At 50.1% G+C, this 69,531-nt stretch overlaps 2 protein-coding genes, 1 long non-coding RNA gene and 1 other non-coding gene across 7 annotated transcripts; 2 read left to right on the top strand and 2 right to left on the bottom strand.

Annotated features, from left to right (window-relative positions):
* Window positions 1-15,082: 15,082 nt before the first annotated feature.
* On the bottom strand, window positions 15,083-15,145 carry LOC142865777 (U7 small nuclear RNA). The gene has a single exon (XR_012915905.1). It is a non-coding gene; the product is annotated as a U7 small nuclear RNA (small nuclear RNA).
* A 22,997-nt stretch (window positions 15,146-38,142) lies between these two features.
* MYADM (myeloid associated differentiation marker) lies at window positions 38,143-45,683 on the top strand. 2 transcript variants are annotated; one of them, XM_012770850.2, is made up of 3 exons: window positions 38,143-38,233; window positions 41,611-41,697; window positions 43,382-45,683. In XM_012770850.2, exon 3 carries the CDS (start codon window positions 43,384-43,386, stop codon window positions 44,350-44,352), a length of 969 nt encoding a protein of 322 aa, XP_012626304.1. In that variant the 5' UTR covers window positions 38,143-38,233; window positions 41,611-41,697; window positions 43,382-43,383; the 3' UTR covers window positions 44,353-45,683. The 2 variants fall into 2 exon arrangements, with proteins under 2 accessions (XP_012626304.1, XP_012626303.1); XM_012770849.3 differs by lacking the exon at window positions 38,143-38,233 and adding an exon at window positions 39,439-39,564.
* A 2,894-nt stretch (window positions 45,684-48,577) lies between these two features.
* Window positions 48,578-69,095, top strand: PRKCG (protein kinase C gamma). Its single transcript, XM_012770848.3, has 18 exons — window positions 48,578-49,129; window positions 49,533-49,564; window positions 50,537-50,619; window positions 53,860-53,971; window positions 54,120-54,251; window positions 54,793-54,949; window positions 56,080-56,214; window positions 56,576-56,663; window positions 56,945-56,974; window positions 61,602-61,754; window positions 62,057-62,245; window positions 63,487-63,578; window positions 63,668-63,730; window positions 63,866-64,004; window positions 65,316-65,396; window positions 66,529-66,636; window positions 67,818-67,958; window positions 68,187-69,095. The coding sequence occupies exons 1-18, from the start codon at window positions 48,960-48,962 to the stop codon at window positions 68,373-68,375; spliced, it is 2,094 nt and encodes a 697-aa protein (XP_012626302.1). The 5' UTR covers window positions 48,578-48,959; the 3' UTR covers window positions 68,376-69,095.
* Window positions 57,342-62,318, bottom strand: LOC105874726 (uncharacterized). 3 transcript variants are annotated; one of them, XR_001155629.2, is made up of 5 exons: window positions 62,233-62,318; window positions 62,011-62,152; window positions 61,662-61,771; window positions 58,804-58,927; window positions 57,342-57,471 (listed from the first exon to the last, which is right to left on the bottom strand). It is a non-coding gene; the product is annotated as an uncharacterized LOC105874726 (long non-coding RNA). The 3 variants fall into 3 exon arrangements; XR_001155630.2 differs by lacking the exon at window positions 58,804-58,927; XR_012915884.1 differs by lacking the exons at window positions 57,342-57,471; window positions 58,804-58,927 and adding an exon at window positions 61,012-61,101.
* Window positions 69,096-69,531: the final 436 nt, after the last annotated feature.

Below are 69,531 nucleotides of genomic sequence, written 5' to 3'. Positions count from 1 at the left end.
ACCACCCAAGGAAGGAATCGACACGCCGCCCTCCCACCCCCAGTGCTGTTCCGTTTCCATTAGAACCAGGAGGGCTCCCCCAAACTCAGCTCCTTCTTCTACTCTTCGGTGGTTTCCTCCTGTGCTGCCCCGGCCTCCTGAAGGGCATCCACAGAACAGCAGCGGTTTTATCTGGAATTTACACACCTCCTTTATTATGATGGGTCAAAACTCTGATTCTGGAATGTTCCCGGAGGCATATGTGTGACACAGGGACAAAAGGAGGTGATCAACCAACCAGCCCCAGTGACAGACACAAGGAGAGGCACCAGGGAGGACAAGAGACAGAGACACAAGGACAGACAAAGGGACAGGAAAGAAAAGAGAGCAGCGGGGAACACAAAGGTGGAGACTGGGAGACCGGGGGAGGGAGGCAGAGGAGAGACAGCAAGGAAGAGCCGGAGAGCTAGAGACAAAAGGATAGAAAGACAGAGATAGGGCGGGCGTGGTGGCTCACCCCTGTAATCCTAGCACTCTGGGAGGCTGAGGCGGGCGGATTGCTCAAGGTCAGGAGTTCGAAACCAGCCTGAGCAAGAGCGAGACCCGTCTCTACTATAAATAGAAAGAAATTAATTGGCCAACTGATATATATATATAAAAAAAATTAGCCGGGCATGGTGGTGCATGTCTGTAGTCCCAGCTACTTGGGAGGCTGAGGCAGGAGGATCGCCTGAGCCCAGGAGTTTGAGGTTGCTGTGAGCTAGGCTGACGCCATGGCACTCACTCTAGCCTGGGCAACAAAGTGAGACTCTGTCTCAAAAAAAAAAAAAAAGGAAAGAAAGATGGAGATAGAAGACAGAGAAGGCAAGAAACATGAGAGGCAGAGAGGCACAGAGAAAGTCAGAAATAGAGATTAGAGACCAGAGACAGACCATTAGGGAAGAAGGAAGGAGCAAACATGAGAAGGTAAGAAGGCGCTCTTGGTCTGCAGAGACCACTGTTGTTCCGAGATGCGGCCACACCCCAGATGGAAAGGTGCAGCATACTGTCCCCCTCAGCTCCCCAGTACTTCCTACCCGCAGGGCGTCTTGAGTGAGACATGGGTCAGCCCTCAGGGACCCAGAAACGTTTTTGAAACTTTTTTTTTCTAAGATAAAGTCTCACTCTGTTGCCTGGGCTAGAGTGAGTGCCGTGGCGTCAGCCTAGCTCACAGCAACCTCAAACTCCTGGGCTCAAGCAATCCTCCTGCCTCAGCCTCCCGGGTGGCTAGGTCTATAGGCACGCGCCACCATGCCCAACTAATTTTTTCTATTTTTAGTTGTTTTGGCTAATTTCTTTCTATATATAGTAGAGACGGGGTCTCTCTCTTGCTCAGGCTGGTCTCGAACTCCTGAGTTCAAGCAGTCCTCCCGCTTTGGCCTCCCAGAGTGCTAGGATTACAGGCGTGAGCCACCACGCCCAGCAGATAGTATGTTTTTGATTCAGGCTTCAAATAAATGGTGCCCTGGTTTTACTGACAAGAAGAGACATGATTTCTGCAAAATAACTCTCCAATCCCACTAGTTTAAGGAACAACATTACTGGTCTATAGACCAGGCGTCCTCAAACTATGGCCTTCAGGCCACATGTGGCCCGCAGAGGACATTTGTCCTGCCTGCTGAGTGTTTTTGCAGCCTGTCCTGCTTAGCAGCCGACTCGTCCTGGGCCCGCAGTGCGCATGTGTGGAATGTGCCCGCACTCTCCAACGGTCTGAGGGACAGTGGACTGGCCCCCTGTTTAAAAAGTTTGAGGACCCCTGCTATAGACAGTATGTAGTTTTATATACAGAGAACTAGCTATACTTAGGCCCTGCACATGAATATACTTAAGAAAATTAATTAATATGAGCAAACTGCGGCTCAAGTTACATAGCTCTGCCTGGCCAAGTGATTTCTTTCTGCCTAATTATTAACGACAATAGAAAATCATAAACAATTTTAATCTTAAGACTAATTGCCCAGCAGTCAATTAGTGCAAAAGAATTTACAATTGGGGGTTTCCAGTATGGTGATAATCAAAATTGAAATTATTTTCTTGTGAGACGATGAAGAGTGCCCCTATTCGAGTTTTATAGACTGACCTCTAACCTCTGTCTCAGAGGGCCGGCAAGGACTGGCCGTGACTGCAGAGGACTAGAAGCACCAGTAGAGGGCGCTGAGATACAGGAAAGGGGAAAGGAAACAAGCTTTTTACAAAAGGAAGTAAAGTGTTGCCCCGTTAATGGTTTTTTGTTTTGTTTTGTTTTGTTTTTTGAGACAGAGTGTCACTCTGTTTCCCGGGCTAGAGTGAGTGCCATGACGTCAGCCCAGCTCACAGCAACCTCAAACTCCTGGGCTCAAGCAATCCTCCTGCCTCAGTTCCCGAGTAGCTGGGACTACAGGCATGCGCCACCATGCCCGGCTGATTTTTATGTATATATTTTTAGTTGTCCAGCTAATTTTTCTTTTCATTTGTCTTGCTCTTGCTCAGGCTGGTTTCAAACTCCTGAACTTGAGCGATCTGCCCGCCTCGGCTTCCCAGAGTGCTAGGCTTATAGGTATGAGCCACCTCGCTGGGCCCTCATTAACTTTTTTTTTTTTTTTTTGAGACAGAGTCTCACTGTGTTGCCCAGGCTAGAGTGAGTGCCGTGGCGTCAGCCTAGCTCACAGCAACCTCAAACTCCTGGGCTTAAGCGATCCTCCTGCTTCAGCCTCCCGAGTAGCTGGGACTACAGGCATGCGCCACCATGCCTGGCTAATTCTTTCTATATATTTTTAGTTGGTCAATTAATTTCTTTCCATTTTTATTTTATTTTATTTTATTTTTAACAAGTAACTGCTGGTCTATCTTTCCATTTTTAGTAGAGACCGCATCTCCCTCTTGCTCAGGTTGGTCTCAAACTCCTGAGCTCAAATGATCTGCCCGCCTGGGCCTCCCCGAATGCTAGGATAACAGGTGAGCCACCCCGCCCTGCCCCCATTAACTTTTAAATGACTCACCACTGAGTAAAGTTGAGGAACTGAGAGTAAAAAGAAATAATCTCAATTAACAATGACTTAAATTGTCACAAAGCAAAGTGGGGAAGTTCTGGTAACTTAATAAATGACTAAGAAAGGCAAGTGAAAGATTGCCATTGTTCCCTTAGGGGAAAGGTAAAGATCTCTTAACTGTTAAAAGCCTGTTAGGATCGGTGGAGTAGGGGCATGGGCAATATATATAACCTTAACACTTGTACCCCCATAATATGCTAAAATAATAATAATAATAATAATAATAATAATAAAGCCTGTTAGGATAAAGCCAGGTCATAAGGTCACCTGGCAGCTTTCGAAATTAATATGTTCTCAGTGGTCGGGTGTGGTGGCTCATGCCTGTAACCCTAGCACTCTGTAAGGCCGAGGTGGGCAGATTGCTCGAGGTCAGGAGTTCGAAACCAGCCTGAGCAAGAGCGAGACCCCATCTCTACTAAAAATACAAAGAAATTAATTGGCCAACTAAAAATATATAAAAAAAGTATTAGCCAAGCATGGTGGCACATGCCCATAGTCCCAGCTACTCAAGAGGCTAAGACAGGAGGATCGCTTGAGCCCAGGAGTTTGAGGTTGCTGTGAGCTAGGCTGACGCCACGGCACTCACTCTAGCCTGGGCAACAGAGTGAGACTCTGTCTCAAAAAAAAAAAAAAAAAAAAGAAAGAAAGAAAGAAATATGGTCTCAGGTATTAAGATCCTTAACAGTGATTCTGATTTTAGGACACCTTTATTCAGCAATCATTTGCAGAGGTGATTCTACTAGGTGATTCAGCTCTGACCAAGACACCAAAGATGCTTTTAATGCCACTGGATAAAATGGACTTTTTTTTTTTTGAGACAGAGTCTTTGTTGCCCGCGCTAGAGTGCCATGGCATCAGCCTAGCTCACAGCAACCTCAAACTCCTGGGCTCAAGCAATCCTCCTGCCTCAGCCTCCTGAGTAGCTGGGACTACAGGCATGCGCCACCATGCCCGGCTAATTTTTTCTATATATTTTTAGTTGGCCAATTAATTTGCTTCTATTTTTAGTAGAGATGGGGTCTCGCTCTTGCTCAGGCTGGATTTTAACTCTTGACCTTGAGCAATCCTCCCGCCTCGGCCTCCCAGAGTGCTAGGATTACAGGTGTGAGCCACCGCGCCCGGCCTAAAATGGACATTTAAAGGCATAACAAGCTGTCAACTTCTTTCACTAAGAAGGAAGGAAGGAAAGAAGGTGGAAAGGAAGGAGGGAAAGGAGAAGGAGGGGAGGGAGAGAGAGAGGAGAAAACAGTAGCTGAGTGAGGGGTCCATTCTGTTTTCTAGTTAAGGTCAGTATCAAATCCTGCCTGATGCTACCTTGAGACTAATTATCCAAAAGTTACTCAGGGGTAGAGAAAGGAATAGGTTTTGTCTCTGACGGGGTTCAGGACTCAGTACCCCCAAAGTACCTTGGCATTTGAGAAAACGGAAGAAGCAGGAAGGGCTCTTACCTTCTCCCACCCTTCTTCCCTGCAGCAAGTCATAAAACCTAGAAACCTTCCTCAGAAGTAGGTCCTGTGACCCTCATGTGAAATGTGCTCACCCTACAACTGGAAGATCTTTATCTCTGAAGAGACAGGGACACAGAGAAAAATCTGAACTAACAGGCCTTGCTAAGTTCACTCCCGTGTGTTTATTTATTTATTTGAGACCAGGTCTTGCTGTGAGTCACCAAGGCTGGAGTGCAATGGCCTGAACAGAGCTCACTGTAACCTCAAACTCCTGGGTTCAAGTGGCCCTCCTGCCTCAGCCTCCCAAGTACCTGGGACTACAGACGTGTACCATGATGCCCAGCTAGTGTATATTTTTGTAGAGATGAGGTCTCACTATGCTGCCCAGGCTGGTCTTGAACTCCTGGGCTCAAGCGAACCTCCTACCTCAGCCTCCCAGAGTGCTGGCGTTACAGGCATAGCCACTGCACCTGGCCCCCTCCAGGTATTACCATTAGATCATAGCCCTTTGTCCAATTATATCACTCTACAGCTATCCGTTTCTTCACCAAACTTAGCATAAAAGTACACAGGTTTCCCTGTTTCTGTAAGCCTTTGTTTCTGAATGCTCTTTGTCACATAAGACTAACATTAAATACATTTGTTATGCTTTTGTCTTATTAATCTGTCTTTTGTTATAGGGGCCTCAGCCATGAACCTAACGATGGGAGAGAAAGATATTAAAATTTTCCTACATGTCCTTCGGTTTTTTTGGGTTTTTCTGAGACAGAGTCTCACTTTGTTGCCCAGGCTAGAGTGAGTGTCGTGGTGTCAGCCTAGCTCACAGCAACCTCAAACTCCTGGGCTCAAGCGATCCTCCTACCTCAGCCTCCCAAGTGGCTGGGACTACAGGCATGCGCCACCATGCCCGGCTAATTTTTTCTATATATATTTTTAGTTGGTCAATTAATTTCTTTCTATTGTTAGTAGAGATTGAGTCTCGCTCAGGCTGGTTTTGAACTCCTGACCTTGAACAACCTGCCCGCCTTGGCCTCCCAGAGTGCTAGGATTACAGGCGTGAGGGGATTTTTTTCTTTATTTGTTTTTTAGATGGAGATATCACATTTGGAGTCAGCTAGCAAGAAAGGAGCAGCTGTCTATACTGGAGACCCCTTTAGAGAAGCAACACAGAGTCTATAGTACATGATAAACGTGCTAGGGGGTCTCATCCACTCTGGCTCCCCAGATCACAAGCACCCGAAAGAGTGCCAATCAAACTGTCGATGTGCAAAGAACATTTCATGAATGAATATGCCAAGTCATTGAAAGCTGAATTCCTTCCACTTGAATTCTTGGTTCTATGAAAAGTGAAAAACCTTATGGCAGATCAGTGGGATCTTAATAGATTTTCTCAAAGGTGATAATCAAAAATAGAAGTTTTTGGCCAGGCGCGGTGGCTCACGCCTGTAATCCTAGCACTCTGGGAGGCCAAGGCGAGCAGATTGCTCAAGGTCAGGAGTTCAAAACCAGCCTGAGCAAGAGCGAGACCCTGTCTCTACTAAAAAAAGAAAAAATTAGCCGGGCATGGTAGCGCATGCCTGTAGTCCCAGCTACTCGGGAGGCTGAGGCAGGAGGATTGCTTGAGCCCAGGAGTTTGAGGTTGCTGTGAGCTAGGCTGACGCCACGGCACTCACTCTAGCCTGGGGAACAAAGTGAGACTCTGTCTCAAAGAAAATAGAAATTTTTCTCTCTCTACGTAAAGTGAGGCAAACAGGTAAAAAGCAAAAAGTTCTTCTCTCTACCACACAATGGAAAAAATTTTCTCCATTGTTAAATAGTAGAGAAGACAGGGCATGGTGGCTCATGCTGGTAATCCAAGCACTCTGGGAGGCCGAGGTGGGAGGATTGCCTAAGCCCAGGAGTTTGAGGTTACAGTGAGCTATGATCATACCAGTGCACTCCAGCCGGGATCACAGACCCAGATCCTGTTTCTAAAAATAAAATAAAATAAAAAATAGTAGTGAAGGTAATGTTTTTTTTTTTTTTTTTTTGAGACAGAGTCTCACTTTGTTGCCTAGGCTAGAGTGAATGCCATGGCGTCAGCCTAGCTCACAGCAACCTCAAACTCCTGGCTCAAGCAATCCTTCTGCCTCAGCCTCCCAAGTAGCTGGGACTACAGGCATGCGCCACCATGCCCGGATCATTTTTTCTATATATATTAGTTGGTGAATTAATTTCTTTCTATTTATAGTAGAGACGGGGTCTTGCTCTTGCTCAGGCTGGTTTCGAACTCCTGACTTCGAGCAATCCGCCCGCCTCGGCCTCCCAGAGAGCTAGGTTTACAGGGGTGAGCCACCACGCCCGGCCTTTTTTTTTTTTTTTTTTTTTTTTTTTTTGAGACAGAATCTCACTCTGTTGCCTGGGCTAGAGTGTCATGGCATCAGCCTGGCTCACAGCAACCTCAAACTCCTGGGCTCAAGCGATCCTTCTGCCTCAGCCTCCCGAGTAGCTGGGACTACAGGCATGTGTCACCATGCCCGGCTAATTCTTTTTTCTATATATATTTTTAGTTAGCCAATTAATTTCTTTCTATTTATAGTAGAGACGGGGTCTCGCTCTTGCTCAGGCTGGTTTCGAACTCCTGACCTCGAGCGATCCACCCTCCTTGGCCTCCCAGAGTGCTAGGATTACAAATGTGAGCCACCGCGCCCAACACATCTCTCCAAATATATTCATTATTCCTTGAAGATACATTCGCTGTTTCCTTCATTCACCCACTAAAGCATTTGTTCGTTGAGTGCTGGTACACAGTGAGCGCATATCCATGCACACATGCACATGTGACTTGATGGACAAATATGTAGTGAAGGCTGATTCAGGCAGGAGCCAGGAGCACACAAAAGATGCCATTTATACTTCGCAGAGCAAAACAAGTACTCATGACTTTCCATTAAATCAAAGGCTCGGGAAAGGGAACACAAACAGCTGGCATGTGTAGAGCCTTCGCTTCATTCCGCTCTCTGCAGCTTTTGTGCGTTTGGAACATCTGGGTCTTGAGTCAGGCCGCGATCAGATGATCGAGGCAGGGCCCAGCGGTGCAGTTCCTATCAGCTAGCACATTCCGGCGCGGGAGGTATCGAGGAAGGTCTCCTGTATTTAGAAACTATTTAACAAATCAATTGTGGAAAAAGAAACCAGGGTTTCTCCACCATGGTGCTATTGACGTTTGGGGTTGGGTCATTCTTTGTCATGGGGGGCTGTCCTATGGGTTACAGGACGCTGGCAGCACCCTGGACCTCACTACCCACTAGATGCCAGCAATGCTATTGTCCCTCCCCCAGCCGGCCCACCAAAGACGTCTCAAAGCATTACAACTGTCCCCTGGGCGGGGCAGGGGGCTGTTTTAATTATGTCTTCTTAGTCTGTACTTTTTTTTTTTTTTTTGAGACAGAGTCTCACTCTGTTGCCCAGGCTAGAGTGAGTGCCGTGGCGTCAGCCTAGCTCACAGCAGCCTCAATCTCCTGGGCTCAAGCAATCCTGCCTCAGCCTCCCAAATAGCTGGGACTAAGGCATGCGCCACCATGCCTAGCTAAGTTTTTCTATATATATTAGTTGTCCAATTAATTTCTTTCTATTTATAGTAGAGACGGGCTCTTGCTCTTGCTCAGGCTGGTTTCAAACTCCTGACCTTGAGCGATCCGCCTGCCTGGGCCTCCCAGAGTGCTAGGATTACAGGCAAGAGGCTCTTGCCCATGTCTTTTCTTGCCCCCATCCCCCTCCTGAGCACAGAGGGGGTGCCCCCCAGCCCAGCCCACCCCCACCTTGGCATGGTGTGCCTCCTCCTCTTGGGGCCCATGAGTATAACAAACTACCTTATCAATGGTAATGGTCTCCTGACCTGTTGGCCTCACAATAATTAAAGAATAATACAACCTATATTTTATTTTATTATTTTTAAAATTTTTTTATTTCAGCATATTATGGGGGCACGAATGTTTAGGTTATGTGTACTGTCCTTGACAACCTATATTTTAAAACAATGGGCAAAACTGTCCCCACTTGAGAATCACAGTTCTAAACTTAATCTGCTAGGGTTCTTTATTTATTTTATGCATAGAATAACTTTGCAAGGAGGAATGACTTTATATTTGTTCCAAATTCTAAAATAATCTATGTAGTCTTCTATGCAGGTGGAGATACTTAAAACTACATCAGCTAAGGGAATTTATGAAAGAAATTTTCCATGTGATCAAGTTGACTATAATTAAAAGGGATTAATCTCTCCAAAGATTGACCTTTGATATTACAAATAAACTCATAAAAATTTTTTTTTTTTAAAGTTGGTCTCCTATGTTAGAATAACAAGGTTTTTGTTTTGTTTTGTTTTTAAGACAGAGTCTCACTTTGTTGCCCGGGCTAGAGTGCCGTGGCGTCAGCCTAGCTCACAGCAACCTCAAATTCCTGGGCTCAAGCGATCCTCCCGCCTCAGCCTCCCGAGTAGCTGGGACGACAGGCATGTGCCACCATGCCCAGCTAATTTTTTTCTATATATTTTTAGTTGGCCAATTAATTTCTTTTTATTTATAGTAGAGATGAGGTCTTGCTCTTGCTCAGGTTGGTCTCAAACTCCTGAGCCCAAAGATCCGCCCGCCTTGGCCTCCCAGAGAGCTAGGATTATAGGCGTGAGCTACTGCACCTGGCCACAAGGTTTGTTTTTTTTTTAAAGTATTGATTTGCTGTTATTAAAATTTTCAGAGGTTTTGATGTTTAAAAAAAAACTATATCAGCTAAATCACAGCCAGTAGTTAATTACCATAAATGTGTTCAGCAAACTCACCTTCCTTTTTACAAACATAGCTTACAGCTTTTAATCAGAAGGCTTTTTCATAAAATAATTCTAATAAACATAGCAGTCCATAACTATCATAGTTGCAAGCATTCAAGTTCATAATCCTTGGAATTATTAAAACAAACCTCTAAATGTTAAAAAAATATGGTCTTCTATAATGGCAAGTTATGGAATAAATACATATCTGACCCTCATTTCAGGACATTTGGTATATAAACATCATATTTGCTAACCTTTTTCTTAACTATGTACACAAAGACTAATGACTGGGCCGGGCGCGGTGGCTCACGCCTGTAATCCTAGCACTCTGGGAGGCCGAGGCAGGAGGATTGCTCGAGGTCAGGAGTTCGAAACCAGCCTGAGCAAGAGCGAGACCCCGTCTCTACTAAAAATAGAAACAAATTAATTGGCCAACTAATATATATAGAAAAAATTAGTCGGGGATGGTGGCGCATGCCTGTAGTCCCAGCTACTTGGGAGGCTGAAGCAGGAGGATTGCTTGAGCCCAGGAGTTTGAGGTTGCTGTGAGCTAGGCTGACGCCACGGCACTCACTCTAGCCTGGGCAACAAAGTGAGACTCTATCTCAAAAAAAAAGAAAAGAAAAGAAAAAAGACTAATGACTAACCCAGTGCTCACACTAATTTTTTTTTTTTTTTTTGAGACAGGGTCTAGCTCCATTGCCAGGGGTAGGGTGCAGTGATGTCATCATAGCTCACAGCAACCTCAAACTCCTGGCTCAAGCGATCCTCCTGCCTCAGCCTCCTGAGTAGCTGCGATATCTTAGGGATAGAACCCAAGTCTAAACATGAAATCCATTTACGTTTCCTATGCAACTTACACACATAGCCTGAAGGTAATTTTATACAATATTTTGAGTAATTTCATGCATGAAACAAAGCTTGTGTTAAGTAATTTTGTGTGGAATTTCCCCTTTGTGGTGTCATGTTTGTGCTTAAAAATATTGGACTTCAGAGCATTTTGGATTTCAGATTTTGGGATTAGGGATGATCAACCTGTAATATATGAAATGGTATTATTATCTAGTAATTAAATTAATTGCTTATTTTTCCTAAGTATTTAAATGGTATTTCATGTATGGAATAGTACTTTAAAGACATTAATAGGAAAAAAACAGACCATTTTCAATGCTTTTCATTTCTTCTTCAAGATCTAAGTTATCACCTAGAATCATTTTCTTTCTTTTTTTGACACAGAGTTTCACTCTGTTTCTCAGGCTAGAGTGCCGTGGCATCAGCCTTGCTCACAGCAACCTCAGTCTCCTGGGCTCAAGCAATCCTCCTGCCTCAGCCTCCCGAGTAGCTGGGACTACAGGCATGTAACACGATACCCGGCTAATTTTTTCTATATATATTTTTAGCTGTCCAATTAACTTCTTTGTATTTTTGGTAGAGACAGCATCTCACTCTTGCTCAGGCTGGTCTCGAACTCCTGAGTTCAAATGATCCACCCACCTGGGCCTCCCAGAGTGCTAGGATTACAGGCTTGAGCCACCTCGCCGGGCCTTCATTTTCTTTCAGTGTGAAGAATTTCCTTTAACATTTTTTGTAGTGCAGGTATAATGGTGTCAAATTCTATTTATTTGAAATGTCTTTATTTTACCATTAGTCTTGAAGAATATTTTGCTGGATCTAGAATTCTGGATTTTTTTTTTTTTTTTTTTTACCTTTTTAGGACTTGAAAGATATTGTCCCAGGAACTGTATTGCTTCTCATGAGAAGTCAGAAATAAATTGTTGTTCCTGGTAGATAATGTATTATCTTGCCTGGCTTGCTTTCAAGATTTTTAAATTTTTGGTTTCTTCAGTAGTTGGACTACAGTATGTCTAGGTGCGGTTTTATTTGCATTTATACAGCTTTTTCTTTGCTGACATTCTTGAATTGTAAATTTGTCTTCTGCCAAATTTTGAGAAATTTCAGTAATTATTACCTTTAAAATGTTCGCCCTAAGGTTTTCTCATTAACTGCAAGTTAAAACTTGGGGCCTCAGGTTTCAATTACAATTTTGTTCAAAGATAGTGCTTATTGTCCTTATTTCTTATTTTTGCAGAATTAATGAGCCCTGAGATGACAGCTAGAAATATACTTATGTTGGAGACTGTCCTTGCCTGGCAGGTCTCGCATGCAGCAAGCCTGAATAATCACACAGCTAACATTTACTGAGCATTTCTTTTTTCTTTTTTTTTTTTTTGAGACAGAGTCTCGCTTAATTGCCCAGGCTAGAGTGAGTGCCCTGGCGTCAGCCTCGCTCACAGCAACCTCAAACTCCTGGGCTCAAGCGATCCTCCTGCCTCAGCCTCCCAAGTAGCTGGGACTACAGGCATGCACCACCATGCCCAGCTAATTTTTTCTATATATATCAGATGGCCAATTAATTTCTTTCTATTTATAATAGAGACGGGGGTCTCACTCTTGCTCAGGCTGGTTTCGAACTCCTGACCTTGAGCGATCCTCCTGCCTCTGCCTCCCAGAGTGCTAGGATTACAGGCGTGAGCCACCGCGCCCGGCCTACTGAGCATTTACTACGTGTTAGGCAATGATCTAAGCCTGTTACATGCATTCAATCATTTCATCATCCAGTAGCCCTCTGCGGCGTATGTCATTGTCACTTTCCGTCTATAAATGAGGAAGTAGAGAGGTGAAGCAACCCACCCAAGAACACTCCTACCTGTTGCCAAGTCACAAACTCCCCAAATTGGAATAGCTGAAAACAATAACGATTTCTAGTCATTACCATCTAATCTCTCAACCCTCCCTTTCCTCGTCCTGACCGTGTCCCGAGCTCTCTGTTAGGCTCCGAGGACAGAGGATGAAAACTCTTTAGCCCTTATCTGGCTGGAACTCCACGTTTAGTGGAGGTGGACAGAAACGAACACAATTAACCCTGTTTGTCATCGTCCTATTAACCATGACTCGTGGATGAGCAACCGCTCCAAGTGTGGGAAGCCAAACTCCCAAACGAATTCATCTGCCTCCCAGAATCCCTTAGTCCAGATCTTCTGGATGTACTCACTGGCCTTCCAGAAGCGTCTCACTCGAGCCCTTCTTCCTCACCAAGGCAGTCTCTGCCTGCCCCCGCCATAGCGACTTTTTTTTTTTTTGAGACAGAGTTTCGCTTTGTTGCCCAGGCTAGAGTGAGTGCCATGGCGTCAGCCTAGCTCACAGCAACCTCAAACTCCTGGGCTCAAGCGATCCTCCTGCCTCAGCCTCCCAAGTAGCTGTGATTTCAGGCATGCACCACCATGCCCGGCTAATTTTTTCCATATATTTTTAGTTGGCCAATTAATTTCTTTCTATTTTTAGTAGAGACAGGGTCTCGCTCTCGCTCAGGCTGGTTTCGAACTACTGACCTGGAGCGATCCTCCCGCCTCGGCCTCCAAGAGTGCTAGGATTACAGGCATGAGCTACTGCACCTGGCCTAAAACAAAGGATTTTATTACTCACAGTGCAGCAGTCTGCGTAGGCAACACGTTTGTGTTGGTTCCTCTTCCTCTCAGGTCCCACGTGGGCAATGCAGAGGGGCCCAGGTGGCCTCTGTACAGGCAGCGGTTTGCGTCACAGCTGAAGAACACTAAGCATGAGGGAATGTAAATCCCAAATGGATTTGTCCTTCACAGTGTAAGTCTATAATCTTCCTGTCTTAGTCCGTTTGGGCTGCTAGAGACAACAAGAGTTTATTTATCACAGTTCTGGAGACTGGGAGGTCCAAGATCAAGGCTCTGGTAGATTTAGTGTCTGGTGAGGGCCCATTCTTCATAGGTGGGGACTTCTTGCTGTGTCCTTACATGGTGGAAGGGACTAGCTAGCTCTCTGGGGTCTCTTTGATAAGGCCACTAATCACATCCATGGGGGCTCTACCCTCATGATCTAATCATCTCCCCAAAGGCGTCACCTCCTAATACTATTGCATTGAAGATTAAGTTTCAAAATATGAATTTTAGGGGCTCCCCTTAATACTAACACCCACCAACAAGACTGTAGTTCCTTGCATGTATGTATATACAACTGACCCTTGAACATGACGTCATGTGATCTGTGTACGTGTTCAAATGTATCTTCCTAAGAGTATAGGAACGCTGTGAGGACAGGGACTTTATTTATTTATTTTGAGACAGAGTCTCACTTTGTTGCCCAGACTAGAGTGAGTGCCATGGCATTAGTCTAGCTCACAGCAACCTCAAACTCCTGGGCTCAAGTGATCCTCCTGCCTCAGCCTCCCAAGTAGCTGGGACTACAGGCATGCGCCACCATGCCCGGCTAATTTTTTCTATATATATTAGTTGGCCAATTAATTTCTTTCTATTTATAGTAGAGACGGGTCTCACTCTTGCTCAGGCTGGTTTCAAACTCCTGACCTCGAGCAATCCGCCCACCTCAGCCTCCCAGAGCGCTAGGATTACAGGCGTGAGCCACCTCGCCTGGCAGGGACTTTATTTTATTCACGTCTCTATCTCAGTGCCTGTAACAGGGCACAGAGTGAAGGCCAGCTCACCTCCATCCTCCCTGCCTCCACCCATGGGGGCCACCAGCGTCTTTCCAGAGCAGCCCTGTCAGCTGTGGCCTCCTCACTTAACTTCCTGTCTTCACGCTCAGCTTCTGCTATCCTTCCTCCACCCAGCAAGATTCATTTGAAAAACAGAACCCAGATTATGTCATTTCCATTTAAAAAGCCTCTAATTGCTTCCCTTTCCACTTTGAACAAAAGCCAGAGTCTTTATCGCATCCCAAAATGCCTTCCATGATCCAGCTCCTGCGAGCTAGCCAGCCTGGCAGCTCCGTGTCCTGCCGCCAGGCCCATCCTCCCCTCTCTGACCCCGCATGAGCCGGGCTCTTTCCCACACTGTAGAGTCCCGCCACGCAGGGCCCTTCCCTGGCTCTCCTGGCCGGGATGTCCAGGCGTCCTTAGGATCTTAGCGGGCCCCTCCTCCTCCTCAATCTTCAGTTCTCAGCTTAAATGTTACCACCTCAGCTTCCTTAAAAAATTAAAAATAGAACTACCATATGATCCAGCAATCCCACTGCTGGGTATCCATCCAAAGGAAATGAAATCAGTATGGGGAGGAGATATCCGCACCCCCATGTTCACTGCGGCACTGTTGACAATAGCCAAGGCGTGGAATCAGCCCAAGTGCCCCTCAACAGACAAATGGGTAAAAAAAAAAAATGTGGTGTCTACATACAATGGAATACTAGTCGGCCTTTAAAAAGAAGGAAATCCTGGCCAGGCGTGGCAGCTCACGCCTGTAATTCTAGCACTCTGGGAGGCCGAGGCGGGAGGATCGCTCAAGGTCAGGAGTTCGAAACCAGCCTCAGCAAGAGCGAGACCCCATATTTACTAAAAATAGAAAATAATCGGCCAACTAAAAATATATAGAAAAAAATTAGCTGGGCATGGCGGAGGTTGCTGTGAGCTAGGCTGACGCCACGGCACTCTAGCCTGGACAACACAGTGAGACTCTGTCTCAGAAAAAAGAGAAGGAAATCCTGTCATTTGGAACAATGTGGGCACACCTGGAGGACATTATGTTAAGTGAAATAAGCCGGACACAAAGACAAATACCGCAAGATCTCACTTATAGATGGAATCTAAAAAGACTGAACCCATTGAAGTAGACAGGCCAATGGCGTTACCAGAGGCTGGTGGGCTGGGGCTGAATGGGGAAGGGGAGACGTTGGTCAAAGGGAACAACATTTCAGATAGGCAGGAGGGGCATGTTTCTTTTTTTTGGTGGCAGTGGTGGTGGGGTCTTCCAGCGGGGATGGGGAAAACCTGCTAGAGAAATTCTCAAAGAGCTGTAACACCAGGAGGGGAAGTTCTGAGAGCCACGCACAGCAGGGTGACCACAGTTAATAAGTCATTGAGTTCTTGAAAATCACTGACAGTAGATTGTAAGTGTTCTCACCACACGTGCACACAAAGACAGGTACGTGAGGCAACGCGTATTTTAAGTAGCTTGATTTAGCCATTCCACAATGTATACACGTCTCAAAATATCACGTATGCCCTGAATAGATAGAATTTTAATTTGTGAAATTGAAAAAAAAAAAAAGCATGGCTAATTGGGTAAGCAAAATGTATTATGTCAAGAAAGCAAAGGCTGGGCGCAGTGGCTCACGCCTGTAATCCTAGCACTTGGGGAGGCCGAGGTGGGCGGATCGCTCAAGGTCAGGAGTTCGAAACCACCCTGAGCAAGAGTGAGACCCTGTCTCTACTATAAATAGAAAGAAATTAATTGGCCAACTAATATATATATAAAAAATTAGCCGGGCATGGTGGCGCATGCCTGTAGTCCCAGCTACTCGGGAGGCTGAGGCAGGAGGATTGCTTAAGCCCAGGAGTTTGAGGTTGCTGTGAGCTGGGCTGATGCCAGGGCACTCACTTTAGCCCGGGCAACAAAGGGAGACTCTGTATCAAAAAATAAATAAATAAATAAATAAAAAGAAAGCAAGAAGTTGCCACCTCAGGTGGCCCTGCCTGCCTGGTCAGCCTGAAGTGGCACCCCCCTTCCCCTCCCCCACGGCCTCACTTATCCACCTTTTATATCTGGGAGCATCTTCTTCACGCCTGGGCCTGCTCGTCGCCTGTTCTCTCCCCAGAGTGTGTGATCTTCAGGAGACCCTATCTGTCTCAGGCGCTGCCGCTTCCCCTGTGCCTAGGACCATCGTACATAGTCACCAAATAGTTGCCGAGTGAAGAATGGCGAATGTCTTTATCTCCTTGTAGAATAAATGCATTTTTTCCACCACGGCCCCCTAGAGGGAGACCTCAGCATGCAGAACCCAGATTCATGGGTCCAGATTCACGTCCTGTTTTAAAAAGCGAAACTCATCTAAGCAGAGGGTAGGGCAGGGGTGACCAGAGGTTGGGGGGTTGGCATGGGGGAAGGAGGGAATGGGGAGATGTTGGTGGAAAGGTACTAAGTTTCAGACAGACAGGAGAAATAAGTTTTGAGATCTATTGCACAGCAGGGTGACGACAGCCAATGGTAATGTATCGTATATTTTGGAATTGCTAAGAGAGTAAATTTCAAATGTCTCACCACGAAATATGATAAGTGAGGTGGTGGATATGTTCATTAGTTTGATTTAACCATTCCACATTGTATGCATGTATCAAAACATCACACTGTACTTTATAAATGGGAACAATTATGATTTTTTCTTTTCAGACGGAGTGTCACTCTGTCACCCGGGCTAGAATGCCGTGGCATCAGCCTAGCTCACAGCAACGGGGTCTCGCTCTTGCCCAGGCTGGTTTTGAACTCCTGACCTCGAGCAATCCGCCCGCCTTGGCCTCCCAGAGTGCTAGGATTACAGGCATGAGCCACCATGCCCAGGCAGGATTACATACAAAGGCTATTTTAAAGGATACAAATGGGCCGGGTGCGGTGGCTCACGCCTGTAATCCTAGCACTCTGGGAGGCGGAGGCAGGCGGATTGCTCGAGGTCAGGAGTTCGAAACTAGCCTGAGCAAGACCCCGTCTCTACTAAAAATAGAAAGAAATTAATTGACCAACTAAAAATATATATACAAAAAATTAGCTGGGCATGGTGGTGCATGCCTGTAGTCCTAGCTATTCGGGAGGCTGACCTGTAGTCCCAGCTACTCGGGAGGCTGAGGCAAGAGGATCGCTTGAGCCCAGGAGATTGAGGTTGCTGTGAGCTAGGCTGACGCCATGGCACTCACTGTAGCCTGGGCAACAAAGCGAGACTCTGTGTCAAAAAAAAAAAAAAAAAAAAAAAGGATACAAATGAACAACCAGAGTAAAAGATACTTAGGGCAAGGTTTGCAACGGTCCTGGGCTTGGGTAGACGGGTGTGGAGCTGGTATGTGCCACCTTACCAGCACCTCTGTGACCAGCAACTCAGAAGCTCTCCAAACCCTGTCGTTCAGGGTCCCATTGCTTAGATGTCATTACGAATATACTCAACCATCAGCCCCAGAGATGGGGGGGGGGATGCTGAAAGTTCTAACCCGCTAATCACATGATTGGTTCCCCTGGCAACCAGCCCCCAATCTGAGGCTGTCCAGAAGGCCCCCAGGAGTTAGATGATTGGAACAAATGATGCCCCCATCACCCAGGAAATTCCAAGGGATTTAGGAGCACTGTGTCTGATGCCTGTATCACTCAGGCACTTACAAAGGTCTAGGGCTCTAGCTCAGAAACTGGGAGCAGAGATCAAATCTATATTTCTTATTATATCACAATACCTCAATGTTTAAAATTTAAAAATGAAAAGAAAATGTTAAAGGTGACCAATATATGTAGACGTCTGAAAACCGCACAAGTGTAAAAGGAAGGTGTGGGGCACGTACACCCATGTAGGCAAAACATGCGTTCACTCAGCAATGCTAAAACCTAGAAAAATCTGTACAAAGGATTTAGACATGAGATGTCATTTATTCCTGGCAGCTGCCACCCGCACTTTCCTGTCAGCAGTATTCTGAGTGTCTACATTCCTCTGGTATCTTCACACACCCAGCGTCCGACAAGTGACTCTTTGAGTTCTCGACTTTTTCTTAGGTTAGAAGACACTCTTTCAAATGTCTGGTGTCCACTTCATCTTCATGGGCTTGCGGTAAATCCTGGTCAGTAAGCACACTGCAGAGGCAACGTGGGGCCTTCCCTCCCTCTCGAAAATTCCTTTGTGCGTAAAGTGTCTCCTAACCCTTATCAGAAGTCACTTTTTTTTTTTTTTTTTATGAGACAGAGTCTCACTTTGTTGCCCAGGCTAGAGTGAGTGCTGTGGCATCAGCCTAGCTCACAGCAACCTCAAACTCCTGGGCTCAAGCGATCCTCCTGCCTCAGCCTCCCGAGTAGCTGGAACTACAGGCATGTGCCACCATGCCCGGCTAATTTTTTTAAATATGTTTTTAGTTGTCCAATTAATTTGTTTCTATTTATAGTAGAGACGTGGTCTCGCTCTTGCTCAGGCTAGTTTCGAACTCCTGACCTCGAGCAATCCGCCCGCCTCGGCCTCCCAGAGTGGTAAGATTACAGGCGTGAGCCACCGCGCCCGGCCTATTTATTGTTTTATCTTTCACAGTTAGACCTCTGAACCATCTGGAAATGTATCCAACATATGGTGTGAAGTCAGGATTGTGGACTGAACAAGATTCCAAAAAAAAAAGGTCCATTCTTTCTCCACTGCAAAATGCAGTGCGAATTTGTGCACAAATCAAGTGTATCTGATTCTGAAATCTGTGGCATTCTGTTTCATCGTTCTACAGATCCATCCTTTGTTTTCTTTCTTTCTTTTTTCTTTTTTTTTTTTGGGACAGAGTCTCACTCTATTGCACCAGCTAGAGCGCTGTGGCATCAGCCTAGCTCACAGCAACCTCAATCTCCCGGGCTCAAGCAATCCTCCTGCTTCAGCCTCCTGAGTAGCTGGGACTACAGGCATGCGCCACCATGCCCGGCTATTTTTTTCTATATATTTTTTTAGTTATCCAATTAATTTGTTTTCATTTTAGTAGAGATGGGGTCTCGCTCTTGCTCAGGCTGGTTTCGAACTCCTGACCTTGAGCGATCCTCCTGCCTTGGCCTCCCAGAGTGCTAGGATTACAAGCGTGGGCCATCGTTGCCTGGGTTACAGATCCATCCTTGAGACAATACTACATTATCTGCCTCATTGCCTACAGCAGTTCCTCCATCACTCCGAATTCAGCCACATTGGCCTTATTGCCCTTGGATGAACACACCTGTAGTGTTCCTCTCTCCTGAGACACCTGCCCTAGGCCCTCTCCTGTGTCTGGACTGTTCAGCCTTACTTAGACTCAAATGTCTTTCCCTCGAAAGGGCTTTCCCTGACTACTCAGTCTAAAACACACCCTCCCCCAGACTCCCGTATCATTCTGTTTAAAAATTTGGGGGGGGGGGTTAGGGTCTTGCTATGTTGCCCAGGCTGATCTCCAACTCCTGGGCTCAAGCCTCCTGAGTGGTGAGGACGACAGGCACATGCTATTGTGCTGGGCTTTCTTTTGATGTTCTCACTGTACATTTTTTTTTTTTTGAGACAGAGTCTCACTTTGTTGCCCAGGCTAGAGTGAGTGCCGTGGTGTCAGCCTAGCTCACAGCAACCTCAATCTCCTGGGCTCAAGCGATCCTCCTGCCTCAGCCTCCCGAGTAGCTGGGACTATAGGTATGCGCCACCATGCCCGGCTAATTTTTTCTATAAATATTTTTAGTTGGCCAATTAGTTTCTTTCTACTTTTAGTAGAGACGAGGTCTCGCTCTTGCTCAGGCTGGTTTCGAACTCCTGACCTCGAGCAATCCTCCTGCCTCGGCCTCCCAGAGTGCTAGGTTACAGGCGTGAGCCACCGCGCCCGGCCTCACTGTGCATTTTGACATGCAAAAATAACCGGTGTGTGCACTTCGTTTCTCTGTCAGTGTGTCTACAGAGCAGGGACAACTTTCGTGCGTCTCATCCCCTGGCCACACTCTGGTGCTTGGCCCTGCACGGAAGGAAGAAAGACGACCCTCCCTCGTCCAGTCAGGGTGATTGCATTTTACCCTCAGGATCCCCTAGGGGGCGACCTAACGTGAATGCGCCCCTGCAGGACCCAGCTCTGAAGTCGTTTTTTGTGAGTTTTAACCCGCCTACACTTCTTTTTCCCTCTACCTGAGGTGCAAGGCCCACACCTTTTAACTACAAATTTAGAAAGAGAAACCACAGGGGTGCAAGCCCAGCTTTTCCCTAGATTACCCGAAATGGGATATTTTTACGGACGCCTCCTGTGCTCTGGGCTCTGTGTGCGGCCCCAAAGGGCACAGGGAGGTTAACCGGACCTGCCGCTGCCCCACAGGTGGTCCTGCCCCACGGAACCCCAGCAGCAGGTACTAAGTCACCCCCACGCCCGCGGGGCGTGGACACTGGGACAAACAGACCTGGGCCTTCCAGGGCTCAAACTGTGTGTCTTTGATCCCACTGTTTTCACTTGTGAACTGGGACTGTGGCCCTGGCCGGCGCTGGGCTCCCTCCCCCTCCTCCTGGAAGCTTGACAGAAAAAAGCATCTGTATTCATTTGTCATCATAAGTCTCCTTGCCTGGCAGATTATAAATAGCTCGTTAAAATACATACATAGTGATGTGTTTTGACTTGGTAATGCATTTCAGGGTAGGCGGCAAAGCCTCTCATCAATCCCAGTTCTCCACTTGTCCAGGCGTCCTCCCCTTCTGCTCTTACTGAGTTCTTCTGTGTCTTTCTGGAAATATCCATTGCATATATATTAATATTAACAAGTTATATTAATGAATTAATATATGCAATGGGTATATATAAACACACACCCATTTATGCATCTGTATGTATGAATATATATAATAGCATGTACTGGTATGAGACATTGTTCTAAGTATTTTACATGCATTGTTGCATATAATATATGGAGATATAATTTTATTTTATTATTATTATTTTTTTGAGACAGAATCTCACTTTGTTGCCCAGGCTAGAGTGAGTACCGTGGCGTCAGCCTAGCTCACAGCAACCTCAAACTCCTGGGCTCAAGCAATCCTCCTGCCTCAGCCTCCCGAGTAGCTGGGACTACAGGCATGCGCCACCATGCCCGGCTAATTTTTCCTATATATTAGTTGGCCAATTAATGTCTTTCTATTTATAGTAGAGACGGGGTCTCGCTCTTGCTCAGGCTGGATTCAAACTCCTGACCTCAAGCAATCCACCCGCCTCAGCCTCCCAGAGTGCTAGGATTACAGGCGTGAGCCACCGCGCCCGGCCCGAGATATAATTTTAAATAGCTAATACATTAATATGCTTACAAAAGAAATTTATTAGGCAGGCATGGTGGCGAATGCCTGTAGTCTCAGCTACTTGGGAGGCTGAGGCAGGAGGATGGCTTGAGCCCAGGGGTTCAAGGTTATAATGAGCTATGATTAGGCCACTGCACTCCAGCCTCAGTGACAGAGCAAGACTTCGTCTCTGGAAAAACAAAAAGAGCAATTTATGTGTATACACAGAGAAGTTTCCTCCTCACACCTGCACCGTGCATCTCGGTTTTGGCCCTCTCTTAGACGTTACCACTTTTATGAATTTCTCATGTACCCTTCCAGGGTTTATACAAACAAAAGAAGATTGCATACCCTTATTTTCGTATTTTCTCACACCAAAGAGTGCATCCTCACACACCATTCTGCATCTTGCGTCTTTCCACTAGAACTATGTCTTGGAAGTTTTTTCGTTTAGGTAAATAGAGCTTCCTAATCCTTTCCCGAAGATACGCACATTGTTGTGTTCCCTGAATGTGCCGTAGTTTACCTAACCAGGGCCCTGCAAGATGGAGACTTGATCTATTTCCAGTGTGGTAAGTACATGCAGCAGGGGAGTTTTACAAATCAAATAGATTTCCTTCCTCGTTCCCCAAAAATGCAGCCTACGTCTTCAAAACAGAAGACTTCAGTCTATTTTGCTTAAGGACGACAAAAGTCACCATCTGTTAATCCAATCTGCATCATGAGGAAAAGGAAAATCACTTCATGGGCGTGAAACCTCCTCTCAGGCTGTAGGACTGGGAACTCCTGAGGGTCTTCTGCAGGGCGGGAAGGAGGGCTTCTACCCACCGGGATTCTTGTTTGCAAACCGCAGACATTACCTCTGGACCCATGGAGCACAGGAGGAATGCAAGGATGCATGGGAAGGCTGGAGAATCAGGCTTGGGAATGTGGCAGGCAGCCAGGACTAGACAGCAGAGAGAATGTCCCTAAAGTCATGTGCTGCCACAGCCACGCTGGGAAAGCTGCTGTTGCCACCAACTCCATTGGACACTCCTCCCAGCCATTGACCAATGACGCCTTCACTCTTGCCACTGTACTTTGGTTTCCTTACTTTGCCTCTTTCCTGCCTAATTCAAAGCCCCAGGAGCAGGCATTCAATTGCCTACGCCCAAGTAACCAGGGAGGTGGGGAGAAGGTTTGAGCTTTTTAGTTAAGTCAGACACCAGCTGCCATGAGTGTGCTCGCCGTGGGGAATCACCCCCAGATAAGTGGGGGGTTGACATGCTGGGAAGCCTCCCACATGTCAAATGCTGTCCACAGAGTTCATATATGCTCAAGTCCTGCAAAGGGTAGTCTCAGAAATAGGGGCTTTAGACACCCTGACAGCAAGAGACCAGAGAATTCACTCACAGCGTAGAAGCCCTGGAGGGCCAGGCCACAGATAGCACATGATTTTAGGAACTATAAATCTCTACTTATTCACATTTATTATTATTTTTTTTGAGACAGAGTCTTGAGCGATCCACCCACCTCGGCTTCCCAGAGTGCTAGGATTACAGGCATGAGCCACCGCGCCCTGCTCTTATTCACTGTTTTAAAAATAATATTCATAGATACTAAATTTGTCAAATACTTTTTTTTTTTTTTTTTGAGACAGAGTCTCGCTTTGTTGCCCAGGCTAGAGTGAGTGCCATGGCATCAGCCTAGCTCACAGCAACCTCAATCTCCTGGGCTCAAGCGATCCTTCTGCCTCAGCCTCCCAAGTGGCTGGGACTACAGGCATGCGCCACCATGCCCGGCTAATTTTTTCTATATATATTATTTGGCCAATTAATTTCTTTCTATTTATAGTAGAGATGGGGTCTCACTCTTGCTCAGGCTGGTTTCGAACTCCTGACCTCGAGCAATCCGCCCGCCTCGGCCTCCCAGAGAGCTAGGATTACAGGCGTGAGCCACCGCGCCCGGCCTGTCAAATACTTTTAACATATATGAGATGATCATAGCAATTTTTTCCACTTGGCTCAGTGAATATGATAAATCTCATTAATGGTTTCTGAATATTAACTGTCCTTCCATTTCTAAAATAAACCCCACTTGGTCACACTGTATTAATATTTTTTTTTTTTTTTTTGAGACAGATTCTCACTCTGTTGCCTGGGCTAGAGTGAGTGCCGTGGCGTCAGCCTGGCTCACAGCAACCTCAAACTCCTGGCTCAAGCAATCCTGCTGCCTCAGCCTCCCGAGTAGCTGAGATTACAGGCATGCGCCACCATGCCCGGCTCATTTTTTCTATATGTTTTTAGTTGGTCCCTTAATTTCTTTCTATTTTTTAATAGAGACAGGGTCTCGCTCTTGCTCAGGCTGGTCTCGAACTCCTGACCTTGACCTGACCGCCCACCTCAGCCTCCCGGAGTACTAGGAATAGAGGCGTGAGCCACTGCACCCAGCCTGTATTATTTTTTAATATACTGCTGAAGTCTGAATGCTAATACAGGCTGAAACTTTCCTAAGAACTAAGAGTTCTATTCTGAGCCTAAGGAAATTTCACAGGTTAAGGGTGTGCTACCCAATACACTGGCCACATAGAGCACTTGAAATGTGGCTAGTGGGACTGAGAAACTGAATTTTAAATTTTATTTAAATTTAGCTAATTTAAATATAAAAGCTGATAGTTTAGTTATTCAGTAACTTTTAAGAATGTTTGGACAACTTGGGTACGTGAAAAAGTAGGTAGTTTTTTAATTATGTATTTTATGAATTCTCCATACAGATCAAATATTTCCCTTAGCATACAAATTAAGCATACTTAGCATACAAATTAAGATGTCCTCTAAGTATAAAATACCCATTAGATTTTAAAGAAAGTGCAAAAAAAAGATGAAAAACATCTCATAAACAATTTGGGTTAAATAAAAATGAAGAGACAACCTACAGAATGGGAGAAAATATTTGCAAAGTATCCATGTGACAAGAAATTAATAACAAGAATATATAAGGAACTCAAGCAACTTGCAACTCAATAGCAAAAAAACAAATAATTTGATTTAAAAATGAGCAAAAGGCCAGGCGTGGTGGTTCACGCCTGTAATCCTAGCTCTCTGGGAGGTTGAGGTGGGAAGATGGTTTGAGCTCAGGAGTTCAAGATCAGCCTGAGCAAGAGCGAGACCCCGTCTCTACTATAAATAGAAAGAAATTAATTGGCCAACTAAAAATATATAGAAAAAATTAGCCGGGCACGGTGGCGCATGCCTGTAGTCCCAGCTATTCGGGAGGCTGAGGCAGGAGGATTGCTTGAGCCCAGGAGTTTGAGGTTGCTGTGAGCTAGGCTGACGCCACGGTACTCTAGTTGGGGCAACAAGACTCTGTCTCAAAATAAATAAATAAAATAAAATAAAATAAAATACAAATGAGCAAAAGACCTGAATATACATGTCTCAAAAGCAGACATACAAATGGCCAACAAGCATATGAAAAAATGCTCAACATCACTAATCCTCAGGGAAATGCAAATCAAAACCACAATGAGATATCATCTCACCCCACTTAGAATGACTATTATCAAAAAGACAAAAAATAACAGAAGCTGGCAAGGATACAGAGAAAAAGGAACTCTTATACACTGTTGGTGGGAATGTAAATTAGTACAGCCATTATGGAAAACAGGGTGAAGTTCCACAAAACACTAAAAGTAGAACTACCATATGATCCAGCAATCCACTGCTGGGTATATACCCGAAAGAAAGGAAATCAGTATATAGAAGACATTTCTGCACTCCCATGTTTATTGTAGCACTATTCCCAATAGCCAAGATATGGAATTAACCTAAGCATCCATCAACAGACAAATGAATACAGAAAATGTAGTATATAGACACAATGGAATATTATTCAGACATATTAAATAAAAAAGAATGAAATCTGTCATTTGCAGCTACATGGATGGGACTGGAAGTCATTATGTTAATTGAAATAAGCCAGGCACAGAAAGACAAATATTGCGTGTTCTTACTCATTTGGGGCTAAAAAAAAATGGATCTCACAGAGGCAGAAAGTAGGATGGTGGTTACCAGAGGTTGGGAAGGGGAAGGGTGGGGAATGAAGAGAAGTCAGTTAGTGGGTACAAAAATACAGTTAGAAGGAATAAGTTCTAGTGTATTTTTTTTGTTTTTGTTTTTTTTTGAGACAGAGTCTCACTGTGTTGCCCAGGCTAGAGTGAGTGCCGTGGCGTCAGCCTTGCTCACAGCAACCTCAAACTCCTGGGCTCAAGCAATCCTGCTGCCTCAACCTCCCAAATAGCTGGGACTACAGGCATGCGCCACCATGCCCAGCTAATGTTTTGTATATATATTAGTTGGCCAATTAATTTCTTTCCATTTATAGTAGAGACGGGGTCTCACTCTTGCTCAGGTTGGTTTCGAACTCCTGACCTCGAGCGATGCGCCCGCCTCGGCCTCCCAGAGTGCTAGGATTACAGGCGTGAGCCACCGCGCCCGGCCAAGTCCTAGTGTTTGATAGTGCAGTGGGAAAACCATAGTTTACAATAATTTATTGAATATTTCAGAATAGATAGAAGAATAGTAACGTTCCCAATACAAAAAAAAAGATAAATTGTTAAGGTCATGCATATCTTGATTACCCTGACTGATCATTCATTACTCGTTGTATACAGGTATCAAAATATCACATGTACCACTAAAATATACACAACTATGATATAGCAATAAACAAAAACCACCACTCCCAGCTAATTTTTTGTAGAGACAGGGTGTCGCTCTTGTTCAGGCTGATCTCAAACTCCTGAGCTCAAGCGATCCTCTTGCCTCGGCCTCCCACAGTGCTACGGTTACAGGTTGGAGCCACTGTGTCTGGCCTAGAAAACTTTAATTAATTAATTAATTTATTTATTCATTGATTGAGACAGAGTCTCACTTTGTTGCCCAGGCTAGAGTAAGTGCTGTGGCATCAGCCTAGCTCACAGCAACCTCAAACTCCTGGGCTCAAGCAATCCTGCTGCCTCAGCCTCCCGAGTAGCTGGGACTACAGGCATGTGCCACCATGCCCGGCTAATTTTTTCTATATATTTTTAGTTCGCCAAATAATTTCTTTCTATTTTTAGTAGAGACGGGGTCTCGCTCTTGCTCAGGCTGGTTTCACTCTTGCTCAGGCTGGATTTGAATTCCTGACCTTGAGCAATCCTCCCACCTGGGCCTCCCAGAGTGCTAGGATTACAGAAAATTTTAAATTACATGTGGGACTCACAGTGTATTTCTCTTGGACGGTGTTGCTGTAAAGGAAGCAGAAATCCCTCCACAGGCCTTGGTGCTAGATGGTCTAAGTACCAGAGAAGCCCAATCCGAGGAAAGGGGTTGCTTAGACGCTCAAAATGCTAGAGACACGCCTCTGGGGTGGGTGTCTCGGTGATTCTGAGGCATGGATAATGTAAGCAACGGAGTCAGTTTGAGGATTCCTTGAGTCCAGTCCAGCAAGTGGTATCAGTAAAAGCCCATCCCGGCAATATATGGAGAGGTCTGTCTACACACACAAACACTATGGCGATAAGACTTCAATATCCTCAGACCTACCCAAAAAAGCAAAAAAAAATAATAAAAAATTATGAAACCCCCCCCCCCAAGAAAATAAAACAACAAACACTATGGGGAGTGAAGTGAAAGAAGTTCAGGATATTGAGTATCTTCCAATTTCTTCTCCAGTTCATTATAAACCCTCTAGTCTGTTCTATTTTTTCTATTTGTCTATCTCTGTGCCAACGCCACAGTGACTTAATTACTTAAAAAAAAAGTCCTTTTTAAAATTTCAAAATGTTGGCCAAGTGCGGTGGCTCATGCCTGTAATCCTAGCACTCTGGGAGGCCGAGGTGGGAGGATCATTTGAGCTCAGGAGTTTGAGACCAGCCTGAGCAAGAGCAAGACCCTGTCTCTACTAAAAATAGAACGAAATTAGCTGGGCAACTAAAAATACATAGGAAAAATTAGCCGGGCATGGTGGCGCATGCCTGTAGTCCCAGCTACTCAGGAGGCCGAGGCAGGAGGATCGCTTGAGCTCAGGAGTTTGAGGTTGCTGTGAGCTAGGCTGATGCCACAGTACTCTAGCCCAGGCAACAAAGTGAGATTCTGTCTCAAAAAAAAAATTTCAAAATTTTAAGAGGGTATCAATGTTTTTGTCACATGAACACCTCGTATAATGTTTAAGTGGGGGCTTTTACCATGCCTGTCACCAGAATAGTGTTCATTGTACCCAAGAGGTAAGTTTTTACCCCTCCCCCTCCTTCTACCCCCTTCTTCGTTTCCTTTACATCTCTCTGTGTCCATGTGCGCCCACCATTTAGCTGCCCATTATTAGTGAGTATAGGTGGTGTTAAAATAAGTCTCTTTTTTTTTTTTTTTTTTTTTGAGTCTCGCTTTGTTGCCCAGGCTAGAGTGAGTGCCGTGGCGTCAGCCTAGCTCACAGCAACCTCAAACTCCTGGGCTCAAGCGATCCTCCTGCCTCAGCCTCCCGAGTAGCTGGGACTACAGGCATGCGCCACCATGCCCGGCTAATTTTTTCTATATATATTAGTTGGCCAATTAATTTCTTTCTATAAAATAAGTCTTGACATCTGGTCACATAAGCCTTTCAGCTTTGTTCAAGATTGGCCAGGCTAGGCCTGGAGCAGTGGCTCACACCTGTAACCCTAGCACTCTGGGAGGCCAAATGAGGAAGATTGCTTGAGGCGAGGAGTTTGAGAGCAGCCTGAGCAAGAGCGAGTCCCCCATCTCCACCAAAAATAGAAAAATTAGCCAGGTGTGGTGACATGCACCTGTAGCCTCGGCTACTCAGGGGAGGCTGAGACAGGAGGATCGCTTGAGCCCAGGAGTTTGAGGTTGCTGTGAGATATGATAACTCCAATGCACTCTAGCCGAGGAGACAGAGCAAGACTCTGTCTTAATGAAAAAAAAATTGGCTAGGCTTTAAAAAAATTATTCTGTGATAAAATATACATACATAAAATTTACCATTTTTAACCAAGTTTTTTTGTCAGAAGAAAATTCAGAAGATGCATTTTAATCATTTTAAGTGCATAACCCTATTGTAAGTAGAGGAGCATTTATATACATGTTTGCAGCTCAGAGGAGAGATCTGGGTTGTGGTATTCTCCTGTAAGTTGTAGCAGACTTGTCCCAGTAATTTTCTCCAATTTCTTTTATCTACAATAGAAGATTTCTCTGGGTATATGTTTTGCCAACTAAAGACTACGTTTCCCATTCTCCCTTGCAGCTATGTGTGGACACGTGACTAGGCCTGGACAAGAGCATCGTATGAAAGTGATGTGTGCAGCTTTGAGACCACACAGTTAAAAAGAAAGAGGGCCAGGCATGGTGGCTTGCGCCTATAATCCTGGCACTCTGGGAGACTGAGGTGGGAGGATTGCTTAAGGTCAGGAGTTTGACCTCAAAAGAAAAAAGAGAAGCATGCCAATCTCTCCAGTCCCTTTCCATTCTCCCCTCCTGCTGGCTACAATGAGACATGGTAGTAAGATTTGGAGCAGTCATGGTAGACCCCAAATGGAGGCCCTCATTAAAAATGGAAGGGTGACAAGGGAGAAGGGCTCCTTGAGACCAGGGGGGTACCACATCAGGCTTGGATTGCTAACTCTTGGACTACTACAAGAGAAAGAGATGAACCATTATCTTGTCTAGTTCCACATTGTCCAATTTGGCAGCCACATGGCTACTAAAAATGACAAAGGCAAAACATCAATGCCCTAAACTGGTGCTGTCCAATAGTAAAAACCTGTGTGCCACAGGTACAATTTTAAATTTTCTAATAGCCACATTAATTTTTTTTTTTTTTTTGAAATAGTCTCACTCTGTTGCCCGGGCTAGAGTACCGTGGCATCAGCCTAGCTCACAGCAACCTCCAACTCTTGGGCTCAAGTGATCCTCCTGCCTCAGCCTCCCGAGTAGCTGGGACTATAGGCATGCGTCACCATGCCCGGCTCATTTTTTCTATTTTTGGTAGAGATGGAGTTTCACTCTTGCTGAGGCTGGTCTCAAACTCAGGAGCTCAAACAATCCACCCACCTCGGCCTCCCAGAGTGCCAGGATCATAGGTGTGAGACACTGCACCTAGCCCACATTAAATTTTTTTTTTCTTTTTTTTTCATGATTAGGGTATCCTTAGAACCCACATTAAATTTTAAAAAGTCAAGTTATTGACACCATATCTTATTAAACCCAATATATCAAAAATAGTATCATTTCAGGATGTGACACAAGCCACATTTCAAAAACATAAGAGCCCAGTGAGACCGGACTTCTGACCTCCCGAGCTTTAAGAGAATACATTTCTGTCATTTCGAGTCACGAAGGTTGTGGTAGTTTGTTATAGCAGCAATGGTAAACTAATACAGTGACCAAAGCAAAAACAGTTTTGGTGGAATGATAGAGTTAGAAGCCAGATTAGAGCAAACTGAAGAATGAATGGTGGGAAGAAAGTGAGTGAGCATAGACAACTCTCTTAATTATTGTGGTAGACAGACCCTAATGTGACCCCCCCAGTGACCCCTGTCTTGGTCAGCTTGGGCTTCCATAACAAAAGAGCATAGACTGGGTGGCTTAGACAACAGAAATTGATTTCTGACAGTTCTAGAGGCTGAAAGTCCAAGATTAAGGGCAATGCAGTTCTGGTGAGGGCTCCTTCCTGGTTTGCAGACTGCTGCCTTCTTGCTGTGTCCTCACTTGGCCTTTCTTCTCCTCTCTCATAGGAGGATTTCTCTCTCCCTCCCTTCCTCTTCTTATAAAGCCACCAATCCCACCGTGGGGGCCCCATCTTTATGACCTAATCTAACCCAAATTATCTCTCAAAGGCGCCATCTTCAAACACATCACATTGGGGTTAGAACTTCAACATACAAATTTAGGGGGACCCAAACATTGAGTCCATAAAATCCCCAACTTCCGGTACTCATGCTCTTGTATAATCCCCTCCCCTTGAATGTGGGCAGGACATGTTACTTTCTTCCAACCACTATATATATCATGGAAAAGGTGATGCTTATATGTTGTATAAGACTTCTTGCTAACTGGCCCACCCCGGGCTCTCTCATTGCTGCGCTGAAGGTGCAAGCCCCTGTGAGTTGTCACAAGGCAATTGGTTCTGCCAGCAACCTGCGTGAATGTGGAAGCAGACCCATTCCCAGTTGAGCTTCCAGATGAAATCCTGGTCCTGGCCAGCACCTTGATTATAGCCTTGCAGAGCACCAGCTAAGCTTTGCCAAACTCCACAGACACTGTGAGGTAGTATTAATAAATGTGTGCTGTTTTAAGCCACTAAGTCTGTAGCAAACTGGTTACACAGCAATAGATAACTAACACTATTAGGTTAGTCTTTAAAAGAGGAGAAATAGGCCGGGCGTGGTGGCTCATGCCTGTAAACCTAGCACTATGGGACGCCGAGGCGGGATGATTGTTTGAGGTCGGGAGTTCAAGACCAGCCTGAGCAAGAGCGAGACCCCCATCTCTACTAAAAAGAATAGAAAGAAATTAGCTGGGCAACTAAAAAATATATATGTATATAAAAAAAATTAGTCGGGCATGGTGGCGCATGCCTGTGGTCCCAAGTACTCGGGAGGCTGAGGCAGGAGGATCGCTGGAGCCCTGTCCCGGCCCGCGGGACCTTCTGTTACTCGAGGGGGCGAGGGGGACCGTGCCTGAAAGAGATGAGCGAGAGAAAGAAACGAGACCAAGCGAATGGTTGTCAAGGTCTACTTTGCTTGGATTCTTAGTAGGTTTTATAAGCATACAGAAACAAGGAAGTAGAAACAAAAAAATAGAGTGTTGACGATGAGGCTTGGGTCTGGGTTAATCAGCCCCAATCAGCGTCTTATCGGTATCCTGTTTGTGACTGGTTACTCATCTCCAACCTGGCAGGTGGTCGGGAACAATTGCAGTCAGCACACCCTGGAGCATCCCGTGGTCAGCACGTCATGGGATGCATTCTTCTCGGAGCTATAGCTGGAATTTTCCAGGGCGAAGTCCGTGCGTAGGACGAGTCATAGGGGAGTTGAGGGTCTTTGAGGGTCCTGGCCTCTAACAGAGCCCAGGAGTTTGAGGTTGCTGTGAGCTAGGCTGACGCCACGGCACTCACTCTAGCCCAGGCAAGAGAGTGAGACTCTGTCTCAAAAAAATAAAAATAAAAAAAATAAAAGAGGAGAAATAGAAAGTGATCATCAGAGTGAGAATAGAGAGGTTGAGGGAGTCTTGAAGAAGTTCTTGATTTTTTTCTAAAGGGAAGTGTATTAAAAATATTTAAAAGGCAATGAAATTTGTTTCCACTAATATGAGGCACTTAGAGTCATCAAATTAATAGAGATAGGCCGGGCGCGGTGGCTCACGCCTGTGATCCTAGCTCTGGGAAGTGAAGGCTGGTGGATCCTTTGAGCTCAGGAGTTCGAGACCAGCCTAAGCAAGAGTGAGACCCCATCTCTACTAGAAATATAAAGAAATTAATTGGCCAACTAAAATATATATAAAAAAATTAGCCGGGCATGGTGGCGCATGCCTGTAGTCCCAGCTACTCAGGAGGCCTATGCAGAAGGATTGCTTGAGCCCAAGAGTTTGAGGTTGCTCTGAGCTGGGCTGATGCCACAGCACTCTAGCCCAGGCAAGAGAGTGAGAAGTTGTCTCAAGAAAAAAAGAATTAATCCAGACAGAAAATAGATGGTGGTTTTCAGGGGCTGGGGGGGGAGGGGAGAATGATGAGTTATCACTTTTTAGAGTTGGGATCTCACTATATTGCCCAAGCTGGTCTTAAACTCCTGGACTCAAGTGATCCTCCTGCCTCAGCCTCCCAAAGTGCTGGAATCACAAGCATGAGCCACCGTGCTCAGCCCAATGTGTTGTTGTTTAGCGGGTACAGAGTTTCTGCTTTGCAAGATGAGAAAAGTTCTGGAGATAGATGGTAATGATGGTTGCATAATGATGTGAATGTGCTGAATGCCACCAAACTGTATCTCTAAAAATGTTTAAGATGGTAAATTCTATGTGTATTTTACCAAAACTAAAAATAAGTACACATTTTTACAAAATCCAATGAATTGTCCTTTGAGTGGGAACACTGACTATCCAAAGAGAAGAAGAAGAAGCTGAATAGCAATAGTAAGGTTGTGAGAAGAAAGATGTCTTTAGAGCTCAAAAAGAGGAAAAGAAGAATTGGCAGGAGCTGAGAACAACTTCTCTATTGTTAGAGGAAGACAGTCATGGAAACGCAGTCAGGTTTGGACAGGGAAGTTGAGGGGCTTCCCAGTTGATCATTCTTATTTTCCTCTCTAAATAAAGAAGGGAGGCCGGGCGTGGTGGCTCACGCCTGTAATCCTAGCTCTCTGGGAGGCCGAGGCGGGCGGATTGCTCGAGGTCAGGAGTTCGAAACCAGCCTGAGCAAGAGCGAGACCCCGTCTCTACTATAAATAGAAAGAAATTAATTGGCCAACTAATATATATATACAAAAAATTAGCCGGACATGGTGGCGCATGCCTGTAGTCCCAGCTACTTGGGAGGCTGAGGCAGGAGGATCGCTTGAGCCCAGGAGATTGAGGTTGCTGTGAGCTAGGCTGACGCCACGGCACTCACTCTAGCCTGGGCAATAAAGTGAGACTCTGTCTCAAAAAAAAAAAAAAAAAGATTGAAGAGAATAAAAACAGTGTACCTGCTGCTGTGGTTTGAATGTTCCCTCCAAAACTCACGTTGAAACGTAATCCCCGCCGCAGCAGTATTGAGAGACGGGGCCTTTAAGAGGTGACTGGATCCCAGGGGCTCTCTGCCTTCATGAATGGATTAATCTGTTCATGGATTAATGCGTTAGTGGAAAAACAGGTTATCAGGCTTTATAAGAAGGGGAGAGAGGCCGGGCGCGGTGGCTCTCTCCTGTAATCCTAGCTCTCTGGGAGGCCGAGACAGGTGGATTGCTCAAGGTCAGGAGTTCAAAACCAGCCTGAGCAAGAGCGAGACCCCGTCTCTACTATAAATAGAAAGAAATTAATTGGCCAACTAATATATATAGAAAAAATGAGCTGGGCATGGTGGTGCATGCCTGTAGTCCCAGCTACTCGGGAGGCTGAGGCAGGAGGATCGCTTGAGCCCAGGAGTTTGAGGTTGCTGTGAGCTAGGCTGACGCCACGGCACTCACTCTAGCATGGGCAACAAAGCGAGACAAAAAAAAAAAAAAAAAGAAAAGAAAAGAAGGGGAAGAGCGACCTGAGCTAGCATATTAGCACGTTCGGCCCCCCACCATGCCATGCCCTGCCCCCCCACTCGGGGACACACAGGAAGTCCCCACCAGGAAGAAGGCTCTTACCAGACGCACCTCCCTGGACCTACGCCTTTCCAGCCTCCATAACTGTAAAAAATAAATCTCTTTTCTTTACAAATTATGCAGTTTCAGGTAACTTGTTATAAACAACAAAAGACAGACTAAGACACTTGCCACAGTGGAGAACGGGAAGGGGGAGGAATTGACCAGAGGGTTGCCAGGGGATTGTGGGCAATGCTGAGGGCACATTCGAGTTTGGTGACCGTGTACTGATGGTGCCTTTTATGTTTGTTTTTTTGAGACAGAGTCTGGCTTTGTTGCCTGGGCTAGAGGTAGTGCCGTGGCGTCAGCCTAGCTCACAGCAACCTCAAACTCCTGGGCTCAAGCAATCCTGCTGCCTCAGCCTCCTGAGTAGCTGGGACTACAGGCATGCGCCACCATGCCCGGCTAATATTTTCTATATATATTTTTAGTTTTCCAGATAATTTCTATTTTTAGTAGAGACGGGGTCTCGCTCTTGCTCAGGGTGGTCTCAAACTTCTGACCTTGAGCGATCCTCCGGCCTCAACGTCCCAGAGTGCTAGGATTACAGGTGTGAGCCACCACGCCTGGCCTACTCTGCCCTTTAATGTGACTTTTTCCAGTAATGCTCAATTCTTGAGGGGCGAGCACAGAAAACACTGATAGCTGGGCTTTTCTTCTCTAAGACTGGGACAATCCAAAGACAGAAATGCAGAGGAGTGTCAGGTGCCCTAACATGGCAAGAGTGTTATTGAAATTACGGATCACGGAATCATATCTAAACAAGGAGTAAAGTGAGGGCGGGCGCCGAGGCCGGCGGATTGCTCAAAGTCAGGAGTTCGAGACCAGCCTGAGCAAGACTTAGACCCCGTCTCAATTACAAATAGAAAGAAATTAATTGAACAACTAAAAATATATAGAAAAAATTAGCCAGGCATGGTGGCACATGTGTGTAGTCCCAGCTACTCGGGAGGCTGAGGCAGGAGGATTGCTTGAGCCCAGGAGTTTGAGGTTGCTGTGAGCTAGGCTGACGCCACGGCACTCTTGCCCAGGCAACAAAGTGAGACTCTGTCTCGAAAATAAATAAAGAAAATAAACAAGGAGGATGGTGAAAAAAGGAGAGGGTGGATGTACTGAGGGTTTCTAGCAGGGGAATGAAGGTCACAGTGGAAGTTGCTGGGACAACAAAACGGAAGAGGTGGTCCATGTGTGAGAGCCGTGGATAACTGAGTGGGACACGGAGGGTGACAGCAGTCAGTGCTGCAGATCTTCTGAGTCAGTGGCTCCCCGACATTTTGCATCGCCAGGCATGAGAACCATGGTGCTGTTCTTACAGCACACGCGGTAAAGGAGCAGGCCACTCTGAGAATCAGGGAACCGACAGCTCACGGCCCAGCTGTGACCATTCATGGCACACCCGTTGGGAAGTTCTTTAGAAAACTGAGAACTTCAGAACACCATCTGGGGGCCGGACATGGTGGCTCACGCCTGTAATCCTAGCACTCTGGGAGGCCGAGGCGGGCGGATTGCTCTAGGTCAGGAGTTCGAAACCAGCCTGAGCAAGAGCGAGACCCCATCTCTACTATAAATAGAAAGAAATTAATTGGCCAACTACTATATATAGAAAAAATTAGCCGGGCATGGTGGCGCATGCCTGTAGCCCCAGGCACTCAGGAGGCTGAGACAGGAGGATCGCTTGAGCCCAGGAGTTTGAGGTTGCTGTGAGCTAGGCTGACACCATGGCACTCACTATAGCCTGGGGAACAGAGTGAGACTCTGTCTCAGAAAAAAAAAAAAAGAAAGAAAAAAAAGAACACCATCTGGGGGAAAATGAGGACAAGAGCCCAGGAAGTGAGTAGATTGTAAGAAGCTGTTTTAGCCGGAGAACAGCCTGGAGGACATCCATTTCAACAAAGGCAAATGGAAAAGGAACCCTTAAGGAAGAAATTGCTTTTATTCAGGGATGTGCTCTGCTTCTGGAATAGTTCCAGAGGGCATTGAGCAAGGGTTTCCGAGGAATTGGAGGTGGCGGGCGACTGAATCTGAGAGAGGCCCTGTCTAGCAGGAGTCTCCCTCCTGCTGAGTGGGGTTGGACACAGAGTCTCCATCTTCCCAGGAAGCTCAGCCTCACTGAGAGGAAGTGAGATCTGCAAACGCAGGATCCCACTCTCTTTCCCAATTCCACAAAGCTCGGGACCCCAGCAAGGTAACTCCAATGCAGCTGCTATTCCAGATGTGGTCTCCTTATGGGATGAAATCAACCCAGCCCTTGGGTTGATGATCAGAGAAAACAGAGCAATGAGAAGTAGTTTGCTCTCGCCTGGGATGGTGTAGTGAGTGGGCTTCTGAATGGTGGCCCCAAAGATATGCCCGTACCCTAATCCCTGAAGCCTGGAAATGTTACCTTCTTTGGAAAAAAGGGCCATTGCAGATGGGATTAAGTTAAGGATCTCAAGATGAAATGATCCTGAATTACCCAGTAGGGCCCTAAATTCCATAATAAATGAACAGATAACAGAGAGATAGAGGAGATTTGAGAGACGCAGACACACACAGAGGAGAAGGTGATGTGAAGATGGAGGCAGAGATTGGAGTGACAAGGCCACAAGACAAGGAAAGCCACCAGTGACCCAAAGCTGGGAGAGGCTATGAGCCCATTCTCCCCCAGGCCCTCCAGAGGGAGTGAGGCTTTGCTGACCCCTTGATTTCAGACTTTGGGCCTCCAGAACTGTGAGAGGATAAATTTCTGTTGTTTTAAGCCCCCAGGATGATGATTTGTTAAAGTAGCCCTAGAGAACTGAAACAGGTGGATAGCATACCATCATACCTTCCCCCGGGGTTAGATTATTTCGCCAACTCTGTTCCACAATGTACTCTCCAGGAAATTCGGCCTTTCAGTACCCCCCAGATGTCATTCTAGTCCACTGGTTTGGTGACATCATCCTGATAAAAGCTAAATAGCAGGAAAGAGCAGACACTCTGTTGTCTTAAGACATGTACAGGCCGGGCGCGGTGGCTCACGCCTGTAATCTTAGCACTGTGGGAGGCCGAGGCGGGCGGATTGTTCGAGGTCAGGAGTTGGAAACCAGCCTGAGCAAGAGCGAGACCCGTCTCTACTATAAATAGAAAGAAATTAATTGGCCAACTAATATATATAGAAAAAATGAGCCAGGCATGGTGGCACATGCCTGTAGTCCCAGCTACTTGGGAGGCTGAGGCAGGAGGATCACTTGAGCCCAAAAGTTTAAGGTTGCAGTGAGCTATGATGACACCACTGCTCTCTAGCCAGGGCAACAGAGTAAGACTGTCTCAAAACAAAAACAAAAACCAAACATACACTTGGTGTCAGAAGTGTTGGGATTGGAAAACAGTCCATAATCTGTATCACAGTTGAACTCTTCCCCAAAAAACCTCTATCACAGAGAATGCTATTATGCCATCTGGTAGACCAGATGACCACTCTGCTCCCGAGCCTCTGCAGTGCTTGCTCAATGGGCTCATGAGCAAAGTGGCCATGTGGACCACATGAATCTGCCTCACCAAAGCTTAGCCAGCTACGTCACCGATGCATGCCCACCTCACTGGTAGCAGCAGTTGCTGAGCCCCCAATGTGGTATACTTTCCTAGGAAGGCCAGCCAAATACCTGGTCACCTGAGGATTACATTGGACCTCTTCCATCATGAATTGGGCAATGAGTTTTTCCTCCTTGGAATAAATAACTCTGGGCTTGTTATTTGCTTTTCTTGCCCTTTGCACTTTTGCCAATGGCAGCATCTGTGTATGCACTGAATGGCCCTATTCATCATCATGTTAACTCACACAATATTGCTTCTGATCAAGGAACTCAATTTACTAGGGCAGCAGTGTGCGTGTGGGGGGGTGTCTGTGTACCCCAATGCAGAACAGAGGCACAGCCTGTTTGAGGCTGGGTTGCAGTGCCAGGTTGGAGACAACATCGTTGGGGTCAGGGTGCTGACCCACAGGATGGGCAAACACTGGGAACCAGGGGCACACACATGATCCCAGGTCACCCAGGTTCCCAGAGACCTGGGAACTCCAGGGTGCCATTTCCCAAGATCGCACCCAGTGAGTCACTCTTCAAATGTTTGCTTCCTGTTCCTGCCACCCTGAACGCTGCCGCCCATGTGTTCCAGTGCCCACGGGGGGACTGCTCCCGCCACAAGGCACAACACAGTAAGTTGTGTAAGTGGGGACCATCTCGGGGCCATTTGGTGTACTGTGGGGTCAAGCAAAGAGAGGGACTGATTTAGACAGGAAAGGGAAAGAGTCGCTACACTTGGGACCTAGGAGGTGTGTGAATAGAATCTAGGGACGTCCCTGAGTAGCTTCGAATTGTGAATAATACCGTGTCCAGAGTCCCTATCAGTCCATAGCCCTCTCTCCTCAGGCAAGGCCTCAGGCTGGGCGCATGGACTCCCTCAGCTACGCTGGGCGCAGAAGGACAAAGAAGGTCTGGGCCCCCTCCCTTGGCAGGGGCACCACAGTGGGCATGCAGGCTCTACATTCCTCCTCCCCATTCCTGCCCCTCCCCCAGTCTGCGGACCCCGCTTCCTGCAGGTCCGCCCTCCGGCCCCTCCCTCCTCCGCAGCGCACGCACCTAGCTCCCGACCCCTCCCTTCGCCACTGGCCCGGCTGCCACCGTGGGGCTCGGCCTCAAAGCCTCCTCTCGGTCGTCCTGGAAGGCACCGCGCGGCAGCAGCGCGGGAAGCGCCCCGTTAGCTCATCCTCGCTGGGCGTCAGCAGCCGCCGCCAGGCCCCGCCCAGCGGCAGCCGCGGGGAAGGCCGCGCCCGGGACGACTGCGGAGCGCGGTGAGTGAGCGCGGCCAGAAGGGAGGGACCCAGGCGCCCCGGGTCCCCGCCCTGCCCATGCCTCGGGGCCAGGCGTCCCGACCTTCAGCTCCCTTTTTTTTTTTTAATCTTAGCTTGGTCAGTCCGTTCTAGGGCCGCAGAGCCGCCCCCCAAAATAAACCCTGCAGCCCTTCCCGGCTCTGGGGCCCCTGGCGCACCGGCCCTTCGGATACCCTCCCCTCTCGTGGGAATCAGGAGTCCAGAGCCCCCAGCCCCAGACTCGTCCTCATTAAGATTCCCAGTCCCTTCCTCTGTCCAGGAGCCAGGAATGCAGGCCAAAAATATCTCTCCCTTCCAGACCCAGGAGGCTTGTCTTGCAACAACTGCTGCTCTGAAAACCCAGGAGTCAGGGCTTCGATTGCTCTTTTGAGCCAAGGAACTGGGCCCCCAGGCTAGGCATCATGTGCCCCCAACTCCTACCGCTCTAGGTCCCGGGAATTTTGCTACCAGCACACCCCTAACCCACCGACCCCAGAGTCTGGCCTGCCCGTCCCTTACACCGCGGGTCCCAGTGTACGTGGGGATAAAGGGACCATTTTGCTTCTCCTTCGAGATCCTTAAATACAGAAATTCAGCTTCTGTTTCTTGGGGGAACTAGGAGTCAGGGATCTTAGCCCAGAACCTTCTAAAGCCCAGGCATCGGCACCTTCAATTCTATTCCCTCTCAGGGACCCACGAGACAGAGACCCTAACCCACAAACCGCGTTAAATTGGGGGGCCTCGTGCCCCGACCGCTGCGGCTCAGGTGTCTATGGTTTCATCCATCATGGCAGGGCAGGGGCCGGAGCAGACAGGGAGGGGGCAGGGAGAAGGAGAATTAAGTGAGGTGGGACGGGGGTGGGGACCTGAGCTGGGGTCTCCGTCCTAAACAAACCCTAAACACGCGGGTTTCTATGGCAACGGTCTTCCCTGACCTACCCTGGGGACTGCTCTAGGGCTGTGTCGGGGAGGGCAGCCCCCAGGAGTCCCCACTCCGCCAGCTGTTGTGTCTTCCTGTTTTGTCACCAAGGCAACGGTCAGCCCTCCATCCTCCTCGCTGGTAGGGCGGGAGATTCTCCGTAGGTTTATTTTCGGGAGGGGCGTGGCCTGACGTTGGCCCCGCCTTCAAGGCAGGACTGGGGTAGCCCAGGCTCGGGGATGTCCCTTTCCTCCGCCCCCGCCGGGAGTGTGGCTCCGGCCCCGCCCCCGGCCCCGCCCGTGCCCGGTCCCGCCAACTCCACCCAGCCCCCCAGACCCTTCTAGTCCGCAGCTGTGGTCTTTGCTTCTGCCGCAGTCGCCACTGGCTGGTTGAGGTGAGGCTGCTGGGACCCCAGAGGGCGGGAGCAGAGTCCACGATCTTTGGGTCCAGGGGGAGGAATGGGCTGGGATTCAGAACGTCTGCGACCCTGGAAAGCCTGGGGGTGGGTCAGGATTCTTGGGTCCTGGAGAGGATAGGGCTTGGGACCTGCACTCACGCAGGTCGTACCTCTGAGAGAGGAGGGAATGCAACCTGGACCTCTGGGTCTGGGGAAAGACTGGGCTGGGGGCCGGGACTACTGAGACTGGGGGAGGAGCGGCTGGGGACCTGGACTCCTAAGTCCAGAGGGAGGGTGTGACTGAAGACCCCCAACTCCTGCGTCTGAGGGAGGAGGGGCTGGGCATGAGGACCCCTGGGTGTGAGGGAGGAGGGGCTGGGCATGAGGACCCCTGGATGTGAGGGAGGAGGGGCTGGGGCTGGACCCCTGGGTGTGAGGGAGGAGGGGCTGGGGATGAGGACCCCTGGGTCTGAGGGAGGAGGGGCTGGGGACATGGACCCCTGGGTCTGAGGGAGGAGGGGCTGGGGATGAGGACCCCTGGGTCTGAGGGAGGAGGGGCTGGGCATGAGGACCCCTGGCTGTGAGGGAGGAGGGGCTGGGGGTGTGGACCTCTGGGTCTGAAGACGTAGAGAAATGGGGATTCCTAGGTGTCCGGATTGAAGGAGGCAGGAGTCTGGTAGGTGGAGGTTCTTTAGGACGAAAAGAGCTTGGGGTTGGGAGGCCTGGGTTTGGGAAAGAGAATGGCGGGAGTTCAGAATTACCGACCCCCTCCCCATCGAGGAGACAGGCAGAATTGGAACTCTGGGCTCCCTGAAAGGCCAGGGGCGGGGGTGAGGTCCAGCTCCTAAAATGCAGGTGGGAAGCCAGGAGAGAACAAGGCTGGGTCCAGCATCCCTGGGCGCTGAGAGCCGAGGCTGGGGTTCAGGGTCCCGCCCCGAGTCTGTCGAGAGATGGGTGTGGCGCCCGTGGTGGAGCCGGGAGGGTACGAGGTGCTGGGTGTGGCCCAGGCTGCCGCTCTGCCAGGAAGCCTGGAGGGGTGTTTCTTCTCCCTCCTCCTGTCTCCGGCTGCGCATTCCTGAGCTCTGACCTCAGGCGACGGCTGGAGGCCCCAAGGGCGGGGCGGGACCCTCCCCGCGAGTGGTCCCCTCCCCACCCCCGCTGACCCACCTTCCGCGGGGAGCTGAGCCAGCCAGGCCCCGCCCTCTTCCTCCTCCCCCGTCGGGCGGGCGAAACCCGCCTTCTGGAAACCCGGCGCCCCGCAGGGGGTTGGGCTAGTCCCGACTTCCTCCTAGGGGTCCCGGAGGGGGCTGGGGCAGCGGAGGTGTCCGACTGCGTGTGGCACCTCGCGCCCTCGCCGAGGACCTGCGTCCCGGGAGGCGGTGGGGGTGTGGCTGTTGACCTCCGGGCAGGGCTCCAACGCTGCGCGCAGCTTCCGGCGCGGAGCCGGAGCTCCGGGAATCCAGGCCGCTCCCCTCTCAGACATGCTCGGGGGGCTGGCAGCCTTTCTTTATAGGGACCCAGAATTCGGGCTCCCAGCCCTCTCCTTTTAAAGCCTGGGAGTCCAGGCCCCTACTCCCTGAAATCCAGCAGAGGGGCGGGGGTCCCGGCACCGCCTCCTGGTCCCCGCCACATTCCAGATGGCTGGGCTGACTTGCAGCCCTTATAAGGCGCGGAGACGCCGGGCCGGGCTGGGCCGTCCGCCCCCGCAGCCACCGCCCAGGGTCCTCCCGCCGGCCGGCCGCCCGCTTCCCTGTCCCGAGCGGGGTTAGGATCACACACGCGCCCACTCTGGACCGCAGGGCGTGCACTTTGCGCCCATTTCCCTTCACGCCACCCACAGTTTGTGGAAGGGGAGGAAGGAGAGGGGCGGGGCTTCGCTGGGGTCACGACCCAGACCCCTTCTGGGCTCCTCGCCAAGTCCCTGCCCCAGCGAGGAGGCGCGCCCAGGCTACCGAGCCTCCTCGCAGCGTGGCGGCGGGTCTGCTGGGTCCCGGGAGGGAGACCCCGCTCCGAGTGAGCGCTGACGCCCTCTCTCCTACTCAGGTGCTCTTACCAGCCTTACCAGGTGTGTGACTTAATCCGTCTCCACAGCCAGATCTTTCTCCGTGGGTTCCTCAGCTAAGACCGCTGGTGAGTGGGCTGGGGGCGCAGACTCCTGGGTCTGAGGGAGGAGGGGCTGGGGCCTGGAACCCTGGATCCAAAGGGAGTTGAGGACTGGGGGCGCAGACTCCTGGGTCTAAGGCAGGAGGGGCTGGGAACCAGGACTCCTGGGTCCTGAGAGAAGGGCCTGGAATCTTGGGTTCCAAAGAAGAGGGTCGCAGACACTCTGAGGAAGAAGAGTGGCCTGGGGCTGGGCTCCTGTGCCTCTCGGAGCCGTTGTTCCAGCACGGGACTGGAAGAGGTTAAAAGCCTGTGACATTGCCATCCTGTGTGCCTGACACTGCAAGGAGGAAGTTTTATTTCCCTGTGGCTGAGAGAGGCCTCCTAAGTATTTTAGTGGCGTTAGCTGAGAGATTTAGACATTTTGCAGCCTGAGGAATGACCTGGGCACCTTGTCCCTAAGAGGCTGGGCATTTGATTCCTGAGGGTCTTTAGGACAAGGAGGTGAAAGCTGCAGGTTTTGGAAGGAGGGAAGAAGGGAGTTAGTTTCCCAGAGTCTAGGGCACGAGGTATTTATTCTCTAGACCAAGGGCCCAGGGTCCAGAGGTCTGACCTTGCATAATGGGAACTGTGAGGCCTGGAGATTTCACTAGAAGGGGCTGGGGCACTGGACAGTCAGGAATCTGGGGAGCTGAGTTTCCTAGAAGTTGGGGAACCAGCTAGCTAGGTTCTGGGGGGAGGGGAGAAGAGGAGGAGCAACCTCAGCTTTGGGTTTCAGTACTCAGCCCTGCAGCTCTGGCAGGAGTCAGATTGAGAGTGTAGATTCCTGATCTCTGAGGAAGGGGGTGGGGAGAGGAGGGGGCTGCTGAGAGTGTGGACCCAGTTCCAGCAGGGAGGGGAGAATCTTGGTTTTCGGCGGTTGGGAGCTCTGCTCGGGCCCCTGATAAGCGCTCAAGATTGGAATCTTGGCTGTTTAGGGGCTGGAAATGTCTAGATCACTGTGAGGTGGAGGAAGGAAGTTTGTTCACAGGGGCTGGGGTGCAGAGCACTAGATACTCAAAGGGGGGAAGTTGAGAGACGGGGGTTTTTTAGAACCTGCGGAAGACAGGCCTCTTGTCCTGACACTAGGGTGATGTCAGGAGGCAGAAAGGGAGGATGCTTTAGACCTGTCTTAAATGACTGGGTTGCTGAGCCCCTGGGGCAAGGCGGGAAAGCAGGAAGGAGGGTATCTGGATTGGGAAGAAAGAAATGTAGTTCTGCAGTAGTTAAACCTCAAGAGAGAGAAGATAGGTCTCTTTTTTTTTTTCGTTGTTTGGCTTATTTCTTTCTATTTATAGTAGAGACAGGGTCTCCCTCTTACTCAGGCTGGTCTTGAACTCCTGACCTTGAGCGATTCTCCTGCCTTGGCCTCCTAGAATGCTAGGATTACAGGCGTGAGCCACCGTGCCCAGCCAAGTCTCTTGAGAAGGAAAAAAACAGGGGCCTAGACTCCTGGGTTCTGACAAGGGTGAGGGAGGAGTGAGCCTGGAACCAAGGTGACCAACACGTTCCTGTATGCCCAGGATTGTCCCGGTTTGAAAACTGAAAGCGCCACATCCTGGGAACTCCCTAGCTAGAGCCCATATTAATCTGTCCCCAGGGGAGATGAGGGCGTGGAGGGCCTGTATTCCCTTGTTGGGACCTTGTGAGGACGCTGTCTTTCCCCTTCCCCCAGCCATGCCGGTGACAGTGACCCGAACAACCATCACAACCACCACGTCGTCGTCCTCGGGCCTAGGGTCCCCGACCATCGTGGGGTCCCCTCGGGCCCTGACCCATCCCCTGGGCCTCCTCCGCCTGCTGCAGCTGCTGTCCACCTGCGTGGCCTTCTCACTGGTGGCCAGTGTGGGTGCCTGGACAGGGCCCATGGGCAACTGGTCCATGTTCACCTGGTGCTTCTGCTTTGCCGTGACCCTGCTCATCCTCATCATCGAGTTAGGTGGGCTGCAGGCCCGCTTCCCCCTCTCTTGGCGCAACTTCCCCATCACCTTCGCCTGCTACGCCGCCCTCTTCTGCCTCTCGGCCTCCATCATCTACCCCACCACCTACGTCCAGTTCTTGTCTCACGGCCGTTCCCGGGACCATGCCATCGCCGCCACCTTCTTCTCCTGCATCGCTTGCGTGGCTTATGCCACCGAAGTGGCCTGGACCCGCGCGAGGCCCGGCGAGATCACCGGCTACATGGCCACCGTGCCAGGGCTGCTCAAGGTGCTGGAGACCTTCGTGGCCTGCATCATCTTCGCCTTCATCAGCAGCCCCCACCTGTACCAGCACCAGCCGGCCCTGGAGTGGTGCGTGGCGGTGTACGCCATCTGCTTCATCCTGGCGGCCATCGCCATCCTGCTGAACCTGGGGGACTGCACCAACATGCTGCCCATCCCCTTCCCCAGTTTCCTGTCAGGACTGGCCCTGCTGTCTGTCCTCTTCTACGCCACCGCCCTGGTCCTCTGGCCCCTCTACCAGTTTGATGAGAAGTACGGCGGCCAACCCCGGCGGGCGCGAGACATAGGCTGCGGCAACAGACACATCTACTACGTGTGTGACTGGGACCGCCGCCTGGCTGTGGCCATTTTGACGGCCATCAACCTGCTGGCGTACCTGGCCGACTTGGTGTACTCTGCCCGCCTGGTTTTTGTCAAGGTCTAAGACTCTTCCAACATCTTCATTTTTCTCACCCGGATTTTGAGTCCTTATTGCCTTTTAATGTCTCCTCTCCCTCCTGCCCTTTTTCTTTCCTGCCTGATCCATCACTCTTTCCAATTTCTTTGACTCCTTTCGTCCCTTTCCTCTTGCTCTGTTTCCTCTCCTTCCTGTTCTGTTTTGTTGCCTACATCCTGTTTTGCCTGAGTTCTCTTTCGACTGTCTTCTACCTTTTCTTCCTCTCATCTCTTGGCTGGGTTTCCTGTTGGTTTTCCCATCCGCCTGTTTCCTGATCACCTCTTTCCATTTCCTTGGGAGCCCTGAGACTCGTTTCTCCCCCACCTCCACCCACCTCCGAAGGTGCTGAGCTCCACACATCCCACACCCCTCTTCGCAGCTGTCCGTGCCATGGGCCTCCTGCGGGGCCTCGTTGCCAAAGCATGCCTGCCCGCCCTAGCTGTGCCTTAGTCAGTGTGTGTGTGTGTGTGTGTTTGGGGGGAGTGGAGGGAGGGTAGCTCGCCATTGGGCCCCCTTTCTCCCAGTGGAGGAGGGTATGCAGTAGACCTCCCCTTTAAGTTAAAAAAAATTGCTGGAGGTCAATAATTTCTGGTGGGCGGGATGCTTTAAGCACAGACCCTGGCCCCACCTGGCGCTCAGCCTTGCCTGAGATTGGCTCTAGAAGTTTTGCCAGGCTTACTAAAACCCACTGCCTAGAGGCCATCTTAAAGGAAGCAAGGGACAGGTGCCTTTCATCCCAGCTATTCTCTGTGGTATCAGAAAGAGGAGTGAGGCAAAGAACCACAGGGTCTCGAAGACAACTGTCTGAAGTATTTGCGAGGGGCAGTAATGTGGCCCTCTAGCCTCAGTGTTAAAAATAACGTGTCCTGCTTTGCCAGGGAGGAGAAGAAAATGGCCACTGCCAAACTTCAAGGCAGTATCAGCCTGTTTTTTTTTTTTTTTCTCTGTCATGAGGGCAAAAATTACTAGGTGGCCCTATTGTCAAAGAGAGAAGTTTCTTTTCTGGGGGGGATGGGTGGGAGGATGGGATTGGTGCTGCCATAGCCAGAGGAATGCATTGCTTAAGTGTGTTTTGCACACGCACGGGTATTTCTGTGTGCTAGTTGCTTCTTGCTGCTGCTTCCTGCTTGTCTGGGACTCACATGCATAACGTGATATATATAAATGTATAAATATATATTTTATTTTTTTTAAATTCCCCGGAGCTTTTAGTTCCCATCAGCTCCTGCTGTTAAGCATAGAAGCCTTGTCCCTTCCCCCATTCCCACATCCATAATGTTCTTTTTTTTTTAAATCTCAATATAAAGATAAAAAAAGGACTTGTGCTTTCTTTATTATTGGGGAGGACTCCTGGGTCTGGTGGGAGAAGGGGGTTGGGGCCAAGATGACCTTGGCCTCATCAGAAAATGGTAGCTGAGTCTGGGCCTTTTAAATTACTTCCTCAAACTAGGAGGGCTGGGTGGGATAGAAATGAACAAGATTTGTCCCTCCTTGGAGTCCCATGAGTACCTCAGAAATACAATGTCCCAATGTAGGTGCTGGAGCTTTCCTCCAAAATTAACTCTTCCAGCTTCCCCACTTCAGGGCTGAGAACCCAAGCACCTACTCTGACCTGCCCCCTCCTCAGTTGCTCAGCAGACACTATCTATTCTTCCTCCTACATACCATTAATACTTGCTCCCCTACTCCAAGTCCCTGGCCCAGCTCAGGTTCCAGTTTGCTTCACCCGAGCTATTGCCCCAGCCTCCTCCTTGGCTATCCAACCTCCAGCCCACCCTGGCCTCAGAGGGATTCTTTCAACATCCAAATCTGATCCTGCCCTTCCCTGCGGAAGAACTTTCATATCCCTTTCCAGGTTGCCTAGAGATATATAAAAACTCCTCAGTCCATCCTTCAAGGCCTTTAGCATGTGATCCCGCCCACATCCTAAGCTTTACGGTCCCCTGACTACACCTAGTATATATCTGACCTTCATAAAGATCAAATAAAAACTCCAGCGATGAATCGCTACCTCACAGGTCATTTGCCCGTTACCCCAACATGAGGAGAATCACAAATACATAAGTCTGAGAAAATTCCAGGATCACGCAACTGTCCTTCAGCTACACCCACAAAAGCAACTGGGAAGAGAAATGGGAAGGGTGCTGCTGGAAGTAGCTGGGGAGGACCAACTAGGACACACGCCGTTAGGTGAGGAAAAGCCTCCCACCTACACCAGTCCCTGTGTTCTCAAAGCGCATCTAGCCCACCCTCCCCTCCCCCATCCCATGCTTTAATCCCCCCTGGAAGGTACCCGAGAGAACAGCTACAGAAGCCGGGGGTAACCTGTTGGTTACCAAGAAAGAGGCCAAGGAGAGCTGCACTGGAACGCGGTGGGATTCCTGGGTCAGTTAGGGGGGCCGCTCCGGACCCCTACCCTTCGCTCTGGGGCACAGCCGACGCTTCAAGGTGGCTGCAAGGCCCATGGACCCCACGTTTGGGGAAAGCGTGCTTAGAAGAGGACTCGGATTCCCCCACATCCCCTTCGGCTTCTAGACCCGACCCGGACCCCCAAAAAGTCCCAGAGAGGGTGTGGTGGGCGTCCAGAGCCCCCGGGCGCCGCCGCAGCGCCCTGCCCATCTCCGTGGGGCTTGCCGGGAGAGGAAGTTCTCGGCCTCGTCCCGAAAACGGCCAGTCCGGAGGCTGGGACTACACGTCCCAGGATGCACTGCGCGCCGCAGCCCAGGGCGGGCGGGGGTTGCCCCTGGCAACAGAGTTCTTCCCCAGACGTGGAGAAGGAGCGAGCGCGCTCGGAGGGGCGGAGGGGCGAGTCGAGCAACCGAGGGGAGGGAGGCAGGAAGAAAGTGACAGCGCCGGCTTTCGGAGAGACCCCCCTCCCGAGACAGATGCACAGAGAGGACTCCAGAGCCAGCGAGGCAAACAGAGATTGAACCACAGAGAGACAGAGAGACAGAGAGAGAGGGCCAGAGGGACAAATAGACTGGGTCAGGGAGAGGGACAGCGACAGAGATAGAGACGGAAAGGGAGGAGGGAGACACAGAGACACATATTCAGAGAGACCCCCAGCGACACAGATTCATCGCGCCGGAGACACACATAGATTGAATCACAGAGACACAGGAGGGAGAGACCCCCGGAGAGAGAAAGGGAGGGTCACAGAGACAGAGAGACCAATAGTGGGTCAGCGGGAAAGACAGAGACAGACAGAGAAGAGAGGAGGGGGAGATACTGAGTCGTAAAGAGACAATGAGGGAGAGAAATTCCAATATTGAGAGAGAGAGGGAGAGAGAGACACCCCCTAGCGACAGAAAGGGAGATTGACAGAGCCGGGGGCACAGAGAAACAGATTGCACCAGAGAGAAACGGGAGGAAGAGGCACGCAAAGCCAGAGAGGGAGAGAAAGGGAGAGATATTGGTTCACAGAACCAGAGAAACACAGCCAGAGAAAAGGAGAGACAGAGACAAAGGCATTTGTAAAAAGCGTCGATGAAGACGAGGGTGTGCGGACAGAGAGAGGAAGGGACAGGAGCAAGCATTTAGAAAGCGACTCCCAGAGAGAGAGACAGAGATCAACTCCCGAAGAGAAACGCACAGAGAGGAAAAGACAGAGACCCACAGAGTCACAGCCTGAAAGAGAGAGAGGGAAAGACCAAGGCCCAGACAAGGTGACAGCCATGACAGATGGAAACACACAGCAAGGGAAATAAAGAATTAGAAACAGCAATTCTCAGAAACAGGGAAAGGAAGAGAGAGAGAGAGAGAGAGAGAGAGAGAGAGAGAGAGAGAGAGAGAGAGAGAGAGAGAGAGAGAGAGAGAGAGAGAGAGAGAGAGAGAGAGAGAGAGAGAGAGAGAGAGAAACTCCAGGAATAGAGGGGAAGCAACAGAGGTCAACCAAAGAGACACTCCCAGAGGGAGACAGCCATGAAAATTCTGAGGCCCTGAGAAAGATAACGACTCCGGTAGCATCAGACGGAGTGAGACGCCAAGCCTCCCTGTTCACCACTGGGTCCCTAGGACTGAGCACAAAGTTTGCTGGTTGAAGGAGAGTGAGGCGGTCAGACACAGATACTCGAGTGGGCCAGCAGGACCCACCGTGTCACCCAGGAGAGGAGGGAGGCGGGGCAGGATGACAGATCGGAGGGGGGAGCCGGGCTCAGAGGATGCCCCCTCCCTCCAGCCAACCCCCGGAGTGGGTGTGTGCACGTGTGTGGGGGGTAGGGAGGACATTTGTCCCGTGTCTCCGGGAGGGGGGCGCCTTTAAGCCGAAACCCCGCCCTCTCGGTCGCCCTGGCAACGCCTCCCCCCACCCGGGGCTCCCACATTTCAGCAGGTGCCAGAGCTGGAGCTCCCACCGCCGCCGCCCGTGCCTCCGGCTCCTCGGCGCCCAGCCTTCGGCGCTTCCCCCACCTGCCCGCTCCCCTGGCGGAGCGGGCGCGCCCGAGGGTGCCGCTCCCGGCCGGCCGGCGCGCTCCGCACCTGGCGGTGCCTCGCCCCTCTCCTTCCCACCTCGGAGTCTCCCGCATCTCCGGCTCCTCTCCCTTCCACCTGTTTCCCCAGAAAGGCAGGACCCTGGTCCCTGCCACGTTCCTGGGGCCATGGCGGGTCTGGGCCCCGGCGGAGGCGATTCAGAGGGGGGCCCCCGGCCCCTGTTTTGCAGAAAGGGGGCTCTGAGGCAGAAGGTGGTCCATGAAGTCAAGAGCCACAAGTTCACCGCTCGCTTCTTCAAGCAGCCAACCTTCTGCAGCCACTGCACCGACTTCATCTGGTGAGGGAAGCGGGCTGGGGGTCTGAGGGAGGAGGGACTGGGGGCGCAGACTCCTGTCACACCGCATTCCTGAGGGATGAGGAAAGAGGGGGCTGTGGCCCTGACTCCTGGGTTCTAGAATGAGGGGGGGGTCCTGGGAGCCTGGACTCCTGGGTCTGAGGGAGGAGGAGGCTGGGGTCCTAGAGTCCTGGGTCAGAGGGAGGAAGGACCAGGAGGCTGGACTCTGTCTGAGAGAAGGGCTGGGGGCCAAAATTTCTGGATTTTAGAAGGAGGAGGTGGCTGAGTTCAGACACCTGCCCCCTGCGGGAGGAGGGTCAGAGGACACGCAGGCCTCCTATGGCTGGCAGAGGTGGGGGTCCAGGTACCCCTTTCTGCACTGACCTCAGATCCTTGCCTCTTCCAGGGGCATTGGAAAACAGGGCCTGCAATGTCAAGGTAAGAGCTGGGGACCAGGACTCCTGGGCCCCTCAGGAGGGTGGAGGCTGGGGCCCCGCAGCTGAGGCTGTTTGACACACGTGTTCTCTGGTCCCCAGAGATGCGCGGGGGAGCCCGGGGCGGGGGGTGTGGCAGAGACACAGCCTGTGGTGGGGAGGGAGCTCTGTGGTGGGGCCACCGCGGAGGTGGTGCTGGGGGCCCCTCCCTCGGCCGGCTCCAGGTGGGGACAGATATTTGGAGAATCTGTTGCCATGGGAACAGGGAGATTTGGAAAAGGGGAGCTGAAGGGGGGAAGGGGGAGGGGGCCGGAGATGCAAAGTCAGAGCCCCCCAACCAAGGCTGCTGTCGCCATGACAACATCAACTGTCCTAGGCAGGGGCAAGCCGGGTGGGGTCACCGATGGATGAGTGAGGGCCAGGCGGGGTGATGATTCTGGGGGGCGGGAGAGGGGGGCGAGTCCTTAAACACCAGCTGCTACTGCTGGGAACAGAGTGAGTCAGGGTAGGGGGCGGGTGGGCCGCAGCGCCCCCAGACTCACTTCTGCCCAACTTGCTGCTCTCTGCTGTTTCTGAGGATATTTCTGTTTTTCTTTGAATCTGTCTGCCTCTTTCCTGGCTTCCTTATCTCGCCCGTGGCCTGTCTGTTTGTCAATGGGATCCTATATTCTTTCTCTGTCTGCCTTGGGCTGTGTGTGTGCATCGAGGGCTTGGTGTCTCTCTTTTTGTCTTTCTCTGAGTCCATCTCTTGAGTTTCTGTCTCCTGGTGTTCTCTCTCTCTCTCTCTTTCCACTTTGGGGTCTCTTCTCTGATTTTCTCTCTGTTGGACTCCCTATGCTGAGGTCCCTCTCTCTCTGGTTTTATTTCTGTCCAAGTCTCTCTCTCTCTCCTTCCCATGTTCTGCCTTTTGGGGTCTCTCTCAATCTCTTGGATTGATCCCTGTCTCTGTCTATGTGTCTATGATTTTCACCTTCAGTCTGCAGCTTTGTGGTTCATCGACGATGCCACGAATTCGTGACCTTCGAGTGTCCAGGCGCTGGAAAGGGCCCCCAGACGGACGTGAGTGCCCGGACACCTGGTTCTCCCTCCTCAGGCCGCGCCCCCGCCCTCACCCCCTCGGCGTCCGTCCCAATTTCTCCTGCTATTTTTAAGGCTGGGAGGGGAGGGGGGCTGGAGAGATAGGGGGAGCTATCTGGCCCAGATTCCTTGCCCTTGGCCTGGAAAGGGGGAATGTGAGGGGGACTGACAGGCTTGGGACACAAGTGGGGGACAGAGAGGAGGCAGGGGTGAAAGGACCAAAGATGGGCACTCTGGGGGGGGGGGGCTGTGGCCCAGGAATGAAGAGATTTAAAATATTGAGAGCTGAGGGACATACAGAGATAAATATCAATGCAGGCACCAAGATTCCAAGATAAGACAGAGATAAGACAGAGGAACAGAGACACAGATAACCCTAGACCCAGACGAGGAACTGAAGCAGAAGCAGAGAGAGAAACGGAGCAGAGAAAGCAACAGAGGGAGAAAGAGAAGGGAATTTGGAGGCACCGAGAGAGACAGACAGAAACTCAGAGAGACAGAGATGCAGATACCTGGCGAGAGTGACTAAAATAGAAAATGTGTATATAAAGGACAGTTTTGGAGATGCTGAGAGAGGGAGGCTCAGAGAGATCCTGCAATACACATGCACACGCATGTGTGCATATACATATCCCTCATGTAATCACACATGCGCACACACTCGGATACACACAAGCGCCCCCCACCCCGGCTCTCTCTCCACATCAGGGGTTCACCCAGTCAACGCTGGGTGTCATTCCTGTTCCCCTCTTCACCGTCTCTCTGAGCCTCAGTTTCCTCTCCTGTAAAATGGGGCTAATGACCTAGTGTTGACCAACAGCACTGGCTGCAATGATGGAAACGTTCTCTACATGGCTGTCCAGTAGGTAGCCACCAGCCACACGCAGCTAGCGAGCACTTGAAACAGGGCTACTGTGCCTGAGGAACAGAAATCTATATTCCATTTCATTTGAATTGATTTAAATTTAAACTGCCACATATGGTTAGTGGCAACAAATGGGACAGCGCAAATCTAGACACCCCCAGGCTTGTTTTGACAGTTCAGTGAAGTCAGGTGGATTAAGAGTTTCGCTGAGGGTTTGACACAAGGTTGGAGACAGTTTTCTGATGTGCAGATGGAGAAAAAGGAAGAAAGAGAGAGAGAGAGATGGAGAGAGAGACTGAGAGAGAGAGATCCACTGAATCCATGAGGCATTTTGTTAGCTTATCAGCTGAACACAGCTGAAATTTACGTAGAGGATGTGTCTTCATAGAACGTATATAGAGTACCACTGTCTACCCGCCTCACCTGTTCACCTCCACCGCCAACTCGAGCTCTCATTTATCAAATGCTCATTACATGTGCTCGTCAAGCATCTTGTATACAGTATGGGATTGGGCCCGCACAACAGCTTATAAGGTTAGGTTCAGTCTTTTTCCTGTCCCCCCTGTCCCCAAGCTGGAATACCTGGGCTTGAATCCCTGCTCCACCACTTTTGGTGCTGCGACCTTCCCAGCGTTAATATACCTCTCTGTACTGCCTGAGTCCCTCATCTATAAGATGGGGACAATACTCATGCCCACCTATGGGATTGTCTTGGGGTTTCAATGAGTCAGACACTGGAGATGGTATCTGGCACTTAGCAAGAGTCAAAATATCATTTATTATTCTTTTTAAAATTATTATTACTATCCACGAGGAAACAGAGGTGAATAGTGAGGAGGGGGGCTTTCCTCTGCATCACTTACTTTTTAATCTTCTTAATGCTCTTGATCTTGTTGAAAGTAACATGGATCAAGGGCTCAAGAAGTACTAAGGGATTGGCAAGTATGATTTCATATAGTCCTCATGAGACACCTTTCAGGGGTGGACACCTTGTGTGTTAGACACCCTGCTGAGGGCATTCACACACAGTATGGCAGGAACCCTTTGAGTTAGGGTCAGTTAAAGATATCTGAAGGCCCAGATAATTGAAAGGGATCATGGCAAATGTCAACATCTATCCCCCTCCCAAATATATATTCAAAATAGAAACCCCACTAAACTAAATGAAAGTCTAAGAATGCCCTAAATTTTCACCCATGATGGTAATTCTTTCAGTGCATTCTTAGAAGAAGGCAAATATCAAATTATTTAACAACCAGACATTGCCCCCAGGAGTAGGAGGCTGGGGGAGGAGGAGATGCTTTGCTAGTGTCCTAAATTCATGCTTAATTGGACTCTGGAAATTGAGCATTGCTTCAAGATACAGATTGTTTATTTCCACTTGACAGAGGAGGACGCTGAGGCTCAAAACTGGGAACAGGCTTGCCCAAAATCACACAGCTGCGATGCAGCCTAGCTTTTATTTAAATTCAGGGTGGCAGAGCGCAGTGGCTCATGCCTGTAATTCCGGCACATTGGAAGGCTAAGGTGGGAGGATTGCTTGAGGCCAGGAGTTCGAGACCAGCCTGAGTAAGAGTGAGACCCTGTCTCTAAAAATAATAATAATTCAGAGCTATGTGGAGACTGCAATAAAATTACTAATAATAACCACAGCAATAGTAACAGCAATAAAAATAATAGTGTGGAGCACATCTAACGTACTAGGCCCTTCTGTATTTTTTACACCAGTTCTTTCATTTAGGCCTATTGTAACTGAGGGTCATATTCCCAATCCCACACCGGGGCTCAGAGAAGGCAGACCATGCAGCGGGCAGGCACTGACAGAAGCTGCTAGTGATGATGTGGGGTTCAGGGTGGCCCACAAGTCCTCAGAGAACAACTTATAGGAGGTGGGGGTGGGAGGGGACTATGAGATGTTGAAAGCTCTCATCTCCTTCATGTTCTACCCAAATGCCACTTTGTCAGTGAGGCCTGCCCTGACCACTGTGCTTTGAATTTCAATCCCCCAACTTCTCGTGGTCCCCATCCCTGCTTCATTTTTCTCCAGAGGACCTTTTACCGTCTGCCAAACCATGTCTTATTTATTTTCCATGTTTATATTTTGTCTGCCTCCACTAGAAAGTAAACTCCATATAGCAAGGAGTTTTTTTTTTTTTTTATTTGATTTGTTCAATGCTGGGTCCCCACACCAAGGACAGTGCCTGTCACTAGTAGGTGCTCAATAACTGTTTGTATATACAGTGAATGAGCGAGACCAAGAGAGGAAGCCTGAAGGCAAGAGTTCAAAGGGCTCCTCAAAGGTGGGGGAGTTTAAGACCCTCCTCCAACTCCCCTAAGCGACTCTTCTCTGCCCCCAGGATCCCCGGAACAAGCACAAGTTCCGCCTGCACAGCTACAGCAGCCCCACCTTCTGCGACCACTGTGGCTCCCTCCTTTATGGGCTGGTGCACCAGGGCATGAAGTGCTCCTGTGAGTGCTGCGCTGGCTGCTCGAGCCAGAACTTGGCACTGCCGGGGCCCCTTCCAAAGTGCAGTGTCTGGGTTCCGGGAAATGCCAGAAACGGAGTGGCGGGCTGGGGGCGGGGCCTGCAGCGCTACCCCCAGCTCTGTCCCCCCAGGCTGCGAGATGAACGTGCACCGGCGCTGTGTGCGCAGCGTGCCCTCGCTGTGCGGCGTGGACCACACCGAGCGCCGCGGGCGCCTGCAGCTGGAGATCCGGGCTCCGACTGCAGATGAGATCCACGTCACGGGTGAGGCCCCGCCCTCTCGCCTGCCCCGCCCCTTCCCCAAATGTGAGGCCGGGGCGACCGGACACACTGGTGCTGGCCCAGCCCAGAAATCCATACTGGGCCACGCCCCTCTCGGAGACCACGCCCACACTCCTGACCCCGCCTCCAAAGACTGACCACCACCGGGCCACGCCCCTTCTAGCTCTAAGCCCCGCCTCCAGCCTGACCTCTTGCCACTTTCATCACCTCTTAATGGCCTTTTGGGGTCTTGAGAGGGTGGGATGAGATGAGAGAGGACTTGGTTCTGAGGGACGCTCCCACTTGCTACTGCGATATGTCCAGGGTCCAGACTCTGGGTTCCCATGGAGGGAAGGGCTCGGGTCTGATTTCTGCGTCGCTGGCTGGGGAAAGGGCTTCGCGGCCTATCTTCTGGGCACTGGAGACGTTAAGAGGTCATGAGAAAGGAGGCTGAGAGCCTGGCATTCTTGATTGCTGACGGGGGAGGGCTGGAGCCCCTTTCTGGATCTCTAACCCAATGTACCCTTCCTCACCTCCCCCTTAGTTGGTGAAGCCCGTAACCTCATTCCGATGGACCCCAATGGCCTCTCTGATCCCTATGTGAAACTGAAGCTCATCCCAGACCCCCGGAACCTGACAAAACAGAAGACCCGGACGGTGAAAGCCACGCTAAACCCTGTGTGGAACGAGACTTTTGTGTTGTGAGCCTCGGGTGCGGGGGAGGCTGTAATAACCGACAGAGAGCGATCTGAGAGTCCTGGTGGCCCACAAGATCCCAAAGTGCAGCTGATGGGAGGGTTCGGATAACTGGAACCCAGAAAAGGGCAGAAGAAGATGGTGGGAAAAAGGAGTAATCAAGGGAGAAGGCTGGAGAGAGAACTGAGAGACAGACTGACCTCTGTGTATTTAATCTCCATAAAAGTCCCTCCCCCCACACACACTTTAGAGCGAGACAGATGAGAGAGAGAGAGAGAATCAAGAAACAGAGACAAGTGCCAGCGCGGTGGCTCACACCTGTAATCCCAGCACTCTGGGAGGTCCAGAGGGGAGGATCGCTTGAGCCCAGGAGTTTGAGGTTGCTGTGAGCTAGGATGATGCCATGGCACTCACTCTAGCCTGGGCAACAGAGGGAGAGGAAGGAAGGAAGGAAGGAAGGAAGGAAGGAAGGAAGGAAGGAAGGAAGGAAGGAAGGAAGGAAGGAAGGAAGGAAGGAAGGAAGGAAGGAAGGAAGGAAGGAGATTGATTCAGAGGAGGACAGGCAAACACACAGATACCCGGAGAGGTGGAGGCAGGAACAGGTAGGGGGAGGGACAGAGAAGAGATAAACCTAGAGAGAACATGATATCCAGGAAAAGCACAGAGGAGGAAAAGAGAAAAGAATTGGGGAGGTGCATAAAGAAAGAGACAGACGGACAGGCAGACAGAGGCAATTACCTAGAGAAAAAGGACCAGAAAGGGGGACAGAGACTGAAAGAGAGAGAGAAGAGGGTCTCAAAAAGAGGTCCGAGGAGGAACGCAGACAGGAAGGGAGGGGAGTGGTGGGTTGGCAGGGAGGGAGGAGAGGGGTGCAGAGGCTCAGAGTGGGAGGGAACTCTCAGAACAAGACCCGGGCCGGGGATGGGCCGGGGCCAGGGGACTGAGAAAGGGCTGTTTACCTACAGCCCGAAGCCACAGGGGGAGAGGGACGCCCTTCAGGAGGGTCAGAGGTGGGAGGACACTGCACAGAGCAGGAGACAGACCTGGCGCATCGGTGCCGCCCGCCTGCAGCAGTAGGTCGGGAAGCGCGGGAGCCGAGGGCTCGGCGCGCACTTCATCGCCCGCATTCCCGCAGCAACCTGAAGCCGGGGGACGTGGAGCGCCGGCTGAGCGTGGAGGTGTGGGACTGGGACCGGACTTCCCGCAACGACTTCATGGGTGCCATGTCCTTTGGCGTCTCAGAACTGCTCAAGGCACCGGTGGACGGCTGGTGAGGAGCGGGGCTGGGGCCTGGGGACGACCCCGGTGTCGCCCTCTCCGTCTGTGTGTGGTCTCTCTCCTCCAGGCCACTATCTTTCCCTCCACCTCCCAGCTCACCTCTCTCTCTCTCTCTCTCTCTCTCTCTCTCTCTCTCTCTCTCTCTCTCTCTCTCTCTCTCTCTCTCTCTCTCTCTCTCTCTCTCTCCCCATCCACCCCTTCTCCCTCTCTCTCCTTATCTTACTCTTTCTCTCTCTCCATCTCTGTGTCCGTCTCTCTGTGTCTCTTGCCTCCCTTCGGATGTCTTTGCCTCTCCCATGGGTGCCCCGTCCCTCCCCTCCCCTGCCCCGCTCTGGTCTCCGTCTGTATGTCAGGTACAAGTTACTGAACCAGGAGGAGGGCGAATATTACAATGTGCCGGTGGCCGATGCTGACAACTGCAGCCTCCTCCAGAAGTTTGAGGTACCCAGACCCCGGCTTCCCCGGAGCCCAGCCCAGCCTCCCACAGTTCAGGGCCGGGCTTCCCTCCACCCGCCGGTTGCCCATCCGTCCTGAACTACAGTTCCCAGAAGACCCCGGGGCACCTTCCTCTGCTCTTCTAGGGGACTCTGGCCCCAGGGTCTGAAGGAATTGTAGTTCCTGTCCATCCCTATGGCTTGGGGGCTTTAGGAGCCACTGGCCCCTGCTCTAACACAATACCCTACCTCTCTTGGGGCCCTGACTCTGGCTTTCTTCTCCCCCAGGCTTGTAACTACCCCCTGGAATTGTATGAGGTAAGTGGAGCTGAGGCATGAATGGAGGCAGTTTCTTTCCCTCTCTCCGCCCCCCACTTGTCCCTCCTCTGACTTCTGTCCTCAATCCCACACGCGGTTGAGCACACACTTTGTACCAGGTCGGTCATGTGCTTGCTAAATAATCCCAGGACCCAGAGGTGAACCTGACCCTCAAGCACCTCCTCAAGGTAGGGACAGTCACAGATTCTTAAACTACAGGACGATGCTAAATTAGAGGAAGCCCAGGGCACTGAGGAAACCTCGAGGAGGCACTAACCCAGCCCGGGGGAGGGTGGTCAGGGAGGACTTCCCAAAGAGGTGACAGCTGAATTGATCCTTCAGTTTTTTAAATCAATCAATCAGTGTGACTTTTCTCTTTCCATTTATTCATTCACGTGTCCAATACCTATTTCCTGAGGTGTAGCATTAGCCGAGCCCTGTTCTGGGAGTAGAATCAGGCTATTCCCTAGGGGAGTTCCTCTTCTAGGAGGAGAAACCTGTGGATAGAGACATTCATGTCACTAGGATGTGTTTGGTAAGGAGACAGCCTCGGGCACTGGGGAGTCCCTGGCACAGCCTGAGAGAGTCAGAGAAGCTTCCTAAAGAGGTGAGACCTGGAGGAAGGAGAGGATCTCCCAGAAAAAGGAGAGGGAGAACAGATTTCTGGGCAGAGGAAAGAATGCTCTCATTTATTCTTTCAACAACTACTTTCTTTTTTTTTTTTTTTTTTTTGAGACAGAGTCTCGCTTTGTTGCCCAGGCTAGAGTGAGTGCTGTGGCGTCAGCCTAGCTCACAGCAACCTCAAACTCCTGGGCTCAAGCGATCCTTCTGCCTCAGCCTCCCTGGTAGCTGGGACTACAGGCATGTGCCACCATGCCCGGCTAATTTTTTTTATATATATATCAGTTGGCCAATTGATTTCTTTCTATTTATAGTAGAGACGGGGTCTCGCTCTTGCTCAGGCTGGTTTTGAACTCCTGACCTTGAGCAATCCGCCCGCCTCGGCCTCCCAAGAGCTAGGATTACAGGCGTGAGCCACAGCGCCCGGCCTAACAACTACTTTCTTGAGCACCTCCGTGTGCAAGGCATGGTTCTAGTCACTGGGGACATACAGATAACAGGGCACAAGACAGAAAAACAAAGTCCTCTCCTCATGGAGCTTACACTGGAGGAAGACTTTAAACAAAATAAATCAGTACATGGCACTATGTTAGGTGATAAGTGACATGAAGAAAAATAAGGAACGCTGCTGGGGGGAGTTTTTGCTCCTTTAATTGCAGTAAGCAGAAAAGATTCACTGAGAAAGTGACGTTTGGGCAAAGACTTAAAGGAGGTTGGAGAGAAAGCCACGATGATATCTGGGAGAAGAGCCTTCCAGGCAGAGGGAATGGCACGTACAAAGGCCCTGTGGTAGGAGGGGACTGGGAGCATCAGCAACAGCAAGGGGGACAGTGACACTGGAGCAGAGGGGGAGGGTGGGCAGAAGTAGGAGGCGGAAGGCAGAGCAGGAAGGGGGTGTCTTGGCACTCCCTGTAAGGATTTGGCTGTTAAACCTAGTGAGATGGGAAGACATGGAGGGCTCTGAGAAAAAGGGTGGGCTGACACTGGCTCTATGTAGAAGGTGAAGTAGCAGCAAGGAGGCTACTGTGGAGACCCACACGGATGGGTATCCTCTGAAGGTTGAGGCAATGGGAAGGGCATTCAGCACCTGATTCTTGAGACTTTCATCTATTCTGTAGCCTTTTGCAAAGACCTTTTGTGCACCGAACTGCGTGCTAGGCGATGCTAGAGAAATGGAAAGGAAGGAGACACACACTCTCTGGCTTTACCTTACTTGGAACCTTAAAACATAAACCATCGTGACATGCTACAATGGAGACATTGTAGGAGCACAAAGGGGCCATCAACAACCAGCTTGGGGCTTCCCGGAAGAGGTGACATTGAGGTTGACACCTGAAAAACAAATACTGGCAATAAGAATGTCGAACCTTGATCAATACCGATTTGCTATCTAGACTTTCCTTGACTCTTATAGAAACTTTCCAAGTGCTGTTTATGTCCACTGCAACAGAATTGCAAGAGTGCTTGCTTTAAAATGCATATTTCTTGGCCTCTCTGCAGACCTACTTAGTGAGAATCTTTTTATTGTTTATCTTTTAATTTTGTTGAGAATCTCTTTAAATGGCTTGAATGTCTACATATTAAATTCTTAGGTGGTTCTTTTGCACAGTTAAGGTTGAGAACTGGCTGCGCAGGAGACAGGAATAACAGTGGGAGGAAATTGTGGCCCAGAGAGGTGGAGTCTTTTGGATGATCTTCCTGTGCATTTAACTGAGAGGTTTAGTCTAGGGAGACCTGGCAGAAGGTGGTCAAAGGCGTGGAGGCAGGAAGTCGGGCATAGTGTATGTCCCTGTTGCTGTTCACACCTGTCTCCCACAAGTCAGTCAGTAGGAGCCAATTAATATTATCAATGAGCACCTACTATGTGCCAAACCCTGAGCTAGGTACCAGGGTAACAATATAGCAAACACAAGCGGCCTTTATTGCATTCCAGGCACTGCTGCAAGTGCTTTGCATGTGTTTATTTTTTTTATTTTATTTTTTTTTTTGAGACAGAGTCTCACTTTGTTGCCCGGGCTAGAGTGAGTGCCGTGGCGTCAGCCTAGCTCACAGCAACCTCAAACTCCTGGGCTCGAGTGATCCTTCTGCCTCAGCCTCCCGGGTAGCTGGGACTACAGGCATGCGCCACCATGCCCGGCTAATTTTTATATATATATATCAGTTGGCCAATTAATTTCTTTCTATTTATAGTAGAGATGGGGTCTCGCTCTTGCTCAGGCTGGTTTTGAACTCCTGACCTTGAGCAATCCGCCCGCCTCGGCCTCCCAAGAGCTAGGATTACAGGCGTGAGCCACAGCGCCCGGCTGCATGTGTTTATTTTTAATTTTTATATTATTATTATTATTTTTTGAGACAGAGTCTCACTCTGTTCCCCAGGCTATAGTGAATGCCATGGTGTAAGCCTAGCTCACAGCAACCTCAAACTCCTGGGCTCAAGCGATCCTCCTGCCTCAGCCTCCCAAGTAGCTGGGACTACAGGCATGCGCCACCATGCCCGGCTAAGTTTTTCTATATATATTAGTTGGCCAATTAATTTCTTTCTATTTATAGTAGAGACAGGGTCTCGCTCTTGTTCAGGCTGGTTTCGAACTCCTGACCTTGAGCAATCCACCTGCCTCGGGCTCCCAGAGTGCTAGGATTACAGGCATGAGCCACCGCGCCCGGCCTTGCATGTGTTTATGTAGCTGACATTCACAACGTGTCTATGTGGGAGATAGTCTGATTGTCCCTGCTTTGTAGACAAGGTTAGATGTCCCAACAAGTGGCAGAGCTGGACCGGAACACAGGCCGTCAGACTGCTCTTCTGCACAAGACTGTGTCATTCAGTAAATCTCGTGTTAGCCCCAACTACGTCCCGGGCTCTGTTACCATGTCTTGGAAAACAAAACCAAGCCCTGTCTTAGGGAGCGCACAGACAGTAAGCAGACAGTCACATAGACAGATGTGCATTGCTAAGAGAAATGCTACCAAGACACAGTCCCCGGTGGCAAAGGGAGCTGAGAGAGGCACTTGAAAAGGTTAAAAAGTCCAAAGAGGCCTCTAGGAAGTGAGTTTGAGTCAAGGGCTACACAAAGGATGTTTGAGAGGAAACTAAGAGGAAAGGGGAGGGGAGAGTTTTTCAGGAAGAAATTCGAAGTCCCTGACGTGGGAGGGAGCACAGCACATGAGGCCGGGGTGGCCAGATCACGGAGGAGAGAGGGAGAAGAGCAGGGTCAGCAGAGCGTGGCTTTGCAAGCCACATGGAATAAAATCCTAACAGAGAGAGAAGCTATTAGAGGGTTTGCAAGCATAGGGGAGACATGACCTGGTTTATTTATTTTTAAATTGGTCCCTCTGCCTGCTGAGTAGAGAATGCTTTAGAAAGGGCAGCAGTCAATGTGGGGACAGGTGTGGAAGCCATCACAGCAGTTCAGCCAGGGGCGCCCCTCCTGGGAAGAGGTAGAGAAGGCGCCCTAGCAAAGGGCTGTGGTCCCCAGATGGCCTGCAACAGCCGCAGCACCTGGGGACTGGTTAGAAAGGCAGGCTCTTGGGTCCTGCCCCAGATTTAAGGAATCAGCAAATCTGGGAGGGGCACCCAGCCATCTGTTTTGCCAAGCTCTCCAAGGGGTGCTGGCTCAGAGGTGAACAGCAGAGACTCCAGAGCTGAGCTGCTTGGGTGTGGTTTCCGGCTCTGCTCTTTACCCGCTACGTGACTTTGGGCAAGTCGCCTAATGTGCGTGTGCCAGTTTCCTCTTCTGTAAAATGGGGATGATAGCTGGGTTTCCAGAGATGGCACAGAGTAAGCTAAGTGTTAGCTCAATAATAAATAAACCCCCCAGGCTATGAAAAGTCAGAGAAAATTAAGCCAAGGATGGGGTGGAAGGATGGCAATTTCTCTCTTTCTGTCTCTCTGTCTCTTTCCCCCCTACATCCCTCTCATTCTTAGATGCTGTCTCTCTGGGGGGGGGTGTCTCCTCGTCCATGTGTGGGGTATGACTCCCTCTGGATCTGTCTCTCTTTCTCACAGCGGGTGCGGATGGGCCCCTCTTCCTCTCCCATTCCCTCCCCTTCCCCGAGTCCCACCGACCCCAAGCGCTGCTTCTTCGGGGCCGGCCCAGGACGCCTGCACATCTCGGACTTCAGCTTCCTCATGGTTCTAGGAAAAGGCAGCTTTGGGAAGGTTGGATTCCTGGGGTTCTGGGAAAAAGGGAGGATGTCTGTGGGGAGGAAGTGGGAGTAGAGGGATACTAAGGTCTTGTATCCCCCGATATGGTTTGGTTGGGTCACTGGAGTTCCTGGAAAGGAGAGGTATAAAGATGTGGACACCTTTGCTGAGGGTGTGGGCAGAAAGGCCAGGGCACCCCGTCCCTTAAGAGGGAGGAAGGACCTGAGATCCTGTTTCTCTGTGTCCCTGAAAGGAAGGGGCAGGTTCTCACGGCTGGGTTCCCCAGACGGACTGGGCCTTTGGACCTCTGTCCTTAGGTGATGCTGGCGGAACGCAGGGGCTCCGATGAGCTGTATGCCATCAAGATCTTGAAAAAGGACGTGATCGTCCAGGATGACGACGTGGACTGCACCCTGGTGGAGAAACGTGTGCTGGCGCTGGGGGGCCGAGGTCCTGGCGGCAGGCCCCACTTTCTCACCCAGCTGCACTCCACCTTCCAGACTCCGGTAAGAAAGGAGGGCGCAGAGGCTGGCCCCGGGGCCGGTGCCCTGTCTCGTCCCCCTCTGGATGGATCAGGCATCTGCTTTGGGCGTCTGAGTTTAGGACAATGCAAAAGAACCTTGTCCTCTCTGAGTGGGCGTGGCCAGAACGCAGGTGCTCTGGGGGCGTGGCCACACGGTGGGCTCCTTGGTGGGCGTGGCCAGAACGCAGGTGCTCTGGGGGCGTGGCCACACGGTGGGCTCCTGGGTGGGCGTGGCCAGAATGCGGGGGGGCTCTGGGGGCGTGGCCACACGGTGGGCTCCTGAGTGGGCGTGGCCAGCATGCATGTTGCCGGGGACGAGTTTGGTCCTGAGTGGGTGTAGCCAGCACCCCGGATTTTTGAGCAAAGGAATGGAGGAGAATGCCTTCAGAGTGGGCTGCCCAGTGTTGGATTTCGAGTGACAAGGTCATCATTTTTGGATTATGATTGAAGGACACTCCAGAAATGAAGCATTTCCCTAAGAATGCAGCATGGGGCAAAGAGTCAGAAACTTCAGGGTTTTGAGAAGGCATGAAAAAAAATTGCAGGTCAGGCCGGGCGTGGTGGCTCACACCTGTAATCCTAGCACTTTGGGAGGCCGCGGCGGGCGGATTGCTCAAGGTCAGGAGTTCGAAACCAGCCTGAGCGAGACCCCGTCTCTACCAAAAATAGAAATAAATTAATTGACCAACTAAAATATATATATACAAAAAATTAGCCGGGCATGGTGGCACATGCCTGTAGTCCCAGCTACTCGGGAGGCTGAGGCAGTAGGATCGCTGAGCCCCAGAGATTGAGGTTGCTGTGAGCCAGGCTGACGCCACGGCACTCATTCTAGCCTGGGCAACAAAGTGAGACTCTGTCTCAAAAAAAAAAAAAAAAATTGCAGGTGAAGCTGGAACAACTTTGGTCCCTAACAGATGGCCAGAGTTGCATATGTGTGTGAGCGGCTGTGGAAAGAAGATTTGGCATCCCCGGTTTTCCTCAATCTTCAATTTTGAGAAGGCAGGGTCCGAACACAGACAGAGAAACAGGGGATCTGGCAGGTGGAGATTCTGGGGTAGCAGGCTTAGAACCTTAGGGCTCGCCAGTGTGCGAAGCCAGGCGCTCTGGATTTCTGGTTGGGTGGATCCAGAGCCTTCCGCGTATGTCCTGAGCTGGTAGGAAAGGACTTTTCCTGCCCCAGGTAGGTGTGCCCCGCCTCTAAGCCCACCCGCTCCTCCCCAGGATCGTCTGTATTTCGTGATGGAGTATGTCACCGGGGGAGACTTGATGTACCACATTCAGCAGTTGGGCAAGTTTAAGGAGCCCCATGCAGCGTGAGTCTCAGCCAGGAGAGAAGGGAGGGGAAGGTGGAAGAGGGCAGGGTCCAGACATTGACCTTCCGACTTCCCACCTGCTTCTCCAGGTTCTACGCGGCAGAAATCGCCATTGGCCTCTTCTTCCTTCACAATCAAGGCATCATCTACAGGTGAGCAGCCCAGGACTTTCCACGGAGGGAAATGAACCCTAGAGGGGACTAGAGGGGAAGGGATTCGAACATACAGCTCCAACCCGGTGAACTCACCCCTCCCTGCAATCCCTACCCCACACCCCCATCCTCCAGGGACCTGAAACTGGACAATGTGATGCTTGATGCAGAAGGACACATTAAGATCACGGACTTTGGCATGTGTAAGGAGAATGTCTTCCCTGGGACGACTACCCGCACCTTCTGCGGGACCCCGGACTACATAGCCCCCGAGGTAACCCTACTCACCGCTCTGGGTGCCCTCCGAGATCCCTTAGTGGGTGTGGCTGATTGTCCAGTGTTCACAATGGGTGAAGTCTGACCCTGGGCCCTTGTCATGAGTGGTGGGCGTTCTTACTCAGCATGGTCTCCCTCCATTGTCAGACCAGCACAGGTGAGCTCTGTGGCTGAGCATTCTAAGTGGGTGGAGCTGGGTCTCTAAATAGGTAAGGTGGGCAGGACCTGTGGGTGAATGTTCTAAGAGAGTGGGACCAGCTCGTAGGCATTCTGAGTAGGGCCTGTTCCTGGACCATGCCAAGAAGGTGGAGACTATTTCTAGTGTACTCTGAGTGGGTGTGGCCTGTCCCCTGAGAACACTGAGCATGTGGAGGCTGCCTTCTGAACATTCTGACTGGGCAGGGCTTGCCTTGCAGTGTTCAGTTGGATGGGCGCTCATTTCATAAATATTGTACATGGCTCTCTGATCTAAGTGGTCTGGCCTTCTGTGTTGGACATTCTAAGAGGACAGGGTCAGCTCCCCAAGACTCCTCTTGGGGAGCAGATGCTGGCCCCTGAGGATTTTAAGTGGATGGAGTATTGCTCTGGCTTGGTTGAGGTGGTGGAGCTGACATTCAGAATGTACACATAAGTGAATAGTCAGAGCACCTGCCATGAATTTTCTAAGTAGGGGAGGAGGTTGTGTTGGTGGTGGTGCTGTTTGATCTTTTCAAGTGATCGATGCCCAAACAATCCATGTCAGTGATCACACAACCCAGCTGGTAATCAGAATCACCTCTGAAAAATTTGAAACATACGCACATATTCCTGACTCTGACTCTGGCCTGTTGAGGTTGGAATTCTTCAGGGATGGGAACATCTATTATTTTCTTATTTGTTATTGATACATCATAGTTGTACAAAATTTGGGAGGCACATGTGGTATTTTAATAGAAACATCTATTTTTCAAATAGCCCCTTAGATGAGCCTGATATGCATCCAGGTTTAAGAATCTCTGGTCTCTGAAATCTAGCCTTATACATCTGGCATTTGAAGTTGAGGGTCTAGTTACCAAAATGTTCTAGGTGGGTGAAATTTGTAATTTGACCCTTAGGTAATCTTTATATTTGAGACCAAAGGAATGTTCTAAATAGGTAAATTTGTTTCCTGAATGTTTCAAAGTGTGGAGCCCTGGCCAAAATATTCAGAGTGGAAAAAGCTTGTGCTGAAAGCACTTAAAGTGGGTACAGCTCCCAGGGTAAGACCAAAGGGGTTGTAGGCTTCTTAAAGAACAAATCATGATTCCCTGCCTCCCACCTTCCCCGATAGATTATTGCCTACCAGCCCTATGGGAAGTCTGTCGATTGGTGGTCTTTCGGAGTTCTGCTGTATGAGATGTTGGCAGGACAGGTAAGGGAAGATGGGGAGAAGCTGATGTGGCTAATGGCAATGCAGAGTGGGATGTCACTTGTACATGTCCTTTTTCTGAGGAAGAGCAGATTAGAAACGAGGTCTATAGTCTAACGGAGGCATGCCCAGCGAAGAAGGTTGCACCCGGGCAGCGCTGTCCATGGTCCTGAACTATTATCTTACTATAGACCAGGGGTTCTTAACCTTTTTCTTTGTTTTGATACCATGAACCCCTTCTTCCTACATGCTAAAGTAGCAGTCTGATTAAGCCTATAGACCCCTTCTTAGAAGAATGTTTTAAATGCACAAAATAAAATAATGAATGCACCCCCAAAACCCCCAAAGAAATCAATCATATTGAAATATAGTTACCAAAATTTTAAAACTTAAGTGAATCGAACCCAAACAACTAAATTAATTTAAATGTATACAGTTGTCTAAATATTAAAAATTGGGATATGGACTATATGTGATTTCTTATTAATACATTACATAGTAAGCTTTAATGGTAATTGGAAGTAGAAAGGTATTTTGAAGTAGGAATGATTGATCATTTGAAATATTAACAACTCTCATGTGATAAGAAAATATCTGTCATTTCTCTTGGTGATGAAATCACAAGTACTGCTGCTGCCTACATTCATAATTGAAGGAAATGCTGAATTTCAGTTAGAAGTTTTAAAAAAAATAAAGATGCACTTTTTTCCCATCCAAGTTCACAGACCCCTCAGTTGTGTACAGAGGAATCCTTGCCTTGGTATTGCTTTTCCTAACCCCAGAAGACTGACAACCCATCCAACCAGGAGAATGTTTTTATGATGTTTCCTGCAGTCTTTTCTCTCTTCTATTTAAACAACATATTGCCTAATTAACACCCTGCTGATATACATAGCAGATAAAGAGAGGCAGAGCAGTAAAGAGATACACCTAGCAGAAGCAAGGAGATACACCTAGGGAACTGTGGGGTTGGGGAGGGAGAAAGGCAAAGCTTTAGTGGTTTGGCCAAATCTCTCCCTAGGAAGCAAGCAGTGAGGGGCTGATGTCACCGGTCAGTCAGGTTCATGGTGGAAGATAAGGGCGTGGGAAAGGCAGCTTGGCAACCTCTGACTCTTTGTCCCCTCCACTTTCATAGCCTCCATTCGATGGGGAGGACGAGGAGGAGCTGTTCCAGGCCATCATGGAACAAACTGTCACTTACCCCAAGTCACTTTCCCGGGAAGCCGTGGCCATCTGCAAGGGGGTGAGAGCCCCCCTAACTCCCAGCTTCCCCAGACTCACAACCCGTGCCCTCCATTGCTGCCTCTGTGCCCATTAGCAAAAAAGGCTCCCACTCCTCAAGTCACTTCACTTTCATCTGCTGGGAAAGTTGATGTAGTACATGGGTTTTTTTTTTATAATGGCTTGTTGCCCTGCTGCCACCTGGGTCTGAGAATGCCTCTATCTCATCCTCCTCTGTGGCCTGGCCTGCCACTCCCCAGCTCCCTGCTTTCAGGAAGTGCTGAAAGGCCAGGGCCTGTCTTCCCAGGACGGAGTGGGTCAGGTAGACTTAACTTCTGCAGTTCTCCTTCCTGCGGCCAGTCACCAAAACTTGGTGAGCCTCAGCCTCCTCTTCCTGTGTTATGGGGTTAATGCAGGAGAAAGTGCTGGCCCGGAGCAGGTTTTCAACAACTGTTAGCACGCCTCTGCTTCCAGCTCCCCTCTCCCCGTCTTTCTGACTGTCTCTCCCCGGTTTGTGTCTCATACCTCTGCCTCCGTCTACCTACATATGACGGGGCTTTCTGTGTTTCTGCCTTTTCTCTGTGTCTCCTTCTGTACCTCTGTCCACCCTTTTGTCCCTCTCCCCGCTGTGCTGGTCCCTGACTGTCATACACACGCACTCTGCTTCTGTCTCTCCTTTCTCCGCTGTCTGTCCTCCCCTTTCCCTGGGTCTCCGCCCTCACGTTGGGTCTTTCCCCTCCCTCTGGGTGTTTGTGTCCTGGGTCTCTTCTGTCTCCTTCCTTCTCTGGGTCTCTGCCCTCCCCATGGGTCTCTATACCCCTGTCTGAATCTTTATTCCTCCTTTTCTCTGGATCCCCAATCTCTCCTCCCTCTTCTCATCCCCATCCGGGATTCTTCCCCATGTCCCTTCCTCTTTCTGGTTTCTCTGCCCCTCACAATCTCACACCCTGCTTTTTCCTCTTTGTCTGACCTTGGGTCTCTGGGTCTGGATTTCATTTATTCCCATTCTCGTTTATTCTCCCTCTTCTTCTCTCCCGTTCTCCCCCCCCCCCCATCTTCCTCTCTGTTTCCCCTTGCTGTTCTCTCTGGACCTCACGCCTGTGTCTCTTGGCTCCTCTGTCCTTGTCTTTCTGTTTCTTGTTCTGGGTCTCCCTGTCTGGGACTCTGTCTGTCCGTCTGTCTCTCTCTCTGTGTTTCCCACAGTTCCTGACCAAGCACCCGGGGAAGCGCCTGGGCTCCGGGCCAGATGGGGAACCCACCATCCGTGCACATGGCTTTTTCCGCTGGATCGACTGGGAGCGGCTGGAACGGTTGGAGATTGCGCCTCCATTCAGACCGCGCCCGGTCAGTCACCGGGCAAAAAACCCCAAAAAACAAAAACCGTGGTCCCTGGGAGGACGGGGTACCACGAGCATGCGGAGGTGGGGTGGGATCCCTCTGTGGACCTCCCTAAAGGGAGATGCGGAGACCACGGAGGACGCGGAGGTCCTGCGGCAGAGGCGAGACGCACGCAGGGGGGACACCCAGGGAGCAGGCAGAGCTCCTAACTTTCCCTCCTCCCGTTTCCCACAGTGCGGCCGCAGCGGCGAGAACTTCGACAAGTTCTTCACGCGGGCAGCGCCAGCGCTGACCCCCCCAGACCGCCTAGTCCTGGCCAGCATAGACCAGGCCGATTTCCAGGGCTTCACCTACGTTAACCCCGATTTCGTGCACCCGGACGCCCGCAGCCCCACCAGCCCCGTGCCTGTGCCAGTCATGTAATCTCACCTGCCGCCACTAGGTGTCTCCAGTGTCCCCTCCGCCACGCCACCTGCACCACCCCCTTCCCGATTCCAGATCCTGCATCCCAGCATTCTGGCCTCTGCCCTCGCGGGGTCTAGACGCCCCTCCCAAGCGTTCCTGGCATTCTAAACTCCCCACAGTGTCTAGAGCCGCCCCGTGTTCTAGGTTCTGTCGTGCTAAGCCCTATATTCTCCGCCACCTTAGCGTTCTGGACTCCGCTCCGACAGGTTCCAGAAACACCACCACCATCCCAACTCCATGGGGTTTGAGACTGTGTCTTGGTAGTTCTATGCCTCCCCCAACCCCAGAAATAGCCTCATGGGGTTGGCTGTTCCAGACTCAGATTCCAGAACAAACCTGAACCTCTAAGGCCTCTCCCACCTCCACTCCAGTTCTAGAGTAAGTGGGAGGCTGTGCCCCCATCTATGCTCTGGGGATCCTTGGGATATATGAAGGATTCTTTCCCCAACTGTTCCCAGTTAGCTTTTGTTCTGGACTTCCCCACCCCAAACCCATCACTGCTCATACATCACCCCCTCCCCCTCCCCCACCACGCCTGCCGGTGCATGGCTCCAGTCTTGCTCGGAAACCCCCTCTCCTCCCCAGTGCCTGCCATTTTCTGGGAATCTCTCCTCCTCCTCCCCTTAGCCTCTCCCACCCAGCCACAGCTGCTGGAGAATAAATTTGGGATGCCGATGCCGGAGTGTTTGGATGTTTTCTTGCAAGCTGGGAGAATGAAGGGGGTGTGGAGGTGGAACTGTACATAGAAACAAACACAGAGGAGACAGGCGGGGGGTGCAGGATAGAGGGAAAGCAGAGACCCATAAAGTGAGAGAGAAGGGACCCGCAGCATGAGGGGGAGGAAAAGAGCGGAGACACCTGAAAGAGCAGAGAAGCGACACGCACACACACAGAACGCAGAGAGGGGACCAAAGTGGACACGGTGCGCGATGACGGACGTACCCCCACATCACTGACGGCGCCAGAGACCCCGGCACAGAGACGCGGCACGCACATGCACTGGAGCAGGGGCTGGGGAGAAGGAGACGAAAGGCTGGCCTCCTACTGGGAGACTAGAGACTGGATCAGGGGAAGAGACCCCACGACAGAGAAACCCGTGAGCTCAAGAACCAGC

Source organism: Microcebus murinus, chromosome 32 (genome assembly GCF_040939455.1).
Source record: "Microcebus murinus isolate Inina chromosome 32, M.murinus_Inina_mat1.0, whole genome shotgun sequence".
Lineage (NCBI taxonomy): Eukaryota > Metazoa > Chordata > Mammalia > Primates > Cheirogaleidae > Microcebus > Microcebus murinus.
Note: the sequence above shows the minus strand (reverse complement) of the source record. Positions and strands in the feature narration are given on the sequence as shown.

What these genes read in the sequence shown, in the direction of transcription:
- PRKCG (XM_012770848.3), top strand. Translation starts at nt 48,960, where the DNA reads ATGGCGGGTCTGGGCCCCGGCGGAGGCGATTCAGAGGGGGGCCCCCGG. An exon ending in CACTGCACCGACTTCATCTG is followed by an intron (nt 49,130 to 49,532) that starts GTGAGGGAAGCG and finishes TGCCTCTTCCAG; the next exon opens with GGGCATTGGAAAACAGGGCC. An exon ending in ATGAGATGTTGGCAGGACAG is followed by an intron (nt 65,397 to 66,528) that starts GTAAGGGAAGAT and finishes CCACTTTCATAG; the next exon opens with CCTCCATTCGATGGGGAGGA.
- MYADM (XM_012770850.2), top strand. Translation starts at nt 43,384, where the DNA reads ATGCCGGTGACAGTGACCCGAACAACCATCACAACCACCACGTCGTCG.